General features: G+C 34.2%; 3 protein-coding genes and 1 pseudogene across 3 annotated transcripts; 1 reads left to right on the top strand and 3 right to left on the bottom strand.

Annotated features, from left to right (window-relative positions):
- The first annotated feature begins 40159 nt into the window (after positions 1 to 40159).
- On the top strand, positions 40160 to 42333 carry LOC132036413 (aspartic proteinase nepenthesin-2-like). The gene has a single exon (XM_059426756.1). The coding sequence runs from the start codon at positions 40424 to 40426 to the stop codon at positions 42071 to 42073; it is 1650 nt and encodes a 549-aa protein (XP_059282739.1). The 5' UTR covers positions 40160 to 40423; the 3' UTR covers positions 42074 to 42333.
- A 102-nt stretch (positions 42334 to 42435) lies between these two features.
- LOC132036414 (probable glycosyltransferase At5g03795) lies at positions 42436 to 45319 on the bottom strand (annotated as a pseudogene).
- Positions 45320 to 47853: 2534 nt separating this feature from the next.
- LOC132038439 (ethylene-responsive transcription factor ERF117-like) lies at positions 47854 to 48393 on the bottom strand. Its single transcript, XM_059429110.1, has one exon. It carries the CDS (start codon positions 48391 to 48393, stop codon positions 47854 to 47856), a length of 540 nt encoding a protein of 179 aa, XP_059285093.1.
- An 8131-nt stretch (positions 48394 to 56524) lies between these two features.
- On the bottom strand, positions 56525 to 63531 carry LOC132037660 (probable glycosyltransferase At3g07620). Its single transcript, XM_059428207.1, has 4 exons — positions 63332 to 63531; positions 62702 to 62934; positions 58036 to 58384; positions 56525 to 57318 (listed from the first exon to the last, which is right to left on the bottom strand). Exons 1-4 carry the CDS (start codon positions 63497 to 63499, stop codon positions 56656 to 56658), a joined length of 1413 nt encoding a protein of 470 aa, XP_059284190.1. The 5' UTR covers positions 63500 to 63531; the 3' UTR covers positions 56525 to 56655.
- Positions 63532 to 72089: the final 8558 nt, after the last annotated feature.

Here is a 72089-nt window from a genome sequence, read left to right as displayed (position 1 = left end):
TAGTATCTTGTTTAAGACAAAATTCCTCCATTTAGTGCATTTGGAGTACACTATTTTTTTCTTCCCTTATAATTACACAGTTTCCACATTTTAAATTGGCTATCAACAGTCTTACAGCCGCATGGCCCGCATATAAAGCATGGAACACTAACACACGGTGCAAGTGTGTGTGTATATAAATAATACGATAAATATAATTAATAAAATTATGGTCGTAGAGAGTTGTGATGAACTTGATTAATGAGCTATCAACATTTGCCCCTCTGTTCGAGAATAAACTGATCGTTGCACTTGATTATACTTTGTCCAAGAATTTTTACATCTTTTAACTAGTCCTTATTTTCAATTCTTTTTATCCTTTTTTGAATTTATTTTTATGAATAGGGGATCTAAGAAAACACATTGAACAAGCTGTTGTGTTGCGTGTTTGTGTTTTGGTCTTACTGTTGCATGTTTGGTATGCCACCATTTTCCAATTTGACCAACTTATTTCCAATAGTTTTTTCTTACCTTATTTTCTAAAAGTTATATATATATATATATACATGGTTTAGCTGGAAATATGTCTTCTTCTTTTCTTGTCTTCGGCTATTTTCTAATCAAAGAAATCAGCCGGTTTAGGTAGTACAAATTTCTTTCTCTATTATTTTCTTTTCTTTAATTAGTTTATAAATAATCTCTTCTAAAGTATTTTTAAAGTTTAGCATGGCTTCTAGTTAAAGGTAGTAATTTTCTCATGGATAATGACTTAGATAATTTGTTGCATGTTTTTCAAAATAAATTTCAAGAAAACCGTTTATATATGGCTGTCAATCATTCGACGTTGTGCAAAAGGGTAACAACTTCATGTCAGAAATTAAAATATTCACTTAAACATGAATATCGAAGATTATGGTTTACTATACCTTTTCTTGTTTGGTCAACTATTGTAGTGGTCGATATTCTCAAGAGGAGCTTCATTTTCATTGCACTTTACGGGAATTACTTTAAAATGATTACTTGATTTTAAGAAAACATTGTCACATGTTAAATAAAAAAAATATAGTTGTTAAGTATCAATTTGCGACTATGCAACTTTTATTTAGAGATAAAATATATTGTCCTTTAACGTCGGATTTGTGTCACTTGAAGTGTACCTATAAGAGTCAACTAATTTTGGGTCAACCATCAATATTAATCACTAAAAAATGAAGATTATTTTAGTTGTCCTCAGTCAAAGGTAATCTTGTTCAATATGTTGGCCCTCAAATATTCCAAGTGCGTTTGGTTATTGACCATTTGCATATGCTTCTTTAATTTTTCTTTCATTCCTTTTTGTTTCTTCCAGTCAATCGTTTTCTTATTTATCTTCCTTTGTTGCAAGCTGTATTCTCTTTCTATTGTTTAGTAAAAGACATAAATCCAAATTGTAATATCAAGTTAAGAGCTGCCAATATTTTCACCTCCCTATGAAAAACAAAAACTTCAGTTTGAAATCATAAAATAAATTTATCTTATGCCAAGTAAATTATATCACCTTACATATCCTGCACGTTCTTGATCAGAAAAAGAAATTTTTTTCTTAGCATAGTTTGACTTGTCTATCCTATTCTTGCATTCATTCTCGTCGAAATCCACCTTTCCCTACAAATCAAATAACAAAAAAAAGCTACTAGAAAGACAACCTCCATGTACAAATCACAAAAAGTTATCCTCTTTTTTTTTAGATGCATTCTACAATCTCTATTCATTTTCTTGAAGAAATGAGAGTTTGAAAACTAATATACAATTAATTCAATCCAGTTCTTATTCTTTAAAACACTTGTTACCGGAGTTATTTAAGAATAAAAACTCATCTTCTTTTAAATGTGAAATTCGAGAATTATCTAAACATCATCATTTTCCCCCCTTCTAGGCATATAGAATTAAACCATTAGGCTATCAATAATGTTACGTAAAAGGTGGTGTAAATATTTTATGACGATCACACATTGTTAAGTTAGATATATCAACCAATGGATAAATCAACAACCAAGGAATTCCTTGGATATGTTAAATGGTTGAGACATAGCTTCAGGAAAGAACTAGAATGTTATGAGTGGTAACAGTAACGAGTACTTTAATGAAACCTTAGGGGATTTCTTTTCGGAAAAAAGGGATGATGTCAGGACCCAAATCGAAGGGCCATGACGGGCCCCCGAGCCCTACCTGTCTAGCACCGTTAAATATACTTTCACATCATAATCATAAACAAGAGTGGACTCCGAGGGTCATCAGATGGAAATCTGCTAAATCATAAGAGAAATATGTTGAAAAGGGGATGAGCCCGAAAAGACATACCATAGAACTATGCTAGACAAAACTGTGCAAGTTGACAAGGCCATCATGAAATACTATACAACAAAAATATAGGCTGAGGGGCCCATACAACGTCTAACTAAACCATGACTGTCTACAAGCCTCTACTGAAGTATATGACATAATAAGGTTGGGACAGGGCGCCGCCATACCCGCATGCACACAAAAGTATAACGTACCAAAAACAGAAAAAGCAAGCTCGGAGCAAGAGGGTGCTCCAATGGGCGAACGATGACCTACGGGGGCGGATCGTCGGCTTTGTCTACCTAAACCCCTGCTTTGTCACACCTAGATCTCGTTAGGGTGTGATGGGCACCCGACCCGTAGCCCAGGCCGAGCGAACCCCGACTCTTACTACGTACTAATTTTTTTTGAAATCTCGACAAATATTCGCCAACAAGACTACTGCAAATATTCCTTTGTTGCTTTAGAATCAAATAAAATATATGACTATACAAAATTTGTATCATGGTACAAAGCTGACTCCGAAACCCACGACTGCATGCGTAAAGTCTATAAACGCCAATGAAATCACAGCACGTGTGCTATGACTCGGCTTCACCCAGGGCCAAATGGAGCTTTGCCAACTTCTTTGGAACACTTCTATCACGGCTTCTATCAAATGCAGGTGTACCTGCGTGGCATGAACGCGACCCCCGAAGAAGAGGGTCGATCACGAGCAATGTCTTGGTCATGTAAGAACATGAACAATAATATGAACGAGAACATATGTATGAACAACAATACCATGGGATCATAAAATGCACGTGATGAAGATAAAGGATAACCTGTACATATGGACGATGCTTCGTGGAAATATAAGGCATATCATAGATTGACGAAACTTTATACATGTGCGTGCCGGCGAGGGCGGATACCATGCATGCCTAGCTTCTTTTTGAACACGGTATTCTTAGTCTTGTACATAGAAAACGGATGCTTTTCGGAAAACGGTACTTTTGCACGATTCTGACGGGGAATTCGCCGACTCTCCCCCCCCCTCCCCAACGAGTATCCCGATGTATCATATTATACATATATATATATAGCACATATACGGACGCCCGCGTGCGAGGGGGCTCCCATATCCCGCGTCCGGGCATCCCGCGTCCGGGATGATAAGCGCCCGAACCGAATCGGTGGACACGATTTATCCCGTTCCCCACGTATACGGTGTATACACATACATTCATCAATATCGGGTGTTATATGCATTATCACATAAGCCATGCATGGGGCCCGGAAAAGCTATAACGCTATCGGAGTAGACGTAAGGTCGGTAACCTCCGATTTTATTATCAGAATAACCATGGGCGCTTTATCTCGCCTTGAAAAGAACTAATACTAAAGGCGAGGCTTGTCAATGAAGGATAACTAAAGGGAGTATAAGGCGGACCACAAGGCATCATTTCGTTTACTTTAAAACCATTGAAAAATAATCGTTGTTCAAAAATAGCTTAACGAGTTCATGTCGTCGTATTCGTATTAAGAACATATCCTTGTTCTAAATACATGAACCATTATCTTGTCTGGCATCGTAATTTATCATAGAGCCATAGTCGTCGTTTTAGTCATTAAGACCTTGATATTGTAAAGCTTGGTTTTTTAAGAAAAATAAACATTTTTAGAAACACTTGTAAACTTTTAGTAAGGAAAATCATGCGTTGGGGTCAAAGGTTTAGTTAAAAAACAACTGTTGTTTGGCGGTCGGGATGATAACCGAGAGCTTTTCATTGACTGTGAGTACGGAAATAAGCCTAATGGAACAACGGAGGAATTCGGGAATAATTGGGCCTATCGGATCAAATGAGGCGGCGTATACAATTTACGTATAATACGTTTCATGATGTTGCTTATGGAAGTCTTAGGGTGATCGGGTTGTGTTCTTCACAGTCCTAAGGTGTTTCGACCTTTAACAGCATATTCGAAGCACTTTTGGTTCAATGCCCTTTGAATGAATAGTAACTATTTTTCAATCTCGGATTTCTAGAGTTAGGGAAGTCTAGGCGCGAAATCGGCCTATACGTCTAGGACATGTAAAGAAAGAAAGTAAGGTCTTACACACCTCTTGCACTCTTGTTTCAACCAAATTCGCGTTGCAAATCATGAAATCTCTGATTTGATCCTGTTTACCAAGCCTTGATTAGAAGCCTTTAGAGTTGGATTCTCAAATGAACTTGGCTACCGAAATTTCAAGCAGCACTTCCCCTGTAAATATACCATGCCCAAAAATCCAACTCGGCTTCCGTTTTAATCGACGAACGCCAATCCGAGAATGGAACTGCGGCCACGATATCAACAATAATGCCAACAATCTTACTATGACGTTCCATTCGTATTCCGGGTCATGTGACTTTCAAAACGATTCAATCAACATACTACTTCGCCCAGCACCTTCCAAATCAATAAGAATAATAACAATACATTTCTTTCTTCCCCGCTCGTAAACAACAACCAAATATTACATAAAAATTGGTCTAGCGTAGGCAGGCCCAGGCCAACCCATGCAAGACGACCTCCAAACATACAATTTCATGAGTTTCATTCATTTTCTACGCATTACAACTTAACACACAAGCATATTTGAACAATTAATTCTTACTCCAACACTTTACACTTTACTTCCACCTACCGGCTGTAACCACGCCTTTGTATTTCCATGAAGTTCATTTATGTTTACATGCCTTAACGTACGCATGAATAATTCTTGGCTAACGTATTGACCTGAAATAATTCAGTTCTGCCTTCATACCTTACTACGTATTTCGGCCACACCGACATACCTGACATCATGAATTTCATCCATTTCAACACCTGCACAACCTATTCAACGTCAACGCTGCCCTTGTGAGAATAAGAATTGAACACTGGTCATGGCCGCTTATATAAGCTGGGGCATGAATCATTGACAGGATGCCTTGCTTGCTCCGACAACCACTCCATGAAATGGGGCCTTCGACTGGTGCAAACTAGAAGAAAAATAATTTTTCCATGAGCAAAGAAGGGCGCCACTCTCTCGGCCGGCCATGGCCGGGGACTCTCTCTCTCTTTTCCTTCCTTCTTTCTTTTCTCCTGTGCTTGAACTTTCTAATTATGGCAAATGAATTGCCTTTCATAATTTACACACGCACACATATATATAGATGCATGTGGCCGGTCTAGACTTTTCTTTAATTCTCTAAAGATGAATAAATCTTGCATAGCAATCTTTGTATATATATATATATATATATATATATATATAACTCATAGTATATAATGTACACGTGTGCCATCACATGGCACAAAAATATTGGTCATATTATAAGTGGGGCCCACGGCCTCTAGGCCTTTTGGCCATTTCATGAAAATTCCTTTTTCCCGACTTTTAGCCTCCCTTTCTCCTTACCCCAAATTTACATGTCTTTACGATAAAGTGAATACGCAGCCATGCATTCCTAAGAGCAACCTCGTCCTTAACTTCCCGCCGTTAACTTTCCGGAATATTCGAATGTACAAAAATACGGTGTAACACTGGGCATGAAACGCGGCGCCCCGAAGGGACGTCGGTACGGACCGTCTTGTGTATATAAGGCACGAGAGTAATATAAAAGAGACATAAATGTACATAGGATGAAATGAATGCAACCTTTATGTCTGAGATGCCTCTGAGGGCCAATGATATGCATAAATATTATTCATGCATGCATAGGAGTCATACATATATATATGCGTATATAATGCCCGTCAAGCCTCTTGTGGAGGCATCGCCGTGTCATGAAAACTCTGTGGGCATCATGGTAAATCTCATCGTGGCTGAATGACCGGTGATCGGATGGTAGTGCGTATATAACGCCGTCACCTTCCCCATACCCGATATATAGATAATACATAATATACACGTATATAATGCCTGAGGGGTCATAGGTCTGTACACACACATATATAATGCAATGCATGAATATGATAAGAGTACATCTAAACATCGGAGTGATGTAAGGTGGTGTGCCTCGAACGTCGTTATGAGATAACATTTTCATCAATAGAAGACTACTATGAATCATAAGATGTTCGATGAGGCACTGCCCGAAAACAAACTTATGAAACATGAATCAACATGGAACATCCCTAGCTACTAAGAATAGAATCATTGTGGAGTAGCATTACATTTACGTTTCCTTCATAAAGATCATGCCAAAAAAGAAAAAAGTTAGCCTTAAAAATTAGCCTTAACATACCTCGAGTCGTCGGCAAAAATCCTGATGAGCGTCGAAATGTGTTCCAATCTCCTTAGTCACTACAATACACCTAGCAGCCAACAACACAACAATAACCTCATATAAGTCTCTTTAATTCCACATCACTACTCACCCAAACATCTACATCAAAACAGCCAAATATACACTTTATATACAACATTTATACATTTTCTTCTTCCAATTATACCAAGTATATATAACATCCTCAATACAATCTCAACACCAACTACTATCCTTACCACAAGGTTTTAGCTTAAAAACATACTTACAACATGACTCAAGTTAGATTACATCTCTACACAAACTCGAATTCAAGTTTGAACATTTCTTCCAACTCCTTTCCCTCCAAACCTAGCATAACCGTTATATAAACTCATAAACATGGAGTTAAGATAGATCTTACCTCAAAACTCAAGAATACATCAATTCCAAGAGTGCTTCACCTTGCAGTATCCTCCAAAACCACTACCAAGAGGAGAAACAAGCTTCCATAATCACTTTAGAACCTTTAAACACTTGATTTCCTCTTTTGATCCTTGATTTCACTTAGGGGTTGATTGGATATGATGGAGAGGGTTTTCTAGAAAGTTGGAGATCTGGGGAAGTGGAGAAAATCGGATAAAATGATAATTATAAGAAATATATATAAAAAATAAAAAATAAAAACAACGGCAGCCGACTTAAACATATGGTCACAAGTACGGACCGTATTTTCAAATATGGTCTGAATCTTGGATCGTAATTCTCAGGCTGAAAATCCCACTTTCCGTCTAAGGAAATATGGTCCATATTTTAAAATATGGTCCATATTTTAAAATATGGTCCGTATTTCCAAAATATGGTCCATATTTTTCACTTCCCAAAATCAATTCCGACGAAACGTATTCTCTTCGATTCGTTCATCCTCTAATCCTTCCAACACATGCCAATCATGAACTTAAACCTCTATATACTCAAGATGAACGTCTAATCACATATAACCTCGAAGATCACTCCACTCTCTGAATCTATAGTAACCAACTCATGAGGAAACTTAACGTATAAAAGTACGGGGTGTAACAAATGATCCATCAAAGTTCCTATCCAAATATCCACCAATGAAATATGATATCTAAAAGGAAAAATAAACACCTCTTAGCAGTTACAAGGGCATTACACTATTCACTAATAATATTAAGGTTAAAAGTACGATAATGGCAATTTAGAGTTTTCAAAACCAGGAAGTTGTTTCACATAAACCTCCTTTTCAATGAATCCATTTAAAATGAATTTTTAAGATCCATATGAAATAATTTTATACCTTTATATATTAACATATTGATTGAGTGATTCTATGGATAAACACATTAAATTTTGTTGAAGTGTCTAATTGAGACAACTGCTAGTTGAAGTGTCAAAATGAAAAATTGTGCCAAAATGAAGCTCTATCTCTGATTTTTTTATCGTGTTTCTCTTTTATACGTCATTTAAGAAAATATTAATTAAAGCAGTTATGTTCTATTTTATCCTTATTATTCTTAAAATTTCTCTTCATTGAATATTTGCTTTATTTATGTGTCATCACCCATAATTGAAGTGTTTGTAGTTTTCAAGAATAATTACTACTAAGGATAAAATGAGAAAAATAATACAATTAGTCTACTCTTAAACTTTTAAAATGACAAATAATTTGAGATAGCTAATTTTTTTTTTTTTTAAAAAAAAAAACGACGACAAACATTTTGAGATGGAGGGAATATATTAGAGCAAAGCATTACGAGATTGTTGACACGCGAGAGATTCGTTTTTGACGTCGTACATGATGTGCAAATGAGCTTGTAGTATAACGATATTGTATTATAGTAGTACGTACAAGCGTTACACAAGGCACGATGTGTTATTCCAACTTCCAGAATTTTTAATTAACGTGCACTTTTAATTTTAAAAACTATAAATCGTCGAACATTAGTAAAAGATATAAGTTTATATATTGAAATGGTGCCGACATTTGCAGATGCTTGCATCCATTATTAATTATCTTGTTTAAGACAAAATTCCTCCATTTAGCGCATTTGGAGTAGACAATTTTTTCTTCCCTCATAATCACACAGTTTCCACATTCTGAATTGGCTATCAACAGCCTTACAGCAGCATATAAAGCATGGAACACTAAAACACAATACAAGTGTGTGTGTATATAAATATGTAATACGATAGATATAATTAATAAAATTATAGTCGTAGATAGTTGTGATGAAATTGATTAATTAGCTATCAACAGTTGCCACTCTGTTCATGAATAAACTGATTATTGGACTTGATTAAAATATACTTTGTCTGAGAATTTTTACGTCTTTTAACTACTCCTTATTATTAATTCTATTTATCCTTTTTTTTTTTTTTTTGGTGATACGGCTCTAACAAACAAGCAATTCTCAAATTTTCATTAGCCAGTTAAATTTTACGTTCACCAAAAGCATTAAACAAGTTCTGTTGCGTGCTTTTTTTTTCTTCCTTTTTTGTGTTGCGTGTTTTTTTTTTCTTCCTTTTTTGTGTTGCGTGTTTGGTATGCCACCATTTTCCAGTTTTGACCAACTTATTTCGATTAGTTTTTATTACTCCGTACCTCTATTTTTTTCTTTTTTTTTTTTGTAAAGAAAAATATACCTGGTTTTGCTCGAAAAGTGTCTTCTTATTATGAGTCCGGCACTTTTGTAATCCAAAAAAAAAAAAAATTGGAACCAAACTAACCCATTAAAAAAATAAAAAAAAAAAAAACTAGGCTTCACGCACAGATTATGTGCGTGAAAGGGCCAAAGTGTACACCACATGCATTCTCTTCTCTTTCATTTCCTCCATCTTCACCCTTTCAACACACTTTTGCACTTCCAAAAACATGTCTCAAAGTTTTGAAACTTCAATGTTTGCTCTACAATCCAATATTTGCGAATGCAGTTATTACTGTAAACTAAAAACATCAAAGACCCCCGATAATCCGGGTCGTCATTTTTTGCGTTGTAAAGTGCCCGAAGAAAGTGTTTTTACATTTTTTAGTGTTTTTTTTTCACGTTATCCATATATTTTACTTTAAAAAACTGATTTTCTTGTAATGTTTATAGGATATGGGCGGTTACAAATACTTTCGGTGGGAAGATAGCATTCACGTGGATAAAACGGTGGCGGCGAAGTTTAAAAATCCAATTTTGGATAGAGATACCGCGACTTCACGTATCTCTAGAGATACCGCTAAGTTGGACTCGGAATTTAAGCTTGTGGAAGCTGAAGAAAAAATTGAAGGTTTGGAGGTGTTGCTCCATTAAAAAAAAACGAAATTTCTTTGAAGGCTAAACTTAGAGAGGCTCAACACGAGAAAATAGCTTTGAAAGAAAAACTTAAATTGTGGAAGATTATTTGTGCTATGTTGTTGTTGTTCATTATTTATATGTATTTTGTTCATTAAGTTTAATATTTCTATGGATTATGTTTTTTACAAGTTGTACCTTTTCCCCTATAATGTAATCCGCACCCTTTATGTATTAATTTATTTGTGTTTATTTGTGAAATTGTCAATTAATAATAGACTTTAACAATAAAAATTGAAGAATTAAAAACATGCCAAACTAATTCAAATTTATGACTTCATCATAAAATAAAAATACAAATTAACAGCCTTAGTCCGAAACTTAAATGACCCATAATCTAAGACAGTGAGCCTAAATAGACCCTAATCGTCATCAGAATAGAAGTCCTCAATATCGTCCTCAGAACGGTATTGGCGGTCTCTTAACACACATATTTTTTCAGGAGATGTTAGTTCTCTACCGGTTGATGATGCTTGTTCTTCAGCCAACTTTAGCATGTAAAATCTACAACGTCTTGCCAGCATTTTGTTGTTTTCTTTTCTAATCCTTTGTACGGCCATCTCGCAAGTTGCTGGACCTACTCGAGGCATGGTTAGGGAGTGATTTGTTAGGATTGGAGCGTTGAGATTTTCCAAGTCACGAACAAGACATTCTGATTCGGCAATCCGATGTGACCATTCTCGGCGTAAACTGCAATAATATTCTCGCGGATCTGAATATTTCACACTGCAGAAATCATCATTAAGCTTTACAAGAAGGTGCGGATTTAGCTCGTCTAGTTTGAAATCACTGGTATCACTCGAAAAACTGGTATGATTTGAACTCTGGCTACTTGGTTCTTTTGAAAGGAGTAAAGACCAAGCTGAGTTTCTACTACTCGACATTAAATATGGTGTAGTCTAATAACAAAAGAAAGGGCTACTTATATAGTTGCAAACCCCCAAGTACCTTCGGGGGGGGGGGGGGGGGGGAATCTTTATGACCCTACCTACTTACCTTATTATAAGAAAAATATTAATCTTCATCGGACATTTCACAGTCTGAATCCCACTTGGATCTAAATCTTGTACTGCCATGTATATCATATTCTACCCTATGGTAACGTATTTGCATCTGATTGTTCTCTTCGCGAAAACAATTAAGAGCAAAATTAAACTCTTGTGGAGTTCTGCGAGGCATTGACATAGCACGTTCTTTTGGGCGTTTAAGCCCTATTGAAGCTAACTTTTGCTCCAGTGCTTCAGCCTTCCTAACACGCCAATTCCACTTCTCTCTCATTGTTTTATTGTATTCTTGATTGAATCTTTTGTTAGGGTTATTTGAGTAATGAAAATCATCATCATCTAGTTCCCATGTCCTACCCATTATTTCAAATATTTTTGCTGGGGTAAAACATGTAATAGAATAAAGATTTCAAAATTGGTTGTAGAATGTCATGATAACTCGTTTTAAAGTGAATACTAGTTGTTTGTCAATCATGTTATATATAGTCATGCATTTTTTGACCGTTTATTTAAATTAAATTCATAATTTGACAACACATCATGCATGCTAATTTCAACTTTTTTATGACACCTAAAGGACCGATTTTGACAATACAATGTTGCATTTTTGACCGTTTATTTGAATTAAATTCATATTACGCAATGTTCTTGTGCGCAATAGGACATGATTTGACAACACATCATGCATGCCAATTTCAGCTTTTTTATGACACCTAAAGGACCAATTTGACAATAAAATGCTACATTTTTTACCGTTTATTTGAATTAAATTCATATTACGCAATGTTTTTGTGCGCAATAGGACATGATTTGACAACACATCATGCATGACAATTTCAGTTTTTTTATGACACCTAAAGGGCCGATTTGACCACACAATGCTGCATTTTTGGCCGTTTATTTGAATTAAATTCATATTACGCAATGTTCTTGTGCGCAATAGGACATGATTTGATAACACATCATGCATACCAATTTCAGCTTTTTTATGACACCTAAAGGACCGATTTGACAACACAATGCTGCATTTTTTACCGTTTATTTGAATTAAATTCATATTACACAATGTTCTTGTGCGCAATAGGACTTGATTTGACAACACATCATGCATGGCAATTTCAGCTTTTTTATGACACCTAAAGGACCAATTTGACAACACAATGCTGCATTTTTGACCGTTTATTTGAATTAAATTCATATTACGCAATGTTCTTGTGCGCAATAGGGGTGACTATGAATCTATTTAAGAAGAATGTTGGATGAGGTAAAAACTCATCCATTTCATAAGTTTAAGTCTCTTAAGTCATTCAAAAAAACCTATCTTAAGTCATACAAAAAATGGCTCAAGATATTCCACCAGTTAAGGTTTCAATACATTGGATGGCATTATCCTTGATGACAATAGTACAGTTCTTTACAATAAAAGATCAAACGTTCATGTTAAATGTCCACTTGAAATGTCTTATGAATCACTAGTCACTTACATATATGAAAAAATGAAGGTTAGTACGTATGAGTATGAAATCTCTATAACAGTGATATCCACAATCAGCTTTCCAATGGTATAGTGCTTTATGGTAGGCATTATATCAATGATGATGATTCTTTAAGGGATTATTTGAATGCGCCAAAGAATTAAAACATTAAGTCGCCCTTAATGTTCGAGATGTATGTTGAAAAGATACCCCTGCAGAGGTCCCGCAAGAACGGCCATACCAAGCTAACACATATGGGGATTTTATGTCTTACGGGGTATTTTGAGTGGCCAAAGTGCCGCTCGAAAATCTTACCCAACAATTAAATCAAACTTGGTAAATATGCATTCTTATATTATTATTTTGTGCGTAGCACGTGTTTATTGTATGTATTGGTAAATAACCATTTTTAAATCTTTGTAGGGGTTATAGACTCGATACGAGTAATATTGAGACAATATCTCTCAATTTAGTGGAGCAAGTCATTATTATCGTAACTCTCGCCTAGTGGAGCCGATTATTACAATAATTCTCGAAGTTGGGAGCCGATTATTATAATAATTCTCGCCTGGCAGGTGCTTGATTATTATCAAAACTCGCCAGTAGTACCTGTTGACACCCAATTTTGACCCTCCTTTTTGTTTAATTAATTTCACTATGCTTCTCAGTCGTGAAAATTCCCCAATGAATGAGTTTGGAATATTTTCACTAATTACTACACTATTTTTTAGATATTATTTCTCTAAAATTAAGAAAGGTTTCTATCGTTTAAAAAATCACCAAACATCATATTTTTTATATATATATATATATATAATTAAAAAAAATTACTAAACATCATTCTTTACAATTAAATCACTCAAAATAAGTGTTGGTATTCCTATATCAATATTGGCATTGGCATTTCTCCTTTAATCCTACTTATTATCGTATTAATCATCTTCTACTCTATTTTAAAACTAAATACGTATATTAAATACTCGTATTGCAATTTATATAGGTATACATTTTGTGGGAATTGATTAGGACAAAGAAGCATATTTTAATTAATTGATTGAAGTAAAAAGGGATTAGAAATTAAATCATCTACCCATAATATTGGGCCAATTCCCTTCTCCCCTTAACCAAAATCTGTGGCCCAACCGCCCCAGCCCAAAACCCCACCGACCCGGCCCAAACCCCTACAACTAAGTCTCTAACCAAACAACCCCTTTCTCCTTAAACCAACAGCCCTAACCAAACAAGAACACACTCCTCTCCCCTCTCTCTTCCACCTCGCCGCCACCCCCCTTTTACCCATCGGATCATCGGCGAAAGCCGATTTCAGCGTCACTGACGCCACCTCCCATCAACCCCTATCCCTTTCTCCCCTTTTCTTCAAGTAACAGAGCTTCGAACAGCTCGTCCAAGTCGAATCAACCCCCAAATCGAAAAGCACGCAAACATCTTTGGGATTCTAGACCGCTCTTCCAACAATCCATAGGGTAAAGGCTCGTTCCATTCTGTTGGAGCATAAGACTATGAAGAATCCACTAAATTCGGAGTCCCAACGAATTTGTAGCGTTCAAATCCATCTGAAAAGATGAGAATCTATCACTTTTTCTTCATCATTTCATCTTTTTGAAATTTCCCCCCCTCTTTAATTCGAAATTCCAATGCAAAATCCCCTTGAAGAAGCTGTTGAAACCCCCTCAGCATTTGCCTATAAATACGGCCTTCCTGGGCTGTTTTAGATAAGTTTTTTGAAGGCTGAAAATTCCCTTTGAGATAGGCTTAAGAATTGGAGAGAAAACGTTTATTTTGCTCTAAAGCTGAATTGGAGAATCCCTTTCTTTTTCATAAGTCTTCATAACTATAAAACCCGTAGTTCTTTCTAGGTTCTCAGAAAATCCTATTTTAACTCTAAGTTCTTTTGGCTGTATAATTTTGGTTGTTCCCGGCTAAGCAAGGATTGTTTTAAGCGGATTCGGAGACTTGACGACGACACTAGCCTCAGTTCGCTGTCCCGAAGAAGGTAATCACACTCATCTTCTCTTCGTCTTTATTTTAGTAGAAGTAGAAATGTAGTCGTTCAAGTATTTCTTGTCGTTTATTTGGTTTAGTTGGCTGCTGGAATGTGTGTTCTCCTCTTTGTTGTAAATTAGCGTGAAACGACTAATTTCATCAAATATGTGCTTAACCTCGTCGCTTGGCTGATCCTCTGTTTTAGTCATTTTTTTTAGTATGTGATATCCTATTTCTAACATAAATCAGTGGGAAGGATGACTGATAGAAATTATCAATTTAACAAGAGAAGTCTACTGATTTGTGAGAGTGTAATATGAGTTTATACGCCATCTAGTATTTGCTTGTTGTTGTCTTCTCGTATGTTCAAGTAAATATTTTAAAAAGATTTTGCTTCTTTTTCACAGAAATTTATAATAAACCATCGTTAAGGTGATGGGATAATTCTGGTTTGAGTATATTTTGAGTTGGAACCTAGACATATATGAAAACTTCTTCTCATCTCATCCTCAGTTTACAACTATAAAATATAGTCGTTTGATTATTTGGGCTAGTTTTTTAGTGTTCTATTATGGACATCAGCATGTGAAAGGACAATACAAACTAAGGGCATTTAGAGGAATACGACTGATTCGTTAACTTATCGAATACGTGATTAACCTTTACGCTCATCTAGTTTATTTTTATTTTTTTTGGTTTGTTTCGAGATGCGCCAGAACCTACTTTACTTAACTATGAACATTTAGGGAGGAAACCACTGATTTATATAAGTTTTCATTAGTTGAAACTTGCTTTTGTTGAAGTAACTTTATCGCTTGGTTTTGTAAATCTTCTTTCTATAAATACTCTTAAAGACTGTTATGCCGTGACTCCATCTAGAAACCTATATGTGAATAAATGATGCCTTATAACTGAAAAGAAAAGGTTATTAAGTTCGATCAAATAAAAGGGTGATGTTTTGTTCGAGAGAGAAAGTTATTATTTTTAAGGAAAAGTTACTGTTTTGATATAAAAAGAAAGCTACTGTTTTTTTTAACTAAAAAGCTACTGTTTTCGGGTTAAATAGTCACTGTTTTGATTGGAGAAAAAAGAAAATTTATCATTTTTTGTTGAACCAAAAAGTTACTGATATGTGAAGATTGAATCTGTCAAACATGTAATTGTTTCAATAGCTTCATTTCTCATCTAAATTCTTCTTTGAAGTATTTATGTGAATCTGTGTTTGTCTTTTCTAGTTAAAAAACCAGCATGAAAAACAGTAAGAATAGGCAACCATATTGGCCTCAAAACTCTCTTCAGTTGCTTATGTTAGATATCTTTCTCTAGTACAAATTCTTTTTACCATTGCAACTTTACTAGTAAGTCATAGTTATAAGAAATATGCCACATACACCTTATGAGCTTAATATTGGACAAAATGACAAGAAGTGGCCATGTCTTTCGGACTCTTACTATGTGCTTCATATTTGTAGATGTTGATTTAGTAATTACCATTTAGGCACATGTGATTACGGTATTTTTTTCTTTTTTATTATTTTGATTACATGAAAATTATTTGAGCCCTTTTAAGGGTATTTTGGTAGTTAAAGTAAAGTCTCTGTTTAATTTTGTGCAACTGTTTAAAGCTCCTGCATATTTGTAATCCATTTAAACTTCACCTTCATGTGAAAGAAGAAACAAAGGTCTTGAGTAGTCATTTTTACCCAATCGGTAATTGAATAAAGCTTTGTAATCTACAGTACTAACACTACCATTTAACTTTCAGATCTGCCTTTATTTTTGAAACCTATTCCTCTTTTAAAGCGGATTTAGTATGATTGGTACATTTACTGGTGTGAGAAAATATGTGAAACGCCTCACATTTCAGTTGATTGTAGGCTAATATTGATGCAGAGTGTTACTATGGTATATTTTGCTTTTATACACTAGAATATGAAGATTACCTTTCTAATCCTGTTTCCCCCCCTTTTTTTTGCATGTACACGTTGGAGCTACATGGAGTTTGAAAGAACTCCGTCTCTACCCAAATCAGCTTGCGTTCGCTGTTCCGGTCCTTCGATAGAGTCTAGTTTTTCTTGGAGCTTCTCGAGTGGTGCCGAATCCTATAGGAGGATCTAGCGCTTCCCTCTCCTTTTAGTCTTGTTTTTGTCTGCTTATTTGTGTTTCTTGTCATCGTTAACTAACACTTTTCTCTTATGTACTATGTTGATTATTTGTTTGGTTTCGTATTTACCCTTGCAAAACGCCTTACCTATCAAATGGCGGGACGTAGTAATTTGCTTTCCCATTCCCTTTTAGAAATGATTTCTACCTCTTACCTAGTATAAACAGTTAGAGAGAATCAGTATATGAAAAAAAATTGTTTTGCTCTAACATATCACTACCTCTAACGTAACCCTTTTTCCTATTCCTGTTTAGCTTCAGAATTTCCAGGTTTTTAAGAAACAAAAAATGCAGATTTTTCTTGAAGCTAAAAACTAGTTGGAAAGTTTCTAAATCTCATATTCGAGTATTTTATACCGCCCATCCCGTAAAACAATTTCAGATGTTGAAATCCTTTTGGTAAAATTAGAATTTGGCTCAACTGTTGGCCCATTCCAGGTTCCTACAGAAGAAAAAAAAAAAACACACAAGCCTACAACAGGAGGTATATTATTACTTTTAACAAATTTATTTTTATACATTATATTAATCAATTATGTAATCGTACTATTAATTATTTTATATGTACATATGCATACACCGTATGCACTATTTTTACGTATCTACTTATAAACAATTTTAGCACATACATTCCTTACGTATATACCCCTTTCTATGTACACATTTTATTACACAGTCGTTACGAATATTATATATAACATTTTGCATGCAGGTAACTTTTTTATATTATATGCCCTGTATATCCTAAGTATATTATACACCCCGTTAATTTAAACATATACTTATACTTTCTATATGTCTGATGCATTTTTAACTACAATTTTTGTTTAAAAAAAAAAAAATTGCTTCACCCCATTTTTACTTTATTCAAATTACCTTCTCTAACACATTTTTTTTGACAAGTAATAATTTGAATTAAATAATCCCCCCTCTAGTGTTAATTAAACTAAGTTTAAAGACTGTCTTCGGATAGGCTCTGAGGGATGCTTAACACCTTCCCCTCGGGGTAAATAAAACCCTTACCTAGAATCTCACAGGTTTCAAAGACTAAAAAATGGAGTTTACATTTGCACGACTGGTTTCCTAATATTTCCTAAAATTAGGTGGCGACTCTGAAAATTTGCAAAACCAGAGGAAACATAGCCTATAAGTTGTGAACTAGTTTTAATCCGTTGAAAATAGGGCATGACAGTACCAACTGTGGATGAAAGATAGTCCTCTCAGTTTGGTGGAGTTGATCATTCTCCACACCATGCTCATAATCAATATGTGTAGGTTCATCACCAAGATGCTAATAATTATATATATATATATATATATATATATATATATATATATATATATATTTGTGAATTTGGAATTTAACATATGCAATCTATCTTGTAGGAGGAGGCCTTTCTTAGATGGCGCTGATTGTCCAAGTTATGTGGATACATCAGAGAGTGATGGCGATGAACCAGCTAATAATGCAGAGGTAACCGATGATGAATATAGTGAAGGGGATGAAGAAGATACGCATTGTAGTCCCCAAAAGCAACCAGAACCAACTCACCACCACGTACCACCTCCGATGGCCGAAAACCCAATTCCTGACAGCTCAATACAATGGCATTCTGACTATATTCCATATCTTGATAGTCTCCAAGGTCGTGAAGATGCATTTGTCTTCACAAGAGATGATTATCAAAGTCACCAAAAAACGTGGATCGAACCAAAAAATCCCATGATTGATGAATGCGTCATTGCAAAGGGAATGCAGTTCACATCAAAAAAGATGTTGCAACGGGCTGTCAGAATGTATTGTGTAAAGGATATGAGGGAGTTTAAGTTTGATGACTCGAACAGATCGGTATGGAGGTTGATTTGTAAGCGACATACTCAAGGCCGTTATGGTTGCTTCGGGAATTGCTGCGATGATCTGTGGGAAATCACAAAATTCCACTTGAAGCACACTTGTGATACGGGAAAAGTCGAGCGTATCATTTTAATCTAGATGTAAACATGATTGCTCATGTGTTACTTAAACACATTGAGGAAACTCCAAGGTAATTTATCTGACCGTTTACATTATATATCTTATAGCAATTAAAATATCATTGTTAAATGTTGTTTGTTTAAACTTATGCAGGATGCCTATCAAAACTTGTATTGGCATGGTCCACTCAAAATATGGTAAAATCATAATCAAGAGAAAGGGATTTCTCGGGCATAGGCGTGCTTTTGAAACGATCTTTGGAACTTGGGAATCTTTTCGTGCGTTGTCGGGTATATGGTTTGCCCACAATATGCTAATCCCGGCACTATTGTGAAAGGCGTTTTTAGAGGGCAGAATTTTCGACTTCATCTTTTGGGCATTCAAACCAAGTATTGATGGTTTTGCTCACTGCCGGAATGTGATATCGATAGATGGGACCCATGTATATGGCCGATATAACATTAAGCTCCTAATCGTAGTAGGTAAGGATGCCAATGGGTCAATATTCCCTCTTGCTTTCGCAATTGCCGCCAACTAGAGCAACGACACATGGGGGATGTTCTTGACTCATCTACAAACTCATGTTATTAAGGGTCGTCAGGGCATATGTGTCCTATCGGATCGTCATAAAGGCATATTGCACAATATGCGTACTCTGGAATGGTGGCAGCCTCCACATGCTTACCATCGATATTGCTTAAGACACTTAAAGGCTAATTTGCAAACAAAGTTCGCAAATGACACCGTAAACAAATTGATGTGGGTCGCGATGCAAAGATCAACAAAGAAAAATGGGCCGCAAAAAAATGAAGCCGCTAAAGGAAGTGAGTGAAGAGGCATATGTTTGGTCGATGAAATTAGAAGTCAAAAATAGACGCTTTATGTCGATGGAGGAAGGAGACGGGCATGCTCACAACGAACAGCTCGTAGTTCATGGACTCTCAAATTCTCGAGGACCACCTGTCACCGCAATGGTAAGACTAACTTTCACAGGTGTCGTGGAGCGATTTGCGGATAGGACAAGGCAGGCAAGAGCTATATTAGCCGACGAGAGAACATGGATGCCAAAGCCCTATAAAAAGATGGAGCACCATAGAAGAAAGGCAGAGGGTCACCAAATGACCGAGTATGACGTCGTTCAACGAGTGTATGAAGTTAGAACGGGTTATTGCGACGGCAGGAGGAAACAAACATATCGTTATCGAGCGTACACAATCATGCACTTGTGGTAAGTGGCAAGCGTACCACATGCCATGTTCTCATGCAATGCTTTGAGAGAATGGCTTTAAATGTAACCGACTATGCGCGGAGGAATATAAGGTCGTAAAATACCTTAAAGCATATTCGGGCTAGTTCCGTCCCCTTGTGATCAAGCTTATTGGCCACCGCGCCGTTTTCTATGATTGCGAACAAGAACCATATCCGTAAATTGAAAACAAGCTAACTCGTTATCACAATCAAATGGATGTTAGCGAAAGACTTACCTCGCAAGTGCTCGACATGTAAGCAATTTGGGCATGATAAGCGTTCACGCGGGCAAAACTCCCGTGGTGGCGAAAGACATCCGGAAGTAGAAGAGTGTCTAGAACTTGATTTTTTTTTAAGACTATTGTAATTTAATGATGTATTTCGTTGCTAATGGAATGAAATATTTTTCAATTATTATGAACCTCTGCCTTGAACCAAAAAAGTACTTTCATAGCTTTGGGAGTAAAACAAAAGAGATTAATCAAAACCCTATAAAATATGGCACTTAAACCTAAATATAACAAGTTTGCAAACATACTTCGGAGCACTTTACAACCCCTAAAACGACGGTCCAAATGTATATGTATACTTGATGTAATGAGCCGATATTATTGTACACTAAAAAAATATTAAGTTCTATATAAAATATTTATATTCCGGTGTTTTGAAACGTGACTAATCTTCGGTCAAAGTACGCAAAAAAACCTTAATTTTGAGTTTGATTTCCAGAGAATAAAGGTTGGCCTGTGGGGGGGGGGTTAGGGACGGGTTTCGGTGCGTGAAGTCTAGTTTGGTTCTTTTTTTTTTTTAATGGGTTAGTTTGGTTCCCAAATTTTTTTTTTTTTTTTTGGGTTACAAAAGTGCCAGACCCTCTTATTATCTTCTTGGGTTCAACTATTTTCTAAGCTAAAAAGATCAGCCGGTTTAGGTAGTACAAATTTCTTTCTTTCTTATTTTGTTTTCTTTAATTATCTTATAAATAATCTCTTCTAAAGTATATTTAAAGTTTAGCATTGCTTCTAGAGTTCTAGTTAAAGGTAGTAATTTTCTCATGGATAATGACAATTTGTTGCCTGTTTTTTCAAAAAAGTTTCAAGAAACCCGTTAATATATTGCTGCCAATCATTCGACGTGTGCAAAAGGGTAACAACATGCCATAAATTAAAATATTCACTTAGATATCAAGATATGAATATCGAATATTATAGTTTACTATACCTTTTCTGTTTGGTCAACTATTGTAGTGGTCAATATTCTCAAGAGGAGCTTCATTTTCATTGCTCTCTACGGGAATTACTTTAAAATGATTACTTAATTTTAAGAAAACATTTTCACATGATTTTTTTTAATTAAAAAAGTCGTTAAGGCTACCAATTTGCGACTATATAACTTTTGTTTGGAGAAAAAAAAATTATATTGTCCTTAAACGTCGGATGTGTGTCACTTGAAGTGTACCTATAAGAGTCAATTAATTACGGGTCAACCATCAATCTTAATCACTAAAAAATGAAGATTATTTTGTGTACCTATAACAGTCAATTAATTACGGGTCAACCATCAATCTTAATCACTATAAAATGAAGATTTTTTTAGTTGTCCACAGTCAAAGGTAATCTTGTTCAAATATGTTGGCCCTCAAATATTCCAAGTGCGTTTGGTTATTGACCATTTGCATATACTTCTTTAATTTTTCTTTCATTCTTTTTTGTTTCTTCCAGTCACTCGTTTTCTTATTTATTTATCTTCTTTTCTTGTACGTTGTACCCTCTTTCTACTTATAGTAAAAGAAATAAATCCATATTGTTATATTAAATTACCACTCAATTCTCAATTGTTTGTATATATCATGAATTTGATCCAAAAATTTCCATTATACGTCCTTAGTATAATCGCAAACGTCTTTACCAAGTTAAGACAACTGGTAAAAGGAAACCAGGCTAGAGGAATACTTATCTCTCTGTCTCGACAATATTTAAATTCTTATTTTCTTACATAACATATTTTTACTTTCTTCAATGAGGAACATATATTCAAACTTCAGTACGTCTAGGTTCTCAATTTTATTTTTCTTCTTCCTGGAGGGTGATGGACTTATGGAGTGTCGGAACGAGGAGGGTAAAAACTTATTGTTATCTAAATTAATCCTTTAATCGTCTTTGGTTCTCACTGTTGTGTTCATTTCAACCATGAACACCACCTGGTTTCATGAGTGGGTAGAGCATGGGCCTTTACCTAACATACCCCTTGAAGCCGCTTACACTTCACACTCACATAGGTGATTCCTAAATGTGTCATCCCGTAGATCAACTTGGTGGTCATACCTGCCAAACATGGAAACCATTAAAAAGCTTAAGCTATATTAACTCATTAAAAATCCTTAATGCTTTATCCTTGTTTCTGAACATTGTCTTCATCATGAGAATGGGTTGAGTTATTTGACAATATTGAACCGTCATTCACAACTTTGTTTGATCTCTTTGAACCTAGCTCTTGGGATCTCCAGTCTACTAGATAGAGTTACCGCCATGATGACTTGTCCTAGGCCTTAAACCCATTCCTCTTGATGATCTTTCAACTGCCTCTATTGTTAGGCCTTTTGTAAGTGGATCCGATACGTTAGATCTTGACTTTACATAGTCAATTGCGATAACTCCACTAGAGAGTAGTTGTCGAACAGTATTGTGTATCCGTCGTATGTAACGAGATTTCCCGTTACACATAACGCTCCCTGCCCTTCCCATTGCTACTTGGCTATCACAATGTATGCATATAGGTGCCACAGGTTTGGGCCAGAAAGGAATATCTTCTAAGAAATTCCAGAGCCATTCAGCTTCTTCACCGGCTTGTTTAGAGCTATGAACTCAGACTCCATTATCGAGCGAGCAATACACATTTGTTTGGATGACTTCTATGACACCGCTTCTCCACCAATCATGAATACATATGCACTAGTGGACTTAGGTTCTGTTGATTCGGTGATCTAATTTGCATCACCGTATCCTTCAATAACTGTGGGATATTTATTGTAATGCAAGGCAAAGATTTGGGTATGTTTTAAATATCCAAGAACTCGTTTCATTGCCATCCAATGCGTTTGATTGGGATTACTCGTGCACCGATTTAGTTTACTTAAAGCACAAGCTATATATGCTCGCGTATAGTTCATGATATACATTAAACTTCCCAATATCCTAGCATAGTCCAATTGACACTCACGTTCACCTTTGTTCTTTGTAAGAGCAAGGTCTACGCCAATTGGAGTTTTTGCAGTTTTGAAATCTAAATACTTGAACTTCTCAAGTAATGTTTAAATGTAATGAGACTGAGACTGAGCTAGACCTTGATGAGTCTTGTGGATCTTAATTACTAAAATTAAGTCGGCAACTCTTAGGTCTTTCATATCAAATTTGCAAGCTATCATATGCGTAGTGGCATTTACGTCAGCAATTTCTTTACTAATTATCAACATGTCATCAACATACAAACAAACAATGACTATATAATTTGGAGTGTTGTTAATGTAAACACATTTATCACACTCATTAATCTTGAATCCATTGGCCAACATCGTTTGGTCAAAATTTTGCATGTCGTTGCTTGGGTGCTTGCTTTAGTCCGTACAGAGGCTTAACAAGTCAACATACTTTCTTTTCTTTCCAAGGAACTTCAAACCCTTAGGGTTGTTCCATGTAGATTTGTTCATCTAAATCCCCATTTAAGAAAGTTGTCTTAACGTCCATTTGATGGATTTCAAGACCGTACACATCCGCTAAAGCTATTAACACCCGAATAGATGTTATTCTTATTACCAGTGAGTATGCGCAAAAATAATCAAGACCTTCTCGTTGTCTGAATCCTTTGTGTTATAGGCTATGCGTCCACCAAACAGTATATGGAGGGACCTAGTTATGTACCAGTTCCCTTATGCAGTGTTGTACGAGAATCAACACAAGATTTTTACGTGAAAAACTCCTTGCTCAAGGGATTAAAAATCACGACCTACCCCAATACGATTTTAACTCCACTACACGAGCAACTTCAGGTTACAACTCTATCGTAAGCTAGGAACTACCTCCCATAATGCCTCACCTTTACAATAACGCTTTTGCAACCTAGGAACTAACCCCCGTAGTCCCTCCGCACTTGCAATGCACCGATTGCAAGCAGCTTCACTTAGCTCACTCTAGATAAGGACACTAATACACTTAGACTAATCCTAGCCTAATGTATCACTCAACAGCTTAAGGAAACACACTTCCAACAAGCACCCTTTGAGACTTTTGATCTACCTACAAACAGCTTCCTTTAAAAAGAAGAGCTAATTTACAATTTAAGCACAAACGAACAAAGACTTACAACAATATACAGAACTTAGACTAAAATTTTTGTCTGGATCAGGTTCTTCAACTTGTAGATGACTTTGTTCTTGAGAGATCTTGAGAACTCGTGTCGGCAACTATGCATGATATATATCAGGTTTTCAAGTCTACTTAATATGTTGCCATCATGTTGTATATATAGTTGAAGTATATGGGATGGATAGAGACCATTCATTGATTTTGACCTAAAGCATAGGCCAACTCACAGTTGTACTTATGTGCAGCAAGTGGCTCAGCTTTAAATTTGTTCTCTACTGATGGTGCAAGGTGCACAGAGAGCAGATTACAGACCAGGTCTTTATCTGGTTCTGAAACAGTTTGATAATCATCAAAACACGAATACACTTGGAACCATCAATTTCCCCCCTTTTAATGATAACAAACTCATAGACTGATGTTCTCCCTGAGAACCAGCTTCCCACTTGTTCCTCCTGCTTCGCAGACCATCATTGTCAAGGCACCTGCAACAGTTAGCAACATAATACCAGCTTCTGTGTGAGGTCTCTAAACACAGTTCGACAATCTGGTTCTGAAAAAGTTTGACAATAATCAAAACACGAATACACTTGGAACTATCAATAATTTCCCCCTTTTTGATGATGACAAACGCACAGACAACGTTCCCGCTGAGAACCAGATTTTCACTTATTCCCCCTTCGAAGCGATGTCCGCCTTAATCCAAAGCCTTCCCCTTAGTTCAATATTTCTTCTTTCCTTTAATTCAACATCATGCAGCATGTTCCTTCCCTTTTAATTCAGTATGTCTTCCCTCTTTTGACATCATCAAAAAGGATAACAAACACAGCATGCGTAATAATAGAGATGTCGTATGGCATAAACACAGCCAAAGTAGGATGAAATAATTATCCAAGGCAGTAGTCTAGATAATACAAACGTGATAATTAAAAAGCTAAGACATCATGTCAGCGATAGAGATTTTAGAGCTCAAGAGACTGAAATATGGAGGACATAACAGGGAGAAGAGTTAGAAAGCACGAGCAAGGGCCTTTAAAATGTTGTTTAAAAGTTCTGCAACAGCTCGTTGATCTCGATCAACTTATCATGAAGCTCATTATCTTCTCCTTTAAGTGAGTATTTTCAGCTTAGAGCTCGGCATTTGCATGGATAAACTCACTGCTAGGACCAGGCTTGTGTGTCTGTCCAACTAATTCAGCTTTCAGATATCATTTCCAGCTTCAAGCCTTCTGATTTCAATGGTTGCTTGCTACTATGTTTTGAAGAAGTCAGAGATGGCATAGCTTCTTTCCATACCTTCCTTTTTTGGTATGCATTTGCATTCTTCCAAGATCCCTAGAGTGATTATCTGCTTCTTTGTTCCCACTTCTGAACTTCGATAATCTCCAGAAGCTTTTTTTCTTCTTCTTAGAGAAACAGGGTTACTCGCTTGCTTTGCTTCCTTTACATTTTAGGAGGTCGACCCATGCGTTTCCCTTGACTGCTTGTTCACTCTGTACTTCCTCATCTAAATCTGTTTCAAGAGCAGAGTTGTTAGACTCACTTGCCTTCTCAGAGGAAGGTTCTTTTAAGAGCACAGCCACAGGGAAGCTATCTTTTGTCACCTTAGAGGGGCCTGGAATTTCAATTGAGGTAGGAGTGGTTCGACTAATGAATGATTCAAACATTCCTGGAGTTTTAAGACTAGGTCCCTCTGGCACATTTCCTATTTTACTTCCTTCCCCCTTAGCCTTTTTATCATCCCCCACAGCTTGCAGGGCATCAACACATTGAGTCACTGTTTCCACTTCACTCTCTAAGATATTTGACAGTCCCACTCGTTTTTTAGCCAAGTTACTATCTACATTTTAAGACAGAGTCCTCTGCGTTATTAACCCAACTGAAGGAGAAGGGGTTACCAAAAAATCCCACTGCAACTTCATTTTCCACAGTAGTACTGGCATTTTTAGAGTCGCCCATGCCCTCACAACCCGATTTTTTAGCAGCAAAGCTTTGGACCTTAGTAGTTACACATTTAGAATCCCTTATTTTGCTAGACACCTCTGCTCAAGCAACCTTTGCATTGATTATCTCAGTGGTTTGGAGAAATTTGGAAGCAGAGAGTGTTTGACCACTCTCGTTGGAATCAAGTTATCAGATCGAACAAGATTTAACGGTCGACACACTGATTTTTCATGAGTTTGGTCATTGTGAGCTGTAGAGGGACTAGTTGTGAAGGAATCTAAGCGTGCAGAGGACAAATTTTGGTCTTTCAAAGCTGGAGATGGTGTGGAGGATTTTGGTGACTGTGGTTCCAAGAGAATTCGTTCTTAAAGAGTGAGGAAGAACTGTTCATGTCTGGGACAACTTGAGAGGTGGATTCGTTTGATAGACACGATTGATAAGGATAAAATTTTGTGAGAAGAAGAGGATTCACCAAGGTTTTCTTGCAAACCCGTTCGATTCAGGAGAAGATGTAACGTTTGTCTTAAGTTTTGAAAAGAGGGAAGAGGAGTTTTAATTACATGGCAATTTAGCAATTTAGCACATACAAGCATTAGAAAGACTAATAACCTGAATCACGGGGACCAGGTCCCTTGGTGCTTGCTTCACTAAGCAAGTATGAAGAAACAACTTCACCTTGAGTTTTCTGAACCTTGTAGCATTTTCTTCAACAACAAGCAGAATTAATATAGTAGGAGAGTGTTTTTTTTTTTCAAAAATGCACACTCCCCTCAGAGTTCCTTGAGTGAGATGACATTCTTCAAGTTTTTCAATAGGATTTTGACCAACATCACTTTATATGCTACCTTTTGACTGTCCTTTTCTCACTGAGGTCTCCAAACTGAACTACTGGCTCCATTTGGGAACTCGTATCAGATAGGGTCCCTTAGGATGATGACTAGTAAAGCTTAAGCTTCCTCCTTCTAAACCATGTACATATTCCTTTTTCTGGTGCAGACCAGGTTCCTCCTTTCTTGACCTTTGTTTAGCAATATCTTTATTTTTAGGATAATTGAGATTAATGATCTTTTAGAGTTCACATTCTTGACTACCTTTATGCCCCACCTGATCTCCTTTTGCTATCTCCTTCTTTCCATAAATCGTATTCATCAGCTCTTTGATTTGGCTGTTTAGTAGATGATTTTCCTTGGTAACTTCTTCCACTTGTTCTTGTAAATCTACGATGCTGACGACCATATCATAACTCTCTTGTTCGGTGCTGTCTAGCTTCTCAGTTAACTCCTTCTTTTCTTTAGTGAGTCTATGAAGCTCACTTATCAATCCTTTTACTACTGAGATCAACCTTTTGTGAGAGCGACCTTCCAGTTCCGCCCGATCTTTAAGAGGATCTGTCTCCTTTTCGTTGGCTTCATCATAGGTCCCAGATTTTTTTAGGAGACACAAATTCAAGTTACTCTTTGAGGATTCATGATTGACTCCATCTTTAGGTATATTACTTGAGTCAACTTCATCTTCGGATTCCCTCATTGAATCTCTCCATGCAGTTAGGGCCTTCCTCATCAATTTCTCAACTGCCCTTCTCTCTGTAACCTTTTTGACAGATGTCTGACTTCCTGTAACTGTCTCATTGGAGTTATCCTTGAGATATTTACTGTTTCTCCCTCTCTTCAAGGATTCAGCATTTTTCCGAACGATTCTTTGAAATCTATGAGTGAGATATGAAATTTCTAAGTCAGCATCACTTGACTCACTACTGCTCTCATCATCAATACTATTTTACTACTCTCATCATCAAGACTATTTTTTCTTTCTGGATCTTGAGTGGTCTCATCATCCTTCATTTTAAGAAATCCAAGCTTTGTGCTGATTTTGTCTATTCCAACACCTATACTTTTAAGAGCTTTGAAGAAGGGTGTGCTTAGCTCTCCAGTCTTGTCACAGAGTATGGCTTTGGTGCACAAAAGCACAAGAACCATCACAAATGATGTCCCACAATTCTGGATCCCCAGCAGTGATGAAGTCTTCCATTCTAGCCTTTCACCAGTCATAGTGTTCTGCACTGAATCTTGGAGGACTTGTGATGTATTCTCCCTTCATTTGGTTTAGTGAACTGGACATGATGAAGATCCTTTCTAGGTGTTAAACTTTTAGAAAGAACCCATTTTGATACCAATTGTTATAGGCTATGCGTCCAACAAACAGTATATGGAGGGACCTGGTTGTGTACCAGTTCCCTTATGCAGTGCAGTATGAGAATCAACACAAGATTTTTACGTGAAAAACTCCTTGCTCAAGGGATTAAAAATCACGAACTACCCCAAAGAGGATTTCAACTCCACTACACGAGCAACTTTAGATTACAACTCTATCGTAAGCTAGGAACTAACACCATAATCCCTCACCCTTACAATAACGCTTTTGCAACTTAGGAACTAACCACCGTAGTCCCTCCACACTTGCAATGCTCCGATTGCAAGCAGCTCCACTTAGCTAACTCTAGCTAAGGACACTAATACACTTAGACTAATTCTAGCCTAATGTACCACTCAACGAAATTGAGGAAACACACTTCCAACAAGCACCCTTTGAGACTTTTGATCTATCTACAAACAACTTCCTTTAAAGAGAAGAGTAGGTTTACAATTTAAGAAACCACAAACATACAAAGACTCACAATAGTATAAAGAGTTTAGTCTAAAACTTTTGTCTGGATCAGGTTCTTTAACTTGTAGGTGACTTTGTTCTTGAGAGATCTTGAGAACTTGTGTCGGCAGCTTTGCACGATTTAGATTAGGTTTTTAAGTCTGCTCAATATGTTGCAATCATGTAGTATATATAGTTGAAGCATATAGGATGGATAGAGACCGCTCATTCATGTTGACCTAAAGTATGGGCCAACTCACAGCTGTACTTGTGTGCAGCAAGTGGCTCGACTTTACAGTTGTTCTCTATTGACGGTACAAGGTACACAGAGAGCAGATTACAGACCAGGTCTCTATCTGGTTCTGAAACAATTTGACAATCATCAAAACATGAATGCACTTGGAACTATTACTTTGACAACAACTCTTGCCTTATATTTGTCAATAGTACCGTCATCTTTCATCTTGCTTTTGAATATCCATTTAGAATCTAAAGGTTTGTTCCCTAGTGGAAGATCAACCAACTCCCATGTATGGTTGTTTAATATGGATTCAATTTAACTGTTGACTGCCTTTTTCCAATATTGAGCTTCTGAAGACGTCATAGCTTCTTTAAAATTTTGAGGCTCATTTTTTAACAAAAATGTCAGAAAATCTTATCCAAAGGGTGTAGAAGTCCTTTGACGTTTACTACACCTTGGACTTTCATTACTTGATGTATTTTCCTTTGATTCTTCCCGAGGACGTTAATCACATTTACCTTTATACGGATCAATAGTTCCAACAAATTTGGCATTATCTGATTTTATTATCGTATTGGTATGAATCTCGGGATTTTCTTATTTGTGCACCAAAAATCGATATGCTTTACTATTTATGGCATATCCAATGAAAAAACTGTTAACGGTTTTGGGTCCTATTTTTACCCTCTTAGGTTTAGGAACCTGCACCTTTGATAAACACCCCCACACTTGAAAGTATTTCAAGTTGGGTTGTCTTCCTTTCCATACTTCATATGGAATGGACTATGTTTTGCTATGGGATACTCGGTTGAGTATTTGGTTAGCTGTAAGTAAAGCTTTACCCCAAAAGCTCTGCGGTAATCCAGAACTTATCAATAAAGCATTCATCATCTCCTTTAAAGTTCGATTCTTTCTTTCAGCCATCCCATTGGATTGTGGTGTGTAGGGAGCAGTTGTTTGATGAATGATGTCATATTCCAAGCACACTTCTTCAAAAGGAGATTCATATTCTCCGTCCTTATCACTTCGTATCATTTTGATCTTCTTGTCGAGTTGTGTTTCAATCTCGTTTTTATATGGCTAGAATGCATCTATTACTTCATCTTTACTATTAAGTAAGTAAACATAGCAATATCACGTATAATGGTCAATAAAAGTTATAAAATACTTCTTTCCACCGCGAGATGGTATTAACTTCATATCACAAATCCGTATGAATTAAGTCTAACGGATTAGTATTCCTTTCAACGGAGTTGTAAGTATGCTTAGAGTATTTAGACTCAACACAAATTTAACATTTTGATTTGTTGCATTCAACTTAGGCAATACTTCCAAGTTGATCATTTTCCGGAAAGTTTTATAATTAACATGTCCCAAACGTTCATGCCATAAAGAATCTGACTCAAGTAAGTAAGACAAAACTTCAACTTTATTATTATTGATAGCAATTATATTAAGTTTAAAAAGGCCCTCGGTAAGGTAAATTTTTCCCACGTACATATCGTTCTTACTTATAACAACTTTGTCGGATACATAAACACACTTAAAACCGTTCTTCGCTAGAATTCCGGTAGAAACTAAGTTTTTGCTTATTTCTGGAACATGAAGAACATTCTTCAAAGTCAATGTCTTGCCCGAGGTCATTTTGAGAGTAATATTCCCAATGCCTTCAACCTTAGCTGTTGCGAAATTTCCTATAAAGATCGTCTCCTCGAGCCCCGTTGGAGCATATGAAATAAACATCTCTTTGTTGGAATAGACATGGCGTGTGGCGCCAGAATTAATCCACTAATCTGTTGGATTTCCAACCAAACTGCATTCAGAGAACATTGCACACGATTCCTCCTCTTCTTCATTCTTTTCAATTATGTTTGCTTGATTTTTCTTCTTCTAGTTCTTAGGGGCATGGCAATCTATAGATTTATGTCCAGTCTTGCCACAATTATAGCAGTCTCCTTTGAACTTTTTCTTTTTAGAATTGTTCGCCAGCTCAGATGATTTCTTCCTCTTGCTGGACTTCGGTTGAGCAGTCTCAACAATATTTGCACCTGATATTGTTGAATTACTACTAACCTTCCTCTCTACAGATTTGTTATATTCCTCTATCTGTAGACTAATCACGAGATCTTCTAGCGTCATTTCCTTGCATTTATATTTCAGGTAGTTTTTAAAATACCTCCACGAAGGAGGCAATTTTTTAATCATAGCAACTACTTGAAACACCTCATCATTAATTATATCTTAAGCAAGGAGATCATGGATAAGGATTTGAAGCTCTTGGACTTGGGTTCTGACAGATTTATTGTCCGTCATTTTATAGTCCAGAATTTTGCAACTACAAATTTCTTCAACCACGCGTCTTCAGTTTTATACTTCTTCTCAAGAGCATCCCATAACTCTTTTGAAGTATTTGCAGTATTGTAGACATTTTACAAATCATCCTCTAAATCACTAAGGATGTAGTTCTTGCACAAAAAGTCTGAATGCTTCCAAGCCCCGATAACCATGAAGCGCTCGTTGTCCGGTACTTCTTCTTCAGGAACTGGAGCATCTTTCCTTATGAACCTTTGCAAACTCAGGGTGGTCAAATAGAAAAATATTCTCTATTGCCATCCTTTAAAATTAATCTCAAGAATTTTTTGGATTTCTTCGCTGGTTGCGGTGCCGGAGCAGAACGGCTAGAACTAGCAACACCGCTCGAAGAGCCAATGACAGGGGTTGTTCTGCCAGTACCAGTAGCAGTAACATTTGAAGTTTGGTCTCCCGTATCTGTTTGAAAAAACATAAATAGGATTAAAAAATCGGTGAAGTTTTTATATCTTCAAACCAAATGCACAAACTTATATATATACTCGATAAAGTTTTTATATCTTCAAATAGAGTAAACAATTGAGTAGAAAGTTACGAAAACTTTAATCTCGATATGGGAGTAGAAAATTCAAAGATTTTAGTGTGCGAATGAGTAGATAGTTACGAAAACTCTAATCTCAAAACTGGAGTAGAAAATCTGAAGATTTTAGTCTCCAAAAGAGTAACTTTTTATTCCTGAAAAAGTAGATTTTTTCTTCCTTTCCCCTCAAAAAATAGTACTCCTATTTCTAAAAAAAAGTAGGTTTTTTTTCTTCCTTTCAGAAAAGAGTACTTTTATTTCTGAAAAGAAAATACTTTTCTATCTTACAGACGATGAGAATCAGTGAAGATTTATTTGTTCAACCAAAACAATTTCCTAATTTCAGCAAAGTTTTGATATTCTTTAAACCGAAATTACTAACTCGATAAAGTTTTTATATTCTTTAAATCGAGCAGTAACTTAGGAGTAGAAATGAACACAGAAAATATATAAATTAAATTCCTTAAGATTGTTATCCAAACCTGTGTTCAAAATCAGAAACCAAAAACTAGAAATTGGAAATGAAAAATCAGAGTAAACCAGAAACTGAAAACGATAAAAAAATTCAGAAAGTAAATATCCAAGTCCACAAAATTCACGGTGTGTCCTTAAGGAATTTGATCCCCTACTCGAGATTAAGGATTACTTCCTCCTAGGATAAAAGGGATAAACCCATCAAAAGAGTAGCGGTAGCTCAAACGCCTTTGACTTCACGCGAACTCAAAGATGGCAACAAATCATACACGACACTGACTCAGTTTTGTTTTGTAAAAATATGCAAAATGCAGAAAGTATGTAGACAGTATTTTCAGAATTTCATAATGCAGGAAAATGAGGCATTGCCTCTGTATTTATAGCCACGAAATACCTGTTCAAAACAGGTGTGGTGTTTGTTCGGAAAGGCATGGTGTCTGTTCGGTAAGGCCATGCCTTTTCTGAAAATAAAAATGTCTGTTGAAAATTATTCCGTGAATTTCTAAACTAATTTTAGCGCGAAAAAAAATTCAAAAATGGAAAAATGAATAAATTAAATTTGGTCTAAAAAGATTATCAATCAAATCATTTGTTCGAATCCGAAGCCGAGCAACGATAACGGCGCTAGGGAAGTCTCTCTTCTCAACTCTTTAAGAGCTAGAAGAAGTGCTTTATATTTAAGCACACTTACTTTTCTTTCCACCACCTATGTGGGACAAAGCTCCTTTTCAAAATGGACTTCGCTTTAAATCTCATTTTCCCTCCATTTTCTTTTTCCCTCCATTTCCCATTCACACCCACTTAGCAAGCTTCATTCATTAGCTAGCTTCAACACTTATAAGCATACTATGTTCGTACTAAATCAATGAATGTAAAAATATATTTTGATAATCACATATTTTCACGACTGGAAAAGGAGGGTCAGACTTCGCATTTACCTGGTGTTCGTACCAAATCAATGAATAAAAAAATATACCTTTCTTAAACACATGTTTTCATTTTAATATTTAACTATTAAAGTTAAATTACTTAATTTGGTGCATATTAAGTGCGGGTAAATACTTACCAGATGAAAGAAGAGGTGGGTGGGTTCAAACAACTTTTTCCACAAGTCCTCGAACAACTATTCTTTTAGTAATTGTTGCTAGTGGCAGGTGGCAGACCCTCCGTGAAATTAGTCGAGGTGCGCACAAATTGACCCGAATATCACAGTTATAAAAAAACTATATATGCTTTTAGTAAATCTCTAGAGTATGGAAAATAATTGCAAGAGGAGAATTAAAATAGAAAGCAATTGTTTGCCCTCAACCCTACGACTATCTCATCTCCGTACACATAGTCCTCGATTGGTCCTATTCTTCTCTTTATCTTTGTTTGATAGGACTTTGAATTTCTGAATTTTGAATATTTCTAGACATATTATATGTTAATGGCAGACAAACATTCATACTACTCTTGGTTTGCATTACACCAATATTAGAACCTTGTCTTTTTCTTTTTGTTTTGAATTCCCTAATTACGAATTTCGTTGAGCAGCTTTTAATGTGTAGGAGTGCAATAGGATTATCAAACGGAATTTCAAAGACTACTCATTTTGGTTCCAAATACTTTGTGTTTCAAAATTTTGGACGTCTTAGATTAAAAAAAAAATCATTTATTACTTCTTTTTCATATCTATCCTTATCGTTCCAATTAATATAAAGTTGAAAAAAACGTCGTTTAGCTAAATTAAGATTATTAAATTAAATGTTCTCAATTGGTGTGCAGAATTTTCAAAGGAAGATATATGGATCATAGTACTTGGCATTTTTAGCGTTCTGTTTGTTAATACTACTTTGTAGACGGTTTTACCTATGACGCCTAAGCTGAAATTGCTAGGTTGAAATGCCATTATAAATTTTATTTCCACCAACATCTTGTTTGCGTTTTCTTTGGTTCACACCGGCTAATGTTAGTCTTGGAATTTATATTAGAATTTGAATTTTATCATGGTAAAAAGTACGTAATACATAGTAAAGAAATTCACATTTGAACTCTTCTTCCTTGTTAGTTTTGGAGCTAGCATTTACATTAAAATAATTTGTTACAAGCCAAACCAGCATTTCATTTTTCTTAAATCTACCTTTGCCGTAAAATATGTGCTTTAAGTCCTTCAAATAATGAGAAATTATAATTTAATCCTTGTGATATCTATTTAAATACTTTTTGCTTGTGAATCCTTATAAATATTACGAATATTAACTATTAATTCATTTAACTACCTATGTATTATATTTAATTTGTAGTATTACTTCTTATTTGAGGATAAGGTAATATTAAACATAAATTAATACATTTCCTATGTAAATTGCAAATTAAGTGATAAAAAATATGCATTTCCTAGATTCAAAGTTAGTTAACTTGCTGAGTGAACTATTAGAGGGACCAAAATTAAAATTTATAATACTAACTAAAGGATCAGAATTGCATTTTTCCCTAATAATTATTTCATTTTGGATGCAGCAAGTATAAAGGAAAACTCGATTTATGTTTCTCACGATGACCTTTGACCCAAAAAGGAAAAAAAAAAACAGAAAAAACAGTTGTTCCCAAAAAGAGAACAACACCTGGTGGCGTCTCATTTGACCAAGTGCCCAAAAGATATTGCTTGCAATAGCTCTGCATTAAAATTGTAGTATTTCTGTATTTTCTAACAAACCCCATATTAATTTACTACTCCGTATATAGTAAATAATAGTCCCTATTCTATTCCTCAATACTCAATAGTCAATCCTAGAGTGAACAAGCAGTACTTAAATATATACTTTAATTTTCTTTTTTGAAAATAAAATTCATTTCTTATTCTTCAAGACCAAAACAGAATAAAGTATACTTTTACTGTACAATATTTGTTTAATCTGTTCTAGCATCTAACTTGCTTTTATACTTTGAATGATCAACTCATTTTATTAAATTGAGTGGTCGTTAATCAGTCTCATCCTCCCCCCACCCCACTCCCCTACCCCAACCCCCCCGCCCAACGCACATGGTCTTATGTTTCTTTCTTTGTCTATTTTTTAGGCAATGACAGAGTTAAATAGGTTTATTACCAGGTAATTTAGCTGGCTAACACAAGCTTAAGGACATAAAATGTAGGGTTGCAAACAGAGGTAGAACTAGGATTTTCAATTATGAATTTTTATTTCTTAAAAAGATATTACTGAAGTCTAAATAAATTATTTATACAGAAATTTATACATATGAAATAGATTTTTTAACACAAACATACGATTTGAGTCAAAACTACTCTATTCTGCCGAACCCATAAGTAGAACTGTAATTCCATCCCTGATTACAATGGTCATTAGCTTGTAATAGGTTCGGTTGGTAGAATGTATATATAATTATGTATACTACTCGCTTTGTGACATTTTACGCGACACAAATTTTTCTATTAGTTCGTTAAACCAATACTTAGAAATACTTTATCCTTAAAGTTCTCATTATTTAAACGTCATGGTTTTATATCTACATTATTAGAAAAGCACGAATAATGATTTTGGTAGACGAAAATATGCCTAATCATTTGAAATATCTTATAATACTTAATATACAAAAACGTAAAAGGCATATTTCGTTAATTCGAGTCTAAATCAGATTAACATAGTTTGGTGCTATATGAATGCATTTGTTCAGAGTCCAAAGCAGAGTAAAATTCTTTGGTGTTTTGATATCTTAATTATACTCCTATTGTAATTATTAGAGGAAACAAATTTGAATTTACATTATTAATTAGATTTTCATGATAATAATCCAACTTAACGAAATCAACAAGAAACTTATTGCACAACATAGAAAGCTAACTCTAATTCAATGGAATTTTGGACCAAGCCAGAAAAAAGAATATTATCTGGTTAAAGTGTTTTGCTCATTAATATAAGAATTATATTTTTGTTTGCTCATTTAACGTCCTGAGTGATTTTTTGCTACTTCCAGGGAGTTTTTGTTCCATACTAAGAGAAAAAAAGGGATTCAAGGTCAAAAACATACCTCAAGTATATCTTTTTTTTTTAGTTTTCTATCTAAACTATCAGGTGTGAAAGTTTTCTACCTAAACTATTACCAAAGTTTTCTACCTAAACTATCACCAATTAGTTTGCAAAACACACCTCAACTATCAGTTATTCGCTTTTCCTACCTGAACTATAACCAACTAATTTGCAAAACAAACCTCAACACGTGTTTTTGCTTCCAGACAATAAAAAGTAAAATGAATGATAGAAAATCCAAAAACACTTGGAACGAACACCCAAACAAATAAATATAAATTATTTCAAAAATTGATTGGAAATGACATTCACTTTCAATAATCATTTCAAAAGTTTTTTGAAAAAAGAAAAGCCTTAAAAATTTCAGCGCAACCCAGCTCTAAGCGGGTTGGGGCTATGAGTTTCATTCGAACAAATGCCTTATTTTGCTAGACTAGAGAGTCTATGTGGATATGATTATTATGTCAATAAATAAAAATATGATTACTTAATCTCTAAGTGGTGAATGGTATAAGAGAAGCATCTCTGCCATTTATACCACGTTTTGATTATAAAATAATCGTAAATTTATACATATTTTTTATATATACCTTCTTAAATACCAAGAATAAAATAATCCCACCGAAAAATTAGTCCCGGATTATAATACTATTTCGAAGAACCAAACGACCACTAATTGAATTGTCTGATTCGTAACATATTTTTTATATCGGAAAAAGAAGAAAAATAAATACTGAAAAGATCAATTTAGTTTCAAATAAGTATTAAGTAGATATAATTCTATACTATAGTAATATTTTTATAGTTCATACAATAAATGTATATAATTACAAATAGTATTATCTAATATTTTTTTTATTATGATTGAGATTAACTAAAATAACATTTAACTGCATATTTATAAAGAGTAGTAAATCAAAATAGAGGGTACAATAAAACATTTACCCGACAGAATTGTTTAACAAGTCATTTTCCTCATCTTATTTGCCACCCCCACCCCCGGCTCCCCACACCCCCAAAACCAACAACCCCAACCAGAAAGGAAAAGAAATAGAAAATAGAAGTAGACAGGGAAAGTACCATCCTTTCATTACATGGCATCACAAGAAGGGACTGACATCGTCAAAGACAGCTACGCGTAAGGACTTTCTTTCAAGTTGACTGTTTGTAGAATTATAATTTATAAACATGTTTTGGAAAAACATTATTATTTTTCTTTTATAAAAACAAATAAAATATACTCCGTAACGTTTAGAATCGAATTCTCCTAACACAAACAAAACAAATTCTTCCAAAAATCATATCTGATACATTTGTACTTCAAACAACCAAAAATAAACCAAACGTCACCGAAGGGCATTTCTTCACAAAATAAGTCTGGCATCTATCACAACCCGGTAAAAAGAAGTCCTTCGGGATGGCTCAGTTGGTTTGGAGGGTGGCTATCCACACGGATGATCCGGGATCGATCCCCCCTCAATGCCTTCTGAGTCGAGCCTGTCGCATAGGGCTTGCCTAGTGCTATTTACATTAGGGGTGGGCGTTCGGTTTTTCGGTTCGGTTTTTTCGAACTTCGGTTCGGCTATTTCGGTTTCAGTGTTTTGAAGGTGGACACCGAACACCGAACCAAACTAGTTCGGTTCGGTTCTTTCGGTTTCGGTTTTTTGAAGTTCGGTTCGGTTCGGTTTCGGTTTTTTCAATTCGGTTTTTTTTATATGCACATGACTCTACTTGAGTCACGCATTATCTTCCACCAAGGTAGACCAACTATCAGTATAACATCGTACTTTCTCCTTGCACCAAAAATAAAAACGACTCTGAAAATCAGGAAGTTGTAGAAACAATGTGTCTTTGGTGTTATTGACCCTCTGGAGGCTAATCATTCATTGTCAAATTTCTGGTGCTACTTTCACTGGCAAAGCTACATTCATTGTATGCATTTTTGTAAATCCTTTGCCTCGAAATTGCATAGGTGCATAAAATAATATATGACATGATGCTCAGAGCTATGTAAATGAAAGCTGTTCTGTTGTCGTACCACATGTAATATTCTTTAGCACTAATGATAATATTAGAAGCAATAATCCAACTAGGAAATTGGGCTCGAGCATGCTCAAAATTACATAAACCAGTAGCCATTTTTATGTTTGGTAGCACCAAACCGAGCCAAAACTAGCAGTAGCACCAACAACATAAAACCGGCCGGACTATTTAATTTTTTTTGGCTAATTTATAAAATTTCGGTTTAAACCGAAAAACCGAACAATAAACCCCAAACCAAACACCGAAATTTCTGAAAATCGAAACCGAACCCGAACCGAAAACCCGAAAAACCGAAAAACCGAACACCGAAAAATCGAATTAATTCGGTTCGGTCCGGTTTTTCGGTTTTCGGTATTTATGCCCAGCCCTAGTTTACATTCTCTGTGTGGTTTGCAGGCTATTACATAATAGGGGGTTTACCCAGTGCGCCCACCCGAAGGGTGTAGCGGCTGCGGGTTTTTCTATGGTTCCAAAATAAAAAATAAAACCCGGTAAAAAGAAACTCTATGAATAGCCAGGGGCATAGCTATGTGTATAATTGAAGATGATGAGTGGAATAACTTTCATCTAAATATTATACTCTATACTCCTATTATATAGCATCATTATGAAGTCACTACTATGAACAATAACAACAACAACATAACCATTCTAGTCCCACAAGAAGGGTCTGAAGAGGATAGAGTATATGAACACCTTACTACTATCTCGTGGAGGTAGAGAGACTGTTTCTGAAAGACCCCTGGCTCAAGTAGTTATTAAAAGAAAATACGGCAGTGAAAAAAACATGGCAACTAATGAGGAATGCCGTGCAGAGCATTTAGAAAGATAACAACAACAACGATGAAATAGTGTGATATCCGAAACACACCAAACAATAAATGGAAACAGAACTACTATGAATAGCCTTTGATGAAATTAAATACTCCTTTATAGTTTGTATACTAGTTACTCCGACTGTTGAAAAGAGTTTTAGACATCAGGTATGACACCATTTTCCCCTTATAAATGGGAAAAGAAGTTGATGTCATTTTACATAAGCTTACGTAGTTAGTGCATTGAGGGATCGTTTGGATAAGGTTTGCTAGATTTAATCTGCATATAAAATCCAACATTACTTTATACAATGGTTGGTGCTATTTTTAATATATGCAAAAGTTGTGCAGAAAGTAATTTTCCCTATTATTATTTATTCCCATAAGATAATATATAATAAAAATGCAAGTATTAATAATAGATGGACAAATTTTACATTATACATTATGTGCTAACTTATAATATGTGAAGTTAAATATTGAGTCAATAAGAAATAATTCTTATATTATAATTTTCAAATTACTAACTATAACTAGTTAAAAAGGTGTCAAACTTTCTTATTTAGTTTTTTTCTATAAAGATTGAATGTAAAATGTAAAGTACCACATAAATGCTTTTTTCACCTATTTTCTAACTCTCTTACTCTACAAAAAGAGTGAAACCGAATTTCATGCTACTTGGCACTGCAGGGTATTTCGATAAGAAATACTCCCTCCATCCCAAAAAAATTATCTTCGGAGATTAAACTAGCATGGGATAATCTAGGGGATTTTTAGATATTCACTCTTTTTTTAAAGAAAAAAAACTTAAAAGGTATACTAGTATTATTTTTCCCTTTATTAAATGTAAGTCTTACATTAAAAAATACCTGATGCTTGGTGAAAGCGCGTAAGTGGACATTGGTAGATGAACAACAGACGACATTCAAAGTCGTTATTCAAACTTCAACTCCTCTCCATTTTTTAATCCTTTCTACCACAAAGCTCATAAGCCAAGACCCAACAACACAAATTTCCTTATTTTTTCCTCAACTTTTTAGTCTCTCTTTCCTTTTCTTTTTCTCCATTCCCCCAATTACAAATTGTTCCTCAAATCTCCTAGTATTTTCATACATCTTCTTGAGTTCTAATACAACTCATTTTTCTTGGTTCTTGAAGTGAGAAAAAGAGAGTAAAAAAAAGAGAGGATTTTGGGAGTATTAGTGATGGTGACAAAGTTCATTTTTTTCATTTTATTGTTTGTATTCTTGTTTTTCTCTAATTGTGTGGCTTCTGAAGGATTTTATAGTTTAAGAAATGTGAATTCTAGTGCTTCTGGCATTGAATTCCCTGAACATCCAAGTTTCAATGGTGTTTCTTCTTCTTCAAACTCAGATTGCAACTATGGTATTTCTGAAAACTCAAAAACACATTCAATAGCTCAAGAACTAGATGGGATTGATGGAGAAAAAGATGAAGATGTTTCCATAGTTGGAAATCAAGAAAGGGAAGCTGTTAAGTTTCAGTTAAGGCACAGATCAGCTGGTAAAAAAATTGAGGCTAAAGACTCAGTTTTTGGAGATTTGAGTAGGATTCAAACATTGCATACAAGGATTATAGAGAAGAAAAACCAAAACACCATTTCAAGACTTGCAAAAAGTACTGAAAAACATGTTGCTCCAGCTCCTGCTCAGGCTCCAAGTTCATCATCGTATGAACTTTCAGGCAAGTTAATGGCAACATTGGAATCAGGTGTAAGTCTTGGTTCAGGAGAGTATTTCATGGATGTATTTATTGGTACACCTCCTAAGCATTTCTCTTTGATTCTTGATACTGGTAGTGATCTTAATTGGATTCAATGTGTTCCTTGTTATGATTGTTTTGAACAAAATGGACCCCATTATGATCCTAAAGACTCTAGTTCTTTTAAGAATATAGGTTGTCATGATCCAAAGTGTCAACTTGTTACATCTCCTAATCCTCCACAACCTTGTAAGAATGAAAACCAAACATGCCCTTATTACTATTGGTATGGTGATAGCTCTAACACGACCGGTGATTTCGCGTTAGAAACGTTTACTGTTAACCTAACGACCCCGAGTGGGAGTGAATTTAGGAAGGTGGAAAATGTGATGTTTGGTTGTGGTCATTGGAATAGAGGGTTGTTTCATGGTGCTGCTGGTTTGTTAGGTCTTGGAAGAGGGCCACTTTCATTTGCTTCTCAACTTCAATCTTTATATGGTCATTCTTTTTCATATTGCCTTGTGGATAGGAATAGCAATTCTAGTGTAAGTAGTAAGTTGATTTTTGGCGAAGATAAGGATCTTTTGAAACACCCAGAGTTGAATTTTACTTCATTGGTTGGTGGTAGCAAAGAAAATCCTGTGGAAACTTTCTACTATGTACAGATAAAATCTGTTATAGTTGGAGGAGAGGTACTGAATATACCAAAAGAGACATGGGATTTGTCTCCGGAAGGTGTTGGTGGTACGATCATCGATTCAGGAACCACGTTGAGTTACTTCGCAGAACCGGCGTATGAGATTATAAAGGAGGCATTTGTCAATAAAGTCAAGGGATATACTGTTGTACAAGATTTTCCTATTTTGAATCCTTGTTACAATGTGTCCGGAGTGAAGAACGTGGAATTGCCTTCGTTTGGAATTGTGTTTGATGATGGAGCTGTATGGAATTTCCCTGTAGAGAACTACTTCATCAAACTCGAACCAGAGGATATCGTTTGTTTGGCAATTTTAGGGACTCCTCGATCTGCTATGTCAATAATTGGAAACTATCAACAGCAGAATTTTCATGTCTTATATGACACCAAGAGGTCCAGATTGGGATATGCACCAACAAGATGTGCTGATGCTTGACCTTTTCTCTAGTATTATTGGGGTGGAAGGTGGGAAAATTTGTACACATTAGCGGGATGGAAAAAAATTGTGTTCATTCTTTCCTGAATTTTAAAATAGTTCACATAAATTGTAGGTTATACTATATTTTTTCCCTTAATTTTTTTATTTACTGTAGATGATTTTATGTTGCTTGACACAAGCAGGCAACTGTGTAACAAAACTCTTATGAGAGCTTTTCTCACATTATGAAAGTCTGAATCCTTGCTTTTGAAGTTCAATTCATGCTTCGAATATAGTTGTTTGAAGTGCTTATTGATGCCTATGGGTACTATAGTCCATATTTAGTGAAAGCTATTTGATGTTTCATTAATGATGATGCATTTTTCTTGCCCCAGATGGGCCAGCTAAGTGGAGGGGTGGTTGGGTGGAGAGGGTGAAACTCAATTGGCCAGAATGACCTTTTCTTTTCTTCAAGTCTATCTGAAATGAAAACCAGGATTTTTATTGCATACACCAGAATATCTACTAAGTGTTCACCTGAGACATGCTACATATATTACAGAAAGAAACCTGTGAATGCCTCTAGTTAAGTCGACGGAGAATAGGAAATTGTGCTTTGTCTTGATTGAGCACCTTTTAGACAGCAGTAAGATTGATCACTTGTACAGGATTTCCAGCCCTATCACCTACATTGAAGTGCTTAATCCTGTAATCTTATATTCAATCTTCTTAGCCAAATGGAGTGAACAATCATGTGAAAAAGATCAAAACTTTTTGGAGGTCCATTGATCACAAAATGCCTCTGTACTTGTTTCACTCTCCTTTGAATTCTCAAGTACAGAGTCTGAGAAATGCTCATCAATATCTTCTTGATATTTGGTATGCCTTTCACAGCCACCTTCACAGAAAAAGAATTCCAATTCAAGACATCACTAAATGGTGGCACATAACCATCTGAAATCAACAGGGGAACGCACTCTGCATAAATTGCTTCAACAACTCTCGGGCTTGCAACCTCATAGCCACTTGGGCACAGGCAAAACTTGCTGTTCTTCAACATGGATTTATAAGATTTTCCCGGTGGAAGTTTTTCGTAAACCAAAACATCCTGGTCTTTTCCTGTCCATTGCTGCATCAGCTTGTGCCTTATGGCACCATGTAAACCACCAGCAAAGAAAGCAAGAATTGATCGTCTTGATGGCGATAGACCTCCAATGAGTCCTATTATATCACCAGTCCTGAGATTAATTTCGGGTAATGATACATCTTTCTGAGGATTAAACCCTTCAGAGGTATTAGCATTGCATATAACTCTTATCGAATTGTTGAATAGATGTGGTACATATGAAGTCATGTGCGGCCCCTGAAAATCAATTGTACTTCTCATAAAAAATGACATTTTGATCTCAATGGTAGATATAAAAACTCTCATAGAAGATACGATTCAATTTAACTTAGAGATGTTTACCTTTTTGGGCCGCCATAAAAATAATAGCAAGACATGACATGTATGTGTGTTGTATTTTAAGTACAAATATACAAAATGTATACATAAATATACATGTAATCTACATATTATATACATAACTAGTGTATGTGTTTTGTATATTTTGGCTAGCGTCCGTAATTACTTTCGGCTGACGAGCCAAAAATGAAAAAGAACCTTTAACTTATACATACTAACAACGTTAAGTTCTTACAGTAGCGGTACATTTTAACCTGTTGTGACTTACCTTGCCTTATTTCTAGGTTATTAGTCTCATCGTATTAATGTAGTTTTCTTTTAGGTGACTTAATAGTTTGAAATTTCTCTTATACTATCAACTCTATTGGGAAGGATATTTGACAACTTCAAAGAACTTTTTGCTTATCCAATCATGGCAGGAGAGCAAGAAATTATCAGCACCAACACTTGTATTCCAGAAGGAATGACATGAATAGAGTCAGCCACTGTTCTACATGTCTGTCATGGACACCAGAGACATATAGATATAGGTATCTAACCATTACAACTACACTAAATGGGAGGAAATGCACGAAGGCTTCCTCTGGATCTTTTGTTCTGTACATATTTCCCTTTTCCATTTCATAAATAAACCTTCCCTCTGTTGAATATATAATCCTACACGGACCATTATGGAATATTGGAGGTTCACCTTCCTCGTACACATATTTTGAAGTTCTCCATTTCAAGATAGCTCCTAGTACAAAATTCAAGTAATAATAGGAAATACTCTGTCATACCCCCATACTAGGGCGGGCGGGACGTGACTGACACCCAACCTGTACTATCCGTCAAGTGAACCATGTTATAAATGTCTGATGGCTATTGACAACTTAGCATAACAGTATAAATGCTATTTAAGATTACCTATGGAGGGCATTTGCGTTATGATAGACAGGACCTTAAGGAACATAATCAGGATCTTGATGGTTTGATATCATGCTTCCATTTCTAGCAGCTTCTCTTATTGAAGACCTTGCTTTAGCTAAAATGGCCTCAAGCCTTTCCAACCTGCTATGTCTTTTAAGTATTTTAGTCGTTTCATCGCTATGCTCTTCTCCTTCATTTATTTCATCCTTCCAAATATTTTCAACACCTCCCTGATAAGGTAGCAAAACACAGAACAAGTCAACAAAAGCATTATGAAAGAGAAACAAAACAAAAACATGGTACGTAATTAGTGAAACTTACTCGGGGATGTTGATTAGAAAATGAGTCTTTAACTACTAATTTTCTGATGAAATGAGTTGTTGAAAGGAGAACTAGAGAAAGATGAAGCCTCAACTAGGCCAACTACTTGCAAATGCTGATCTTTCTCTTCATAACTTCTCAAGACCTTCATGAATAAAATCTGTCTAATTCAACAGATTTCCATGTGCAAGAAGAAAATGGAAGTACATAAGAACTCTGAGGGCTAATGTACAAGCAAGGACTGAAAACAGAACCAAAGGGATGAAAATCAAGAGAGCCAAAGTAGAACAAAAGGAGGACAAAGATGAAGGCAATTGTAGTTTTTTGGGAGACCACATCCTATAACTGCATATGCATGGCCTCAGAAAACAAACAATACTTTCTTTAGAATGCTTCAAATGTCAGAGGAAAATGAGTTACTACTTGGAAGATTTGTTGGCCAGTGAATGTTGTAAAGGGCTGTACTTTTTATGACCATTTGTTAGAAAAAACCAAAGCCAAATGGGAAATTGTCAATTAACGAGTCTGTTTTATGGGGATGTTCGTCTTGCAAAGCTTCCTTAAACGTCAAGATTAGAGGTGGCAAAATGGTGTTAAAAATATGGTTATCATGATTAGTGAACTAGTTTCCATTATGCCCATTTTAAATGGGTTGGATACCCTATCATTCATTTAATATGGAATAAAGTCGATTATGAAATGAGTCAACCCATATTATCCACTTAAAATATGGGTAAATTAATGGGTAAAATGGATAAAACCCACAACATATAGAGTGTGTTTGGTATGAATCCGAAGACAGAGATGTTTGGTTGGTCAAAATGTTTTGAAAAATATTTTATCCAACAAGCAACTCCAAACAGCCTCAGTTCAAGCCAAACGCCGTGGGACTAATTTGTTCTCTCACTCCTAGCCCCAATCGTTGTCGACCCCGTGGTTTATGTGTGGACCCCCATGAATACTTTAGTAGTCTACAATGGGTGACACACCGACTTATATGAGTAACTCGTAATTGGAATACCTCCCCCCCCTATAACCACAAAGCCGAGATGAGCTTATGTTTGTCACAATGAATAGTATACCTCTTGTATTGCAATTTTGGACTGTACATGAAGAATATCCTCGAACACTTCTACCCCCACTTGGTAATATTGCAAGTAGATTGGGTACCTTTATTTCTCCCTACACGCACCCCTTATCTCTCGACTTTGCAAAACTAGACATTTTGTGAAAGTAGTAACTTTCAAAAAAATAGCAACTTTGCAAAAGTAATCACATTACAAAAGTAGCGCTTTTTCAAAATATTACTTACAAAAGTAGCTACTTTTCAAAAATAGTCGTTTTGCAAAAGTATTCACTTAAGAAAATAGTCACTTTGTAAAAGTAGTCACTTTTAGAAAATAGCCACTTTGTGAAAGTAGATACTTTTTAAATAGTCGCTTTTTGAAAGTAGTCAATTTTCATGAATAGTCATTTTGTGAAAGTAGTTACTTTAAAAACTAAACATAATGCTTTGCAAAAGTAGCCATTTTTTAAAATAGCTTCTTTGTGAAAGTATTAAAATAACCATTTTTGAAATGTGCCATTTCCAAGATAGTGGTCAATTTTGTAAAGTAGCCATTTTTTTAAAGTGACACAAAAATGGCTACTTTTTTGTAAAGTGGCCATTTTTTGAAAAATGACAAAAAAGTTGCTTATTTTTGCAAATTTGCATTTTATTAGATAAAGCTAGAAGAAGAATGTCGTTTTCAAGAAATAAATTTTTGCAAAAATAACCATTTTTATGTCACTTTATAAAAATGGTCAATTTACAAAAATAGCCATTTTTTGTCACTTTTAAAAATGGCTAGTTTACAAACATATTTTTTCAACTTTTTGGGGTTGTCTTCAAAGTACAAAGTAGTCATATATGAAATAGACGCTTTGGGAGGGGGTTGGGTGAGGGTTGGGTGGGATAGGATGGAGTTGGGGTGGGTAGGTGAAGATGAAGTGCGTTCGAGGGTGATCGTTGGGTGGGGCTGGGATTTGGTTGGGGAGTGGGTGGTGCGGGGGTGGGGTTGGGTGGATATTTTCCAAAAAAGATTTTCTTTGAGGTCGTGTCATTGAAAAGGTTCGAAGTTCTATTCTTCCCACAAATGTTGAGGTGCAACTATGTACTAGAGATTGGATTTGTGGACAAAATGGTAAATTAATCTTCTCCATATGGCTACATGAAGCCCAACATCTTTGAAGTAGCTTTGGATAATATGGATAATATGGATATCCATATTATCCGACGGATCAGTAACCATTTTTAGCAGTGTTAAATATGGGCGGGTGTGTTTGCAGAATCGATCCGTTTTTGTCAACAATGATTTTAACACTTATTATATAAAAAATCGCCCATATCCAAAACTCGACCCACCGTTTGCCACCCCTAGTCAAGATACCTAGTAGTTCTTGAAGTTGTCTTTTGTGTCTTGAACCATTCACTTTATTGTGTTTACTATTGATATCTATTTCCTTGATCCATGGACTCTCTAACATGATTAGTGAACTGGTTTCATAGAGGATTCATTATGCTTGACCATTTTTCGTTAACTATATTTTTATAAAAAGAAAGCTACTGTTTTCTAATACAAAGTCGACTAATATTACATTCAATTTTTTTAAAAATAAATAAATTAATAAAGTTATGAATAAAGTCGATTATGAATGTTTTCGCTCTCAAAACCTAAAGATCAAAGGGATTCTTGTATGACCTTTATACTAACAACTCTCTTAAGCGCCACGCAAATTTCATCAAAACAGACAACAATAGTAACACAATCATCAGTATCTATTTCATTAATCTCTTTAATTCTAAATACATAATTAACATCGGAGAAGAAAAGTGCAATTTCATTAAGCACCACACTAATCTTCAAAAAGTAGATATCAATTTCCTCACAATCATAAATTATTCACTGAGAAAAAGTAAATCATTGATTTGACAATTTCTATATCAATACATATCCTAATAACTACATAAAGACCTAAAGTCCCTGCAAGTTTCTAAAAACAATGCTTGTACCCCCAATAGTTACAAAATTTTCTACTAGTAAACAATTGTTTTTTACAGTTATCACATGCATATACTAAGGTCATCCAGTGCACTAAATTCACCCAACAAAAACCCATAATTATCAACAATTGGAACCCCAAATTTCAATGAAATTTTAACTTCTTTATCCTCTCCAATTTGTACCCACTGCCCCACCAACAACTCTTCATCAAAAAGATTGATTTTTTCTTCATCCTTATTTGATGAATTTGTAGAACAAGATTCTTGTTTTTCCTTTGCAAAAAGATTGTTCTTTTCTTCAACCCCATTTAATGAATCTTTATTTCCAACAACATCCATTAATGAATCATTACTAGAAGATGATTCTTGAATTTTCTGGCCCTTTTTTGCACTTTTGGCCTTCACTAGTTCTTCAAATTCAAGCTTCTTACACTTGTAAATTTCATAAGCTGCTTCAGCAGTAATGAAAGTACCCAACCAAATTCTTTTCTTGTTAACTGGGTGTTTGATTTCAGCACAAAATTTCCCACTTTTTCTCTTACGAACACCAGGAAACAATCTGACAGAAGAGTTCTTTAGTGTTCTTTTTTGTGATTTCATGATGAAAGATTGCAAAAAAAGAAGAAGGTTGTTTTAGTAAGAACAGAGTATAATGAGAAGAAATATAGGACAGATTATGAGTATATATAACAGTAATTGAGAACTAAGGCAATTTTCCTATTTCAATTTGGAAAAGGATTTGTCAAAAACACGTTCTATAAGAAAAAGGAAAGTAGTAAGATTCTCCGTGTAAGTGATCGCTCCAAAAAGAAAAAGAAAAAAAAAGAGTATTCAATGTTAATTCTGACATGTTTATCTCATGGGTTCAAGTTTTATTCATGTAAAGAAATTTATAAAATCAGATCTTATTTAATATAATTATGAATAAATCTTTATGATAAAGATCAATTAATAACATGGCTAATATGGTAAATTACCTATTACAGATTAAACTAAATATAATATTGTGGAAAAAAATTTAGTATACAATTTTTATTTTTATTTTTTTCATGAAGTGTCTGATACCCACTTCGAGGCCTCAATTAATTCGTTTTCGCGTCATGTCTGATTATCTCTGCTGTTGTTTATGGCTCTTGTTGGAACAAATTACAAATATAATTTGTCAACGAGTACAAATTAGCCGACCCTTTTATCTAAATTTTACGAACAGAAACTCATATTTTCATATTTCTCGTTAAATTCAAGTTAGAATAATAAAACAGATACTAATATTTATCAAGAAGTGCAAAATCATATGTTAAGGATCATTCAAAGGGAATACGTTTTTTTTACCAGTTTTTTTTTTTTTTCATCCTCAAGACTCGAATCCGAAAATGTGATCCCTTGTGTCTGCGAAAGTTTCATAAGGAAACTAATTCAAGTTTGCCTTGAGTCAGTGGCGGAGCCAGAAATTTCACGAAGGGTGTTTAAATTTTGGAGAAGTAATTTTTTTATGTGAGTGGGTGCACCAAAAAATTTTAAAAATCGTACTACATAATATTAGTAATAAGTTTTAATAAATAGGTGCACTGAAAGTTTTAAAATCAAACTACGCAATATTTAAATTTTAATGAGCATTAAAAAGAACCAAAAGTTTATTCACATTTAATTTAACATGAATTGAACTGACTGAGAAAAAAAAAAAAAAAGAGACAAGATAAATGGGTCTAGATTCAAACGATTTTTAAGCTTCAAGCTTCAACAGCTCTAGCGATAGCAACACTACAACGAGACTTGGAGAATAAAAGGCAGAGCCAAAAGAGGATTCTTTTTAACTTTCTTTGTGGAGCCGTTTTTGCTTTCGTCTTCCACAAGAGTTGGAGGGAGATTCTACAATTAAAAAAAAGTAAAGTAGGCCCATATAGCTATAAGGCTATATAATAAGTCAATCTGGATTTTCTGCTGAAAATAAAACCTATTAAAAATGCTAAAATGACAACAGAGAATCGAACTCAGGCACAGTTGCCTGCTTAGCTTTAATTGAACACCCTTCCGTCGCTGAATTACCTTGCCAAGCAGGGCCGGCTGAAAGGGTAGGCAAGTAAGGCAATGGCCTAGGGCCCCACCTTTTTGGGGGCCCCACTTTTTTTTTAACATCCTATATGTATATATTTACTATTTTAAAAAAAAGTGTACATTAAATTGGAAGTTTGAAGATATTTTGGGAAGAAGTACAACAGTTATTTCTTCCTATACGTATATATTTACTACTTTAAAAAAAAGTGTACGTTAAATTGGAAGTTTGAAGATATATTGGGAAGAAGTACAACAGTTATTTCTTCCTTTTATTATTTGTTTGTTTGGGGGCGGGGGGGAGGGGAGGGGGGTCTGCATTGGGGTTTTTTTGGGGAGAGAAATGGTAACTTCTTCCCTTTTATGGAGGAGTAGTTATTTGTAGTATCCTTATTTATTTGGATAAGTATTATATTGTTTATATTTACCTATTTTCGTCTTCCTTTCATCATTCTTGTACTCTAATTATTATTGAAAATTCTCCGTTCTCCTAAACACCTAAACATTCTGCTGCAAAACTTAGTACTTACGAAAGATCAAGATTTACTTTTTGGCGTCTTCTTCAAATTATCAAGCATTGCAACAAGCAATCATTATATTGAAGCAATGCAACACTACTTCGATATCATTATATCAACTTATCAAATTCTTGAACCAGGTTTTATTGTTCTAACTTTATCTTATATTTCACTAAAAATTTGTCGTTGTTGACATTCTTATTTCATAAGTAAATATTTTTGTTGTAGTTGTTATTAGAACTTATTCAATTTAAATATGTCAACTAGAAAATATGAATCCGGTTATGCAAAAAGAGAGATTGAATGGATTAGCTATATTATCAATTGAAAAAGAATTGTTAGAACAAATAGATTATAAAACAATAATTAATGAGTTTGCATCTAAAAAAGCTAGAAAAGTAGACTTTAAATAAAAATATATATGACGATCTTTCTTTATTTTTTTTAAAGAAAATTAGGACCTCTCTATGAAGTTTGGCCTGAGGCCCCCAATCTTGTTGAGACGGCCTTGTTGCCAAGTTGTATGAAAGGTGTTCAAAACAGAATATAACCTCTATACTGTAGCATTCTATCTATATACGTAATATTATTTTCCGACTAACAGTATTCACCTGAACACCCTTGAAGCACTGTAGCTCTGCCCTTGCCTTGAGTGCCATAATATTGTTTTATTTATGAAAGAACGTTGAGATAAGATCAGGAGCGAAAATCACTTTAAGGCATCATGGTCCTTCATAATTAAGTAAGATAAGAATTATACTTTAAGAGAATCTTTCAAGTTTTGTAATGGTTATTAACTATGAAAGGCCAGTATAACCATCCCATTATGAGAATAGTTAAAACAGCATCTTGGAGCATCAATGCATCCCGATTTTATCATCAATAAAAGTAGAAAATATATTAAAGTTAATGTGAATATTTTATCGTGTATGATTGTTGTCAATCTTTATGTACTTTAAAACATTAAAATCATAAGACTAATTACTAATATTTGTAATCAAACAAAATCTCCTGATTATCGTGCCCCTATATGATATTCCAATACCTCATTCAATCTAGAAAGAATTTATTCTTAACGAAATTACTCGTGAGTTGTGACAGCTACTAGCAATAAGTGCAATTACTGGTATTATTTAATTAAGAAAAATTAAGTGCTAGCATTGTTCTACTTAAATCTGCTCACATTCACATTTGAACTTAAAAGTAACTATGAAAATGTTAAATAAGTGGTAGAGCCAGCATTTTATAATATGAGGATTCTAAAAATACTTAAACTTACATCTAGATTTTAAACTTATAATTTGAATTAGTTTTTGAACTCTTGTTTGTACCAAACTAGATCTACGAAGGGAATTCAACAGTTTATATATAATAACAACAAAAAGTATTTTACTCTTACGCAATATAATCTTTTGGTGAATGGATTCAATTGAACACCCTTGTCACAATCAAGCTACACCATTGTGTTCGGTCCTTAATATGTTCTAAATTGGCTGTAGTTGTGGGCCTGTGGCCCTGCCAAATATCATGTTGACTGTCTTCATAATTGTTTTTATATAAATTTTACCTTCATTCTTAGTAGTCCAAAATGATCCAAATGGCCATGGAGACAGTAAATTAGCACGATCACAGACATTGTTTTCTTCTTTTAAATGAAATTAGGCTGCTGGGAATAGGAGGAAGGAAGTCATGTAAAACGTTTTTTTGTTTGGGTCATAATGTAAAACGTTCCGATCACTCCAATGGAAAAGAAAAAAAAAATGGTCCCTGCTTAATTTGCTGAAAAGATTAAAATTAAGGAATAAAGAGTCCCACAACAACCAATCATTGTTATCCAAGAAGCTTTTTCATGCTGCTGGTTCCTCTATCTTCTTTTTTCCTTTTTCCCTCACCAAAGAGATTATCTATTTTTCTTGTACAATTGCATCTTTATTATTCCCTCCATTTTATATGGCGAGCTAACATTTTGAAATAGATTACAAAAACACAAATTGAAAATAAAAGAAAGTATAAAATAATACTTTAGGTTTATGAGCCTATGGGGTAATTAATCGCAAATCTAACATGTCTTATTTTTATTGTCAGTACAAACAGGAGATAAGGGTGGGATAAGAAACGAAAATAGTAACATGAGAGCCACCCAATCCACGATGGAAAATTCACCACCAATTCAAGTCTTTCTTCTATAGTTCAGTTTACTTTGTTCCATTTTTATTTTTTTTTTTGGCCGGGGTTGGGGGTTTGGTGGTGAGGGTAGAATTATGGAGAAAGCAGATAAAGGTATGGAGGTTTTTAAGTGTAATTAGGACTTACACTTAGTGTAGTTTGGCTTAGGAACAAAGTGATGCAGGCATTAATAATATAGAAAATTTTATATATTATAAGAATTAGTAATGCATGATTATTTATCGTTAGATGTTTAATGTTGAAAAAAACAGTTTTTGGGCCTAGCATATACATAAGGAGTGTTAGTGACTGTCCATTAGTTAGTTCAACTTTTAACTCTAACATTGTTTATTTAAGTATATCACTATGGGTGTTAGAAGACGCGCACGATAAAAAAAAAATTATAAACCGTCTAGGTTATGCTTTATTCTTTGTACTCTTTAGGCTGTGGAAATGGAGAGCCTTCGCCTCGTGAAAATTTCCGATGGTCGGTAACAAAAGTCGTGGTTGCCGCATATCCTCTTCCGCTAAAGAGAAACCCGTAAGGCTCCTAAAATAGTTTTCTTAGTAGGTGTTTGGCCATGCGTTTTCAAACCATGGTTTGAAACCATGACCCCAAACCAGCGTTTGGACATGCATTTTCACTCATGGTTTCAAACCCCAAATCATTCCAAAAGGCATGATTTGGGGTTTGAAACCATGGTTTCAACTTTTTTAAATATAAAATTTAACCCATAAGTTTATATTTTGTAAAAAAAGACCCATAAGTTGGTAGATATTTTTAATAATTACCCCCATCAATCATTTACCAATCTCATTAACTTCCACCAACCTTTATTTATGTCTACTAACCTTTAATTTATGTGGGAGGATTATATTAAAGAGTAGTTACATTACTATTCATTTTAAATTTTCGTTTTTATTAAACTAAAGTTTAATTAATTGATGTTATATTTTTTAGAAAGGCCTTCTAGTAGTGTACTAATTTTGTTATGAACTATGACTTGCTCATTTGGTAAGATTGTATAAGAATTTAGAATGTTTTGATAGTTTTCACAATTTGTGGGGTTTTTATGTCTATAAGAGAAAATACAACTTAAAATTTTCAAATTGTATGTCCAAACATGGCTTGAAACCATCAAACCATGGTTTCAAACCATGTCCAAAAGGGGCCTTAGTAGGCGTTTGGACATGTGATATGAAACCATGAGATGAAATTAGCGTTTGGACATGCATTTCATCTCATGGTTACAAACCATGGTTTCAAATCCCAAATCATCCAAAAAGGCATGATTTGGGGTTTCAAACTATGGTTTCAAAAATTTTAAATATAAAACTTGATCCATAAGTTTATATTTTGTAAAAGACCCATAAGTTGGACTCTCACCAACCATTTACCAACCTTTATTTATGTCTACCATGTGGGAGGATTATATTAAAGAGTAGTTACATTACTATTCATGTTAAATTTTCTTTTTTATTGAACTAAAGTTTGATCAATTGATGTTGTATTTTTTAGAAAGGCTTTCTAGTAGCGTATTAATTTTGTTATGAACTATGACTTGCTCATTTGATAAGATTGTATAAGAATTGAAAATATTTTGATCGTTTTCACAACTTGTGGGGTTTTTATGTCTATAAGAAAAAATACAACTTAAGAAATCCAGATTGCATGTTCAAACATGGTTTCAAATCATAGTTTGGTCTTATGATTTCAAATCATGGTTTCAAACCATGTCCAGACGGCTCCTTAGAAGAGTGCAAATGCGAACGGAACAAGTAGAAGACTAGAATTTGGTGAATATATTAGAAGGAGACGAGTTCCAAACTATGCCCCGAGATTGGAGATTAGAGGGTCCGTCACCGCATGCAACGCACATGAATCTGCAATTAATGTTTAACACCTCCAATGCTTTGATCTTTTACTTATCCTGCTATTCAATTATTCAACGCAAAACATCTGTATTTCTCAGTTTATTTTCTTTTCTTTTGTGAAACATTAGTAACTTAATATGGAAACTGATGATGTTAAAGCATAAAGTTTACCAAATCAAATCAATTTACACACAATGATGTCTGCACATCTATATATAATATAAAGTTAGGCATAGACAAGGTGATGTGGCACCTCTGCGCCACCATTCACATTTATCTTTTTTCTCCTTTTTTCGACTTTTTTTCTAATTTTTTTAACCATTTATATGTTATATTAAAAAGAAACTCAAAAGTCACAAATTAATTCTCTTAATTATGTTGAATCACCCATGATATGTTACATTCCCCTCTGCAACCATTGGTTATTCATTGCTGGAATTTAATCTAGAAGTTGAAACATATTTGTTTCAATTAATAAGAAATTAAAGGAGTTGATCTCGTATTTGCAGGTTATGAAGGAGTTTTTATCATTAAGCTTGAAGGCTACCATATAGATATGCCTATCATTCAGCACATGCTTCTACTTCTAAGCTAATACAATGCCTTTATTTTCTGCTACTTTCTTAGTAACTTTAGATTTTTTAAATTTAATTTACTCCATTTAGTTGATAATTTTCTGATTCTGTAGGTGCAAGAAATGGTTGGAATGCTATTGTCTCATTCAAAGAAATGTTTTTGATGTACGTTTGATGTTGCCGAACGATGATCAACTATCTTTGCTCCTAGACGTTGTAGTGGAAACTATTTTGTCACCATATATTACAATTGAGTTTACATAGGTTTTGTAAGTTTTTGTGTTATTGATATTTGATACTTTCTCTTTGTGTTATGGATTGTGCCGTTTAGATACAAATATTTGAAAATAACTAAATAATTCCGATGTTATGGAACATTTTAATTATTCATATACTTCAACAATTTAATTAAATAATTGAACGATATGATTTGAAACAAATCATCTTAAGAGATTATATTAGTCTACTTATGATTGCTTGAAACGTACTCATCTGATGTATTTGCGTTATTTACGTATATGAGTTTCAAACATTTCCGCCTTCCCGGTTCTCATAAACAAATACACATAGCTTCTCAACAACTAGAGAGTTTGTAAGACAATTTCGTCGCACGCTCTCTTATTGTCATTTATTTTCTCAGTCTATTTCTTTTTTGTTTCCTTTCCTTTTTATTTTGTATTACTTTTTTTATAAGTTTTATTTGAAAAAAAATGAAAATAATGTTAACCTTATCAAAGCACAAGTGTCTCAATTCATAACACTAGAAAAAGGCATTAGAGGAAGAAGAAAAAGCAGGGACCGCCAGAATTAGATAACTGGATATTATTTATTCTCTTTGTTTCAATTTATTCGGCACTATTTTCGTTTTAATTGGTTCTACTCTTAATGAGAAACTTTTATGATCACACAAATATTATATTTTAAGACCACAAATTTTTAAAAGTCTTATAGTCACATATATAACATAAGCATATTTAGATCACAAGTTTTAAAAGGATTTATTTTTTCTTAGACTTCGTACCGAGTTAAAGAAATTGAAATGGAGAAAGCGCTAGTTTTTCTCTTTTTTTCATAATTCTTTTTGTTTCCTTTTTTCCTTGTCCGGGCATCTATACTGATTTATATGTGTTCTCAAATTTAACATGTAATCTCTATCCAAAAAATCTCTATCCAAAAAAAATTATGTATAGGAAATTAAAGAACCATGAAAAAAATCATAGTTCTAAAAAGATATTTGATTGGTAAAGATTGAGTTTTAAAAATTTATGACTTTAATATGCAACTTTTGTTCTCGACCGTGCGAACATACACTAGTTGATATATATACCAGGTTGGGCACAGCCTAACCCCCGCCAGCAAGGTGGATCTTATGGGGTGGGGGCGGGGGGAAGGAAAGAGAACCTCTCTGCACATTGAGCTTCATATTGAAATTGAGTTACTTTTCTGTTTATTTTTATACTGTTTAGCCGTCCACTAAAATATAGCCTTTAGATGTATATTTTTTTTTAATGTATATACATATAGTATACATAATTAATACTCTTTTTTGTATATATGGCTAGTAGATGTAATTATTTTTGTCGGGTTGCCAAATATGTAACTTTCCATTGCTTCTAACTAAAATTCTGATTGTAGTGTTCCATTTCAAAGGCACCATGATTTGGAAACTCAATAACCTAACCATGTATTCTGACATTCAATCTCCTCAACCATATAGAGTGAATAATCATGTGAAACACATCATATCTCTTCGGTGGATCATTTACCACAAAGTGCCTCTGTACTTGACTCACTCCCTCTAGTAACTTTTCATATCTTTCCTCAGAAATTCCTAGTAAAATATCTTTCAATTTTGGCAATTCACTCACTGAAACTTGAACTGAAAATTTGTCCCAATCAAGCACATCACTAAAAGGCAACACATAATTTTGTGAAATCAAAACTGGAACACACTCTGCATAAATTGCCTCCACAATTCTTGGACTTGCCACTTCATAACCACTTGGACATAGGCAAAATTTGCTTCTCTTCATCATTTCAACATAAGATAATTGTTCTGGAATTTTGCTATATACTCTTATATCTTCATCTTTTTCTTCCCAGAGTTGAAAAAGTATAGGACGAATTCGACCGTGCGAACGTCCTGCGAAGAATCCTAGTATTGTCTTGTTTGATTTTGGCAATGCTGAAATAAGTCCAGTAATGTTTCCAGTAAGGAGATTAATTTCTGGAAGTGGTACGTCTTTTCTTGGATTGAAGAACTCAGATGTATTGGCATTGCATAACACTCGTATGGAAGTGAAATACATTTGATGGATGTACCATGTAGCTCGAGGCCCCTACAAATGTATAAAGCTACGTTAACTAAGAAATTTAATATAACGTCTCATCATACCCAGTATAAAAGAGGTAGTCCCTCCATTTTATTTTATGTGTCTCAATTTAATTGGACACGGATTTAAAAGTGAAAAGAAGATTTTTGAATATATACCATACGTTTGGTTAGCTGATTGTAAATACTGGAGTAGTTGACAAGCACTTAGTGTTGAAGCGGATTTATAAATGAGCCGTATGTGTTTGGACAAAAATATTGAAATTGGTAATAAGTAGTTAATGTGTTTGGTAAAATAGTGTTGATAATCTAAAAAATACTAAGGATAAAACGGTAAAACTCTTAGTCAAACCAAAAGTGCTGATAAGCTAAAAAGATTATAAATTAGAGGAATCCGACTAATGACTTTTTGCTGATTTTTTCTTATAAGTATTTAGATGTTTACCAAATGCGTAAATAACTAAAAGATATTTACAAGCCAGTTAGACGAACTTATAAGCTTACCTGAAGCCACCTCACATTCTTAAACTTACCAAAAATACCATTTTTTTAAAACATGACATGTGATTCCTAGCTATAAGCGATAGTCATCAAGGGTAATCGAAAATCTGAACACCTATTAGAAACTTATTTCACATAGAAATATGATTTTTTAAAAACTGACTAAAAAGATAATTAAGACATATATTAAAACGGATGAAATCAATTTCAAGAGTGTACTTACCCAATCATGGCATGAAAGCATAAAATGATCAGCTCCAAGACTTCTATTCCAATAGGGGTATTTTGTCGACACAGTATGAACATAATCACGAACTATGCGTTCCAACACGGCCTTATCACGAATGATTGGATCAAAAAGGTGTTCAATGATCATAACAACACTAAAAGGAAGGAAATAGACATGAGCATTGTCAGGATTAAGAGTCCGAAAATGGGTGTTTGTTTCCATTAGGTTAATGAACATCCCTTCCATTGAGTATATATTCTTGCAAGGGCCGTAGTGAAATAAAGGGGGTTCTCCTTCTTCATATACATAAACTTTAAATAGTTTCTCCATTAGCAAGTAACTCCTGCATCATTTGGGAAGAAGCTAGAACTTGAGTAAGCACTAGTGATGGACATATATACTCCCTACGTACTATGTAACACTAATTTCACTAGTGTAAATGTATATTGTATACATATAATATAAATATTGTATAATATTATACATAGTATACATATAGTATAAATATTCTATTAAGGATGTACTACATTTATACATATAATATAAATATCGTATACATAAATATACATATGATCATTGTATATGTTTTTCTTCTATTTTGGCTAATGTCCGTAATTAATTTTGGCCGAGACAGGAGGGGATTCCTCATATGGTAAATACCCTCCACGTCCAATCTGAAGGTTGTGGGTTCGAGTCACTAAGGGAGCAAAAGGGGGAGTCCCTGGGGGAGGGTTAGAAAAAAAAAATTGGCTGACGTGCCAAAAATGAAAAAGCCCAACTAAAAATGTGTTCGAGCCGAATAGTTGGACGCTCAAGCTAAGATAGACCCCTTTGATGGGCCCATGCCCAACAAATGTATGCCTTGTCCAACTAAAATCTAGTCTTCCATCATGAGTCCATCTAAAATGAGCAAAACTAAACTTCTGAACCAAACTAATCAGAGGGAAGCCTAGTAAATTTTAATGGAATAATCTCAAACAATCATATAAAATAACGTAATTCAGGCACCAACACTAATTTAGAAAAATAGGATTTTCTTTCTTTTTCTTGTTTCTTTTAAATCTAAGTTCCGATGGAATGCAGCCATAAATAGTAAAAGAGAACCAGGTAAAAGGGTGGTTCATGTAACGGTTTATAGTCAAACGAATATTTAAAGATCGGCTCTTGAGTCACTCATACGTTGACATTTATGCTACTATAAATGTTAAAGTTGAATACACTAATTTAACACCATTCTTCTCTTATGTTTATACACAGAGCATGGTAATTGCGGAAGTAACGAGATCGATTGTAGAAATAAAATATGAATTCTTAAGTTTAGATCCCACGTTAAGGCTCAAGCTAATCAATCTGATGTAAATTTCACACTAATTGATTTTTTTTTTTTTTTTTTTTTTAGAAGTACCAAAAATAAATCTAGCTTCGAGCTCTCTAATCGGAGATACTTAGACAAAAACCTAGTTTTTGGCATGTTTAATCAATTCATCACCTAGTTTTTTTATGAGTTAATTAAGGGTAAAAAATACACCACACTATCAGTTGTTCACTTTTTGAACTATCACCAACTAGTTTGCAGAACACACTTCAACTATCAGTTGTTCACTTTTCATACCTGAACTATCACCAACTAGTTGAGGTGTGTTTTGTAAACAAGTTGGTGATAGTTTAGGTAGGAAACTCTCACACCTGATAATTCAGGTTGGAAACTCGAAAAAAGATTATACTTGAGGTGTGTTTTTGACCATTATCTATTTTTTTTGTTGTAAATGTCACCACTGTTTTCCAAAATCTTCATCAATTAAAGTGGATGAGAGGTCAAAGGGGCACTCAACTCTTTGAAATCAGCATAGTTTTAATAGTACTCCCTCCGTCCTAAAATAAGTGTCTTTTTAGAAAGAAAAGAAATCGTTTCAAAATAAGCGTTGTTTTAAGAATTCAAGCCAAAAAATAGTACATTGTTTTCAACTATGCCTTATATTAAAGAACTACTTTTCTTAATAGTGTTCAATATTCAAGAAACATCTACAAAGTAAACTATAACTTGTGTTTAGGGCTATACAAAGAAAACCGACAAACCGCACCAAATCGATAATTTGAGTCAAATCGAGAAAAAAAATCGACTAGTGGTTTGGTTTGAATTGGTTTGGTATTGGAAAAAAAAAAACCGATCATAATTGGTTTGGTTTGGTTTGGTTTTAACTAAAAAAAAGTCAAACCGAACCAAACCAACCCGACAATACATATACACAATTTTAAAAATATATTTTATTTGTAATGCAATCTATAAATATTTATTAAACTTTTCATAGTTTTTGTCTTTTATATGTTATTTCAAGCTTGGACTTAAAATTTTGAATGATCCAATAAGTTTTATAGTCCATAGATGTTAGCAATTCAAATAAAGTTCAAACTAAAACCAAATCAATGTTAATGCTAACAAAAGAAATTCAATTTTACCACCAGGAATGACAATAATGTTGGATATCTATTATTTAGTTTTACATTGATTTAGACAGTGAAAATACATAACTTAATTATGTTTTATTTTTGTCATGTAATTAATACTTATTAGCCATTATTATAGCTCGACTTAGTATTTTTAGATTATATCATTTTCATTATGACTTATTAATTAGTAATATTTATTTTATGCAATTTCATTATCTTTTTTGTTAAATATTTTATTACAATGTCATCACTCATCTCACGTTTGTGTTTTTTTCTTAAGAGACACCTTAATTATATAGTTGTATCTTACGATCACTAAAGAAATGTTTAAAGTAAAAGTTATATGTTTTATATGAAGATTTTTCCGAAAAAAATCAGAGAAAACCAAAAAAATCGAGAAAATCCGAGGTCAAAAAACCCGATTTATGTTGGTTTGGTTTATAGATTTTAAAACCCGATACAATTGATTTGATTTGGTATTTGAAAAATCCAAACCAACCTGAGCCATATACACCCCTACTTGTGTTTATTGTTTTTCTTAATGACATGAAATGAGCTAATTAAACGACACTTATTTTGAGACGGAGGGTGAATTAGATTTAACCATGCCTGTCCTTTCCCAATAGGAGCTCTAAAACCAAGTTTTACTCTAGATTTCCGTAACACGAGTTCGACAACAGAGTGTGCGTTCAGTATAATGGGAAATGTTTTCTAAAAACTATAAGTCATTGTCTGATGTTTGTTTGGCACCATTGGAAATGATTTCCGATAGAAGACATTTTCTTCTACAACGATCTCAACACAACTTATATCACAGCTCCACTCAACGCACTTATAATTATCAATCTTTAGTACTGAAAAGTTTCAGAAAAACAATATTTGACAAGTTATATTTTTATCAATATTTAATAAATATTTTTTCAGGAAAAGGTATTCAACTCTCTTATGAGCATTGTAACTTTTTTACTTGAAAATAAGTCATATTTTTGGAAAAATTTCCAGAAGAGATAATACTTTACTACTGAAGAAAGCAGGGAGAGAGAGAGAGAGAGATAATCTTTTTATTTTTTGGTAGAGGACTTATCCTTCAATATTTAAAATACATACAAGGAATGAATTAATAAGATTTTGGGAGGTAGTACTTAACGGAAATATATTGCCACTTACATCGTTAAGAATAAGTTTCTGAATTCCTATGTTAATTCTGCACAATTTATCTAGCGTAACAACTTTACAAGGGGTTTTCATTTATCATGTTCAATTCATTAAATTTACGTGTTATTTGCAGTGTTAGAAGAGACATGAATTAGTCAAAAAGTTCTCGGGGAAGACCGCCAATAGTTTAACTTAAAAACTGCATTGAACTTTCAATTTGTTTTCTTTCGTAATATTCGTTTTATGCAAGACCTTTCCATGAAATCTGTAGTTTCGTCTGTTTCTTTCTCGATTTATTTTAATCATTTGTTTATACTATAACTTTTCTATCTATTTACTTGTATGCTTTATACCCAACAAAAAAAAAACTATCTAGTTATTCCCTTTGTTCACTTTTACTTCTTAACTATCGTTAAAACATATTTTTCATTTTTATTTGTCAACTATATATCAAGAAAAAAAATATTTTTTTTCCATGTTTTACCCTTAATACATAACATTAACTACATCATTCCTCAAATTATTTCCCAAGTACATTGAGATCATACACCATTTAATATGAGTGTTATGGTAAAATATAAAAGGAGTACAAAATTCATTGTTGACAAGTAAAAGTGAATAAAGGAAGTTCTAAGATTAGTTACAGTTAAACATCTGGTAACCTAGACTAATTAGGTGAGTCACTTATTCTAATTAATTAAATCGCACTGATAGCATAGAAAAGATTATTTAAATTTGTCGATGTATACTCTCTAACTTGAGTCTTCACAAGTTTGGATACAGTTTTGGAAAACTTCCCGAAATCCAAAAAATTTATTGCTTGGTGTTCAAATTTCATTTTGGATATTGTCAACGTTTCTTACCCCTTCGAAAAAACATCCTTAATTAGCCCGCTCCAAAAGAATGGTGCATTCCAATATTTCCTTACTAAAAAGCTTTTATAGTCATATAATATATATACATTATGATATATTTAATACTACAAGTTTCAAGTCAAACTATAACAAACATAGTAAAACTGAGTAGTAGATTATATTCATTACATATACCTACGTACCTGTGAAAGGCATGAGCATTTCTGTAAACATCTCCTTGAGGAACATAATCTGCATCTTCATATGGGGACTCATTGCTACCATTGAGAATGGTTTCTCTTATTAAAGACCTGGCTTTTGTAAGACCTGCTTCTATCTTCTCCATATTCTCATCTTTCTTCTTCCCTCTTCTCAACTTTGTTTCTGTTTTCAAGTCCTTTTTCAGATTCTTCACTGCTCTATCCATTTTTGCATTCTATATTTCACCAAAGAAAGAACGTTCTCACTCATATTTCACCAAAGAAAAAGCGTTCACACTCATTAATTAGAAGTTGTTACAAGAACAACAACAACGTAACATACCAAGTGCAGTTCCACAAGTGGGGTCTGGGGAAGGTAGAGAATACGCAGACCTTACCCCTACCTCGTGGATGTAGAGAGGCTGTTTCGGAAAAACCCTCGGCTCAAGTAACGCATATCAAAACAGATTTAAAAGAAGACAACAGAAGTAACGACAATATATTAAATAAAAGGGGAAGATTAATTAGAAGTTGTTAAAACACTAAATCACATAGCAAGAGTACAACAAACAAAATATAGATATAGTACACTATAATTAAAAAAGAATGAGGAGAAATAATTGTTGTTGTTACATTGAAAGTTGGGTAGAGAGCTGTTTTAGGGTTAGGAAGGGAAGCAACAACTCGGAGAGAAGAAGGGGTCCATGACCATGAGAAAGCAACATCGTCTTGATTTGTGAGAGCCAAGAAAGCTATGACAGAAAAAGCAAGAAAATTAACGCATGAACAAAATTCTCTCATCTCTCTCTTTACTTTATTTTGTTGAGTACGTACAGCTAGTCTATGCGAAAGACTGTTAAGAAATGGTGATATATTGTAATAGTGTTATATATGGAGGAAACCTAGGCGGTCAGCGTGTTATTGGGACCCCTTTTAATTATGGCTTTCATTTTTAATTTCGTCCCTCCCAAGAGAAGCTAAGGTCAACTGGTCAAGTGATCTCCTTTATTTTATGAATATGAATAATCTGGAAAACTAATGTAGTCATTAAATACTCCAGTAGGACTAGATATATCGAGGAACGTAAAAACACTTTCGTAAAACGCAAAACACAAAGAAAGATAGCAATTTATATGTTCAGTCATAATATAATTAAGTAATTAAATATATAATATGTCTCTAATGTGATATCAAAGCACATAAGGATTTTGGATTCAAATTAGAACACTATCGTCTTCAATATAAAACCCAACGCCTGGATTTATTTTACTACACTCTCTCATCTCTCTTTGTTCATCATCAGTACATGTGTGAATTATGGAAAAACTGTTGATAAATGGTAGTGATCCATATATTGATGATTACATTGAGATGGAGGAAACCCCAGGTGGTCAGCGTGTTATTAGGAGCTTTCTAGCTAATTATGGTTTAATTTGCAGCACTTCTCATGCATCCCTCCCCATTTATCAAGCTAAGGTAATTAAAGTCTCCCTTATTTAAATTTGCTTATACTATTTAAAAAATTGGAAAAGGTCCAAATATGAATTAAAGTATTTGAAATTGAGCAGATATGTCCTTAATTAATAGTTTAGCTCACATATATAGTACCCTTACCCTTCAACGGTTGGTCCAAATATGCTCTTAAATTAATTGGAGCCCCAAATTGACCTAATTAACTGGTTAATAAGCGAAAAATGACCAAATATATCCTTAAACTAGGACACATACCCGTGCTTCGCGCGGTTATTAAATAAAATTAAAAAAATTAACCAAAAATCAATCTTTTTTCTTCTATCAATGTTATATTCTATTCATGTAATTCTTCTTGTCAAGAACTCTTGTGTTGCTCTAATTTCCTAGCTACTTTCATGTTCTTTTTCTTTGTCATGTCCTCTTTTGCTGTGTTGTTTTTATTTATTCTTAGTGACATTAAGATGAATGAAAAGATATTTTTCCATGAATTTAAAGTTCGACATATTCGGCTAAATAATCTTTTCATATAAGAATTTCAAACTTATATACAACTCATTCAACGGAATATTATAATATCGAAATCTTAAATTCTAAAAGACAATTTAGTTTACTCACACTTTGTACAACTATCACTAAATTTACTCTTCTTCCTAGTCTTGCAGTGCATAACTTCATCTAAATGAATTTTGATCTAATATAATCTTAGATAAATATACAATATATAGTCCTTTTTATTGCTCATCAACTTTCGTTTGATATACTATAATATCATATAATTATACAATATACGTTTCTATTTTCAAACGTTAAACCAAATAAATGAGAATTTCAAAATTATATGAAGTTATTTAAATGAAATAAGGTTATTAAGAAAGATTATCATATGCACAGAAGAAAAAAAAAAAGTCATCTATCTATACAATTATCGTAGGATTAGCAAGACTTGGAGAATTTGGAATGTCAACAGTTTAGTTTTCACGGTTGAGAGTATCACAAACAAAGCTATAAAAGAATATATCGAACGATGTGAGGAGTAGTTACAAAATATCTACATAGCTGAATAGGAAAACGAAATTTGAAGAAAATATTCACATATACACAAAAACAAAGCTAAATCTAAAATGAAGGTAATAATCACATAAGAAAAAAGAATATTTGATGAAACTTAAACGGTTTAGTCCAGAAAGAAGATAATATATGCAATGAAATATTCAGGTAGTCCGAAAATAATTATTCTGTCAATATATCTTTAAAGATCCACCAACACTTTTCAACGCAACTCTATAGTACCATTTCTCAATTACAACAATTGCCAATCCAACGTACCTTTTAATCAACCAACACACGTTGAAAGTAGCTTCCAAATCATCCTAAATTGGGAAGACATTTAAAGAAAGAACAATTCAATTATCCACAATACCAAAATCGCACAAAAATGCATGTATTATAGTTAAATAGCGAGGGGAAGTTACAAATGAATATATCATAGTTAAATAGTGAGGGGAAGTTGAATAGAGCTGGTAATTGGAGAATATAAAGATGGTTAAATCTCATAGGCAAATTAATTTATTTATTTTTTTAGAAAAAAAAAAAAAAAAAAAAAAAAAAAAAAAAAAAACCTTAATGTAACATAGAACGAAAAAATGCAAAACTAAATAAAAGTTAACCTTAAAAACTTGGAACGTAATATCCATGTCTGCTAGACTTCAAAGCTAGCCAACTACAGCCTCATCAAACTAATAGATAAATAATATTCTCACAAATTAATAATCAAATAAATAAAATTACCACAAACTCGTTAATTCGAACAGAATCTCCAACAAAAAGAAAGAGATACCTATTGTATATCTTCACTTGTTCTTCGGCTGTCGAAATTTCAGTTTATCCATATAGATCTACTTCTTTCACTTCTTCATTTTTATCCTTACTATTGTTGTTCGGATTATTCACTATGGTATTCTGTTTGGTACTCGATATTGTTGAAATTTTCATGGACTGCTAGTCATGTAATGTCGAACGACACCTTTAGATGAGTAGATATATATGTTTTTTATCTAAATGACTCAAATAAGAATGAGAATGTAATAATGAGATTATTACCTCCATTAAAGTGGAATATGAAAGGTTGTAGCATTCCGTAAATAGGGAACATAAGAAGGTTGTAACTAGGGGTGGCAAACGGGTGGGTCGAGTCGGATATGGGTCGGGTCGAAAATGGGTTGACAAAAAACGGATCGACATATTTAACACGAAAAATGGGTTGTAATATGGATATCCATATTATCCATATTATCCAAAGCTACTTCAAAGATGTTGGCTTCATGTAGCCAATATGGAGAAGATTAATTTACCATTTTGTCCACAAATCCAATCTCTAATACATGGGTCAGAAGAATAGAACTTCGAACCTATGATTCTTTTTGGATATCCATTACCCACCACCCACTTCCCAACCAATCCCGGCCCCCAAACGATCAAACGCAATTTAATTTCATATATGACTACTTTGTACTTTGAAGACAACCCCAAAAGTGACTATGTTTGTAAACTAGCCATTTTTAAAAGTGACAAAAAATGGCTATTTTTGAAATTGACCATTTTTATAAAGTGACATAAAAATGGTTATTTTTGCAAAAATTTATTTCTTGGAAAACGACCGAAAATGCAAATTTGCAAAAATAAGCAACTTTTTTGTCATTTTTCAAAAAATGGCCACTTTACAAAAGTAGCCATTTTTGTGTCACTTTAAAAAAATGGCTACTTTACAAAATTGACCACTATCTTGGAAATGGCACATTTCAAAATGGTTATTTTAATACTTTCACAAAGAAGCTATTTTAAAAAATGGCTACTTTTGCAAAGAGTTTTTAAAGTAACTACTTTCACAAAATGACTATTCATGAAAATTGACTACTTTCAAAAAGCGACTATTTAAAAAGTATCTACTTTCACAAAGTGGCTATTTTCTAAAAGTGACTACTTTTACAAAGTGACTATTTTCTTAAGTGAATACTTTTGCAAAACGACTATTTTTGAAAAGTAGCTACTTTTCGCAAGTAATATTTTGAAAAAGCGGCTACTTTTGTAATGTGATTACTTTTGCAAAGTTGCTATTTTTGAAAGTTACTACTTTCACAAAATGTCTAGTTTTGCAAAGTTGAGAGATAAAAGAAGAGGTGAACATAGACTTTTGGTTATAGGGGTGGGGAGGGAGGTTGGGGGGTGGTGGGGGTGGGGGTGGGGGTAGGAGGGTGGTTAAGGAACTTGTTTTCTAGAAAAATATTTTCAAAACATTTTGACCAACCAAACATGGGATTCATACCAAACACACTATATGTTGTGGGTTTTATCCATTTTACCCATTAATTTACCCATATTTTAAGTGGATAATATGGGTTGACTCATAGTATTAAATGGATAGGGTATCCAACCCATTTAAAATGGGTTGGATCGGGCGGATAACCATATTTTTAACCCATTTTGCCACCTCTAGTTGTAACGGTTGGTCACAACCATTACTGTTCTTTCATTAATAATGGGTGGACATTATATTAATTTATTACCCAAAAACAAAAATTTAACAGTGTACTAATGGCAAGATAACCGTCACTTTGATGAGGAGAAAGAAGCACGATTAGCAATTGAAAGCTGATATGCTTTTCAATTCTCCACTATAATGCACAATAACTACTAAGTAATTAATTCTTGTAAATACTTTAATTATGGGAAGTGGAAAAGAAATGAAAAACATAGACTTTTTGTCATTTTATAGTTAGGAAAAAGGTCAAAAAAAAAGGAGAAAAAAGATAAATAAGAATGGTGGCCATAGAGAAGTGCCACATCACCTTGTCTATGTCTAGCTTTATAATATATATTGAGTCTGCGAAATTGAGCCGATGATCTCTTTGAGTATTATGGGTATATAATGAGTAGTTGTATATTGATTTGTCCTCTTATGGTGATAACATTAATTGGTAATGAAGAGGCTGTGAAATTTATTATATCAAATGGTTAATGTGCCTAAAGTTGTCTAAAACTTTAAACGAGTAGATTCTGTTTTACGTCAAAGTCATTAATACCTAAATAAGTAAAACAACTGTGATTGTGAATAACTATTAGTTCTGTTTTCCTTATATTTGATTGAAGAAGTGGAGAGGAAGGCTGCAGGTGATGGTTCCAAGGTTTTCTTGTAGATTGGTTGTCTTTATCTTTTGTTTTCCCAGAAGAAAAAAAAAAAGATTGTTAAGAGAAATTAAATAACCTATCAAATAGGACTGTAATTTTTAGCCTCACATTAAAATTCCTTAGACCTTGTATCGTTTGGAAATGAAAAGTCTGCCAAGGTATGAATTTTATCCTCACAGTTGGCTAATAGTGATGAATTTTTTTAGTCCAAAATCAAACAGAAAGTATAATCCTTTTCAGAATCAGAACTATAGTTTTGAGGGGCATAATTGGGTTAATGAATTAACGGCGACTACTTTTTCTGAGACCAAAATCAAACGAAGAATATAGTTGTCTCATTTTAATAATCGAGAGGAAATTTTGGCATTTTCTTAAGAATCAATGACTGTCTAAAGCTTGGATTTTTTATTTTCATCAGTTAATTTTTTCTTCCCCAGTTTTTTGGCTGATGAAAGTGTTATTAATATGTATTACGAAACAATAACTTAGCAAAATTTTCAGAAATCAGTAACTTTACAAAATCAGAAAATATAAACCAATGTAAAACAGAATCTGGAAAAATAATCATAAACAGTGTGTGTCCTTAAGGAAATTATTCCCCTCAAGTACCCGAGGTTGAATGTGGAAAGGGTTGCAACCTTTCAGAATAAATTCGTTTTCGCGGGTCAGACACGCGGATCCGGGTCACTTAATTAATTAATTAATTAAATAATAATTAATTAAATTAAAATTAAAGGAAATTTGGTCCAAAAAGATTATCAATAGACCAAATCCGAAGCCGAGCCTAAGCCGAGCGATGACGACGGCGCGAGGGGAGACCCTCTTCTTGACCCTTTAGCAACAAGAAGGAGTGCTTCTACTTTTAAGTGGGAGAACTTTTCTTTTCACCACCTATAAGGGACAAATCTTTATTTAAAAAGCGAAAGCAACTCATTTTCCCTCCATTTCCCATTCAACCTATCCATTAAACCCAACAGAAAGAAGCAAGAGAAAAAATGCATATATTAAATTATTGGTTCAGAGCCAATTAATGTGCGAATCTCACCGTCCAAGCAAAAAAATTCTTAATTAGAAAGAGCACGTTGTTCTTCGTGCACCCCCAAATGTTCTAAGCAGGAACAATTAATACAACAACATTTGATATGTTCTCTGTTCCAAATTAAAACTTGTGTGTTGTAGAGTAACACAAAAGTTTCAACAGCAAATCCAAAATATTATACACTGTATTTAATTTTAGAGAAAAGTACTTTGGTGTGACCACAGGGACAAAAAAAGGCCTCATTTTAAGCAAGGGAGAATGACGTATATATACCTAAGAATAGGGTATATTCATAAAATATGACAATAATTTTTAGTTTACAAAACATAACGATAGATTTCTTACAGAATGTATAAGAAAATTTTCGCTCAAGATGTATGAAAACTGTATGAAATGTGTATATCTCGCTCAATGCTTAAAATTTTCTTTTAATATTTTGTGAATGAAAATTGTATGAAATATGTATATCTCGTTCAAGGCTTAGAATTCTCACATGTTTCGTGTATGAAAATGGTATAAAAACGGCATGAAATATGTATATAATTGTATAAACTTCATGTTAGGTTTTCGGAAATTTAATACAACAACATTTTATACAACTTTCATACAAATTTAATACAAATTTGAATTTCTCTTTGAAATTTGGATGAAATTTAATACAACTACAACAAATTATATACAATTTTCATACAATAAACTCTATTGATGCCACTTCCGACATTTGGATACCAGTTGAAAACTATATTCCCTAATCTTTGTGATTTTCTTTGTCGAGGTTCTAACATAGCTGGACAATCACCTGTTATAATTCTTAGTTTCCTACAAATAAAGTTTTTGGTGATTGCCTTTTTGTTTCTGTTCCTCTTTAATTGCAAGCATCTTGAGATTGTGCTATGTTGAAGCAATTTCATTGTAGGATTTTGCTTTTACTGGTATCCATTATTGAAGATTCATATTGTGCTTGCACTTTTTCTTTTCTTGCAAAGTTGTTAATAGAGACATCAGAGGCGAATTTTACAACTAGCAGTGACTCTTTGCAGTGTTCATGTGATGTATGCTTTCACCAAATAAAAGTAAACGAATTATTGTAGAATTTCGAGGCATCCAAATTTACTTGGTAGAGTTTCATATATTAATCGTGAAATAGTTAGAATCATGGGTTGTCGCCGGCGGAAGTTCTACGACAAAGGAGTTTCGTCCAGCCAGTGAACGCTGCCGTCACTGTCACCGTTTTCCACAGTAGGACGACCCTTTTTCCTCTATTTCTACACCACATCTCCATCCCCGTAACAACAGTGAAACACGTCCCCAAAACACCCATGAACCCCACCAACACACAACACATTTGAAGCAGAGGTTGAGTTGAACGGGGAGAAGGGGAAGGGAAGGTGGCCGGCTAGGAAAATGGGAAGGGAAGGCTGGGCGGTAGGGAAAAGGGTAAGGGAAGGGTGGGCGGCTGGGAAAAGGGGAAGGGAATGGTGGGCTTTTAATTTTTCCACATCTGGTATGATTTGTAATTAAGTTGTTATGTTTTGTAAATAAGGAAAAGTATCCTTATGTTTTGTAATATAGTGTCTTAAGTGGTATTATTAGGTCATTTTCCCTTTAAGCAAATGACCCGAGTTGGTCGTTCAGTCCAAATTAATGCCAAGCGCTAGCCTAGCAGCCCATTCACTACCAAAAAAAGTCAGACTGAAAGTCGCCACAAAAGAGTGTAAGGTCATCACTAAAAGTTCGCCACAAAAAGAACAGGACTGTTTGTGGCGACTAAAGTCGGCACTAAAGATCAACGAAAAAAATTCATACTGAGCCTTCAAAAAATATCCTAAAACATGTATAATATGTGAATAATTAGTAAGTATACTTTAATTATATATTTTCTAACATATACTTTAGGGATACATATTCTATACGATAATGATACACTTTCTATACGTATGGTAGAATTTTTTCTACACACATACAGTTGTGATACATATTCTATACAACAATGATACAATTTCTACATGTATGATACATTTTCTATACATATACAGTAGTGATACAACAACAACAATGATATAGTTTATTTACATATGCTGGAATTTGTTGAAAAAAATGTCTAGACTATGGAATTATTTTGAAAAGGCTAAAAAATGACTTTTAAGATTCTTTGGCCACCTGGTGTCAATAGTTTCACCCGGATGGCTATTTCTGTCCTTTTCCCATTTTACTCTCCTGTTCACTTTTACTTGTCCAGTATTTTAAAATTATATTTTCACTTTTACTTGTCACTTTTAGCTTATCAAGAGAAGACAATTTCTTTTTTCTCGTTTTACCATAGTATTAATTACTCATTTCAAATCATTTTTGAAGATCAATAAAAATATGTACCAACTAATATGGGTATCATGGTAAATTATGCACTTCATATATTATTTTTTATGGGGCGTGCAAAGTTCATAGTGGACAAGTAAAAATGAACGGAGGGAGTATTACTTTGAAGGTTCCGGGTCACAACCTATTATATACTCCCTCCGTTCACTTTTACTTGTTTATTATACTAAAAATAAATTTTCATTTTTACTTGTTCACTTTAGCATATCAAGAGAAAGACAAACTTTTTTTCTTGTTTTACCCTTCACATTAATTACTCTTTTCCAAATTATTTTCAAGTCTATTTAGAATATAAATCAATTAATACAGGTATTATCG

This window comes from Lycium ferocissimum, chromosome 11 (genome assembly GCF_029784015.1).
Source record: "Lycium ferocissimum isolate CSIRO_LF1 chromosome 11, AGI_CSIRO_Lferr_CH_V1, whole genome shotgun sequence".
Taxonomy (NCBI): domain Eukaryota; kingdom Viridiplantae; phylum Streptophyta; class Magnoliopsida; order Solanales; family Solanaceae; genus Lycium; species Lycium ferocissimum.
The sequence above is the reverse complement of the archived record's forward strand: the minus strand, read 5'-3'. Positions and strand labels throughout refer to the sequence as shown.

Excerpts from the sequence above, each read along its gene's own strand:
- LOC132037660 (XM_059428207.1), bottom strand. The coding sequence starts at position 63,499 with ATGAGAGAATTTTGTTCATGCGTTAATTTTCTTGCTTTTTCTGTCATA. Across the intron at positions 62,935-63,331 it reads CTCTCTACCCAACTTTCAAT|AATGCAAAAATGGATAGAGC; the intron begins GTAACAACAACA and ends GGTGAAATATAG. Across the intron at positions 57,319-58,035 it reads TGCTTTCATGCCATGATTGG|GGGCCTCGAGCTACATGGTA; the intron begins GTAAGTACACTC and ends ATACATTTGTAG.
- LOC132038439 (XM_059429110.1), bottom strand. The coding sequence starts at position 48,393 with ATGAAATCACAAAAAAGAACACTAAAGAACTCTTCTGTCAGATTGTTT.
- LOC132036413 (XM_059426756.1), top strand. The coding sequence starts at position 40,424 with ATGGTGACAAAGTTCATTTTTTTCATTTTATTGTTTGTATTCTTGTTT.